Source organism: Nerophis lumbriciformis, linkage group LG21, assembly GCF_033978685.3.
Source record: "Nerophis lumbriciformis linkage group LG21, RoL_Nlum_v2.1, whole genome shotgun sequence".
NCBI classification, from domain to species: Eukaryota; Metazoa; Chordata; class Actinopteri; order Syngnathiformes; family Syngnathidae; genus Nerophis; species Nerophis lumbriciformis.
The window spans coordinates 42,439,022-42,511,110 of NC_084568.2; the positions used below are offsets into that span (position 1 = coordinate 42,439,022).

At 37.4% G+C, this 72,089-nt stretch overlaps 2 protein-coding genes across 2 annotated transcripts in view; both read left to right on the forward strand.

Moving 5' to 3' along the window:
- The first annotated feature begins 22,855 nt into the window (after nt 1-22,855).
- LOC133620788 (CMP-N-acetylneuraminate-beta-galactosamide-alpha-2,3-sialyltransferase 1-like) lies at nt 22,856-52,862 on the forward strand. The gene is made up of 7 exons (XM_061982344.2): nt 22,856-23,117; nt 28,291-28,546; nt 36,210-36,406; nt 36,468-36,635; nt 38,116-38,161; nt 38,234-38,353; nt 52,050-52,862. Exons 1-7 carry the CDS (start codon nt 22,915-22,917, stop codon nt 52,215-52,217), a joined length of 1,158 nt encoding a protein of 385 aa, XP_061838328.2. The 5' UTR covers nt 22,856-22,914; the 3' UTR covers nt 52,218-52,862.
- A 14,795-nt stretch (nt 52,863-67,657) lies between these two features.
- The window catches only part of LOC133620790 (KH domain-containing, RNA-binding, signal transduction-associated protein 3-like), a 309,759-nt gene continuing 305,327 nt past the window's right edge, over nt 67,658-72,089 (forward strand). The window contains exon 1 of the mRNA XM_072915615.1: nt 67,658-67,796. Coding sequence (XP_072771716.1) covers nt 67,751-67,796 — 46 coding nt within the window. The 5' untranslated portion in view covers nt 67,658-67,750. The remainder of the gene's footprint in view (nt 67,797-72,089) is intronic.

Sequence of the window (72,089 nt, forward strand, 5' to 3'; positions counted from 1 at the left end):
GGCATGGATAGAAAAAAAAAAAAAAGCATGCAAATAAAGAAGAGGAAACAATAAACCAGTATCACAGGGAAGGTGAGACTGGCAAATAAAACTTCCTGGTTGGTGAGAACGGCGCCGACAAGGAAGTTGAAGTGGCTTAAAACACTGAAAGTGATTGTTCCTATAACCCCTTTGTTTCAAATGTTTGTTCCACTTGTGGCGCGGGCATCTTGTCTGACTCACACCATACAGGTAAAAGCCAGTAAATTAGAATATTTTGAAAAACTTGATTTATTTCAGTAATTGCATTCAAAAGGTGTAACTTGTACATTATATTTATTCATTGCACACAGACTGATGCATTCAAATGTTTATTTCATTTAATTTTGATGATTTGAAGTGGCAACAAATGAAAATCCAAAATTAGAATATTACTTAAGGCTAATACAAAAAAGGGATTTTTAGAAATGTTGGCCAACTGAAAAGTATGAAAATGAAAAATATGAGCATGTACAATACTCAATACTTGGTTGGAGCTCCTTTTGCCTCAATTACTGCGTTAATGCGGCGTGGCATGGAGTCGATGAGTTTCTGGCACTGCTCAGGTGTTATGAGAGCCCAGGTTGCTCTGATAGTGGCCTTCAACTCTTCTGCGTTTTTGGGTCTGGCATTCTGCATCTTCCTTTTCACAATACCCCACAGATTTTCTATGGGGCTAAGGTCAGGGGAGTTGGCGGGCCAATTTAGAACAGAAATACCATGGTCCGTAAACCAGGCACGGGTAGATTTTGCGCTGTGTGCAGGCGCCAAGTCCTGTTGGAACTTGAAATCTCCATCTCCATAGAGCAGGTCAGCAGCAGGAAGCATGAAGTGCTCTAAAACTTGCTGGTAGACGGCTGCGTTGACCCTGGATCTCAGGAAACAGAGTGGACCGACACCAGCAGATGACATGGCACCCCAAACCATCACCCAACCATGCAAATTTTGCATTTCCTTTGGAAATCGAGGTCCCAGAGTCTGGAGGAAGACAGGAGAGGCACAGGATCCACGTTGCCTGAAGTCTAGTGTAAAGTTTCCACCATCAGTGATGGTTTGGGGTGCCATGTCATCTGCTGGTGTCGGTCCACTCTGTTTCCTGAGATCCAGGGTCAACGCAGCCGTCTACCAGCAAGTTTTAGAGCACTTCATGCTTCCTGCTGCTGACCTGCTCTATGGAGATGGAGATTTCAAGTTCCAACAGGACTTGGCGCCTGCACACAGCGCAAAATCTACCCGTGCCTGGTTTACGGACCATGGTATTTCTGTTCTAAATTGGCCCGCCAACTCCCCTGACCTTAGCCCCATAGAAAATCTGTGGGGTATTGTGAAAAGGAAGATGCAGAATGCCAGACCCAAAAACGCAGAAGAGTTGAAGGCCACTATCAGAGCAACCTGGGCTCTCATAACACCTGAGCAGTGCCAGAAACTCATGGACTCCATGCCACGCCGCATTAACGCAGTAATTGAGGCAAAAGGAGCTCCAACCAAGTATTGAGTATTGTACATGCTCATATTTTTCATTTTCATACTTTTCAGTTGGCCACCATTTCTAAAAATCCCTTTTTTGTATTAGCCTTAAGTAATATTCTAATTTTGTGACACACGGAATTTTGGATTTTCATTTGTTGCCACTTCAAATCATCAAAATTAAATGAAATAAACATTTGAATGCATCAGTCTGTGTGCAATGAATAAATATAATGTACAAGTTACACCTTTTGAATGCAATTACTGAAATAAATCAAGTTTTTCAAAATATTCTAATTTACTGGCTTTTACCTGTACACACAGCCTTCCTTGTCACGAATTCTTCCTTTTCCCGCTATCCATCCACTAATTCAAACTGATCCAGCAGCGCAATTGAAGATTGTTTTATTTACAAAAATCAAGGAACAGAATACTCGGGAAACAAAATAAATGTTAGCCTATATAAAGCTGAGGTCTACAGACAGGTGAGGTCAAAGACGGTATGCTGGTGCCCGACTGCCAATCACGCGCCCAGCACGCTCCTGCCCCTTATAGGCTTGCATGGGAACTTTTCACCACCTGCAAAGGGTGCACACTGACATACACACATCAATCACTCAAAATAATAAAATAAACATAGATTCAAGTATGGCTCTCTATTTGGCTCCTACACAGGTGGAACAAAAGTCAGAGAGCTGGACAGGAAGAAACAAAATACTCGTGAAAAAACATAAAGTCATGATGGATCATAACAAATATCCTTTTCGGACGTGTTAAGAAGCCGGCGTACTTTTAAGATGGTCCCGAGTGTCTGAATCCGTGAGTTTTAGGTGTAACCGTACAAAATGAGCTATAGAGCTAGCCTAAAACATTAGCATGCTTACATTTCATTGTAACACTTAGCATGTGTGCTAACGGCGGCATGCCAACAGTTAGCATGTCTCACATATCAAGTAACACGGCTGCGGAAGTAGAGAAAGTGAAAAAAACGGCCCAAAAAAAAGCTAGCATGCTAATATTAGCTCGCTAGCATGCTAATGTTTGAATGCTAACATTTAGCAAGTGTCACGTACCAAGTTATTTGGTAAACGGAAGCACATTTAGCTCAAAAAATATCATGTTTATGTTAGCATGCAAGCAAGCTAACTTTAGCGTGCTGTCAGTTAGCTTGTGTGAACAAAATGAGACGTTAAGCACCGAGTTACGGGAAAGTATGGCTGAGCTACAAGAGGAGGTAATCTTGTCTTTTTGGCGTTTGTCTCAGAGCAATCGTCCATTAAAAAGGGTATGTACGCATTCGACTGGCCCATTTTTTTTATTATTCGCGAATAGCGTCACCATGGTAACACGAAATGTTGCCTACTGAAAGTACCGCCGTAGGCCCGAGTGAGACCTTTCCGACGGTATGACATATGTGGGGGCTCGTTGGCTGATCCGTCTCGTATTAATGGTAAGAGAAACATGCGGAACTATAATAATAAAAGTTGAAGCATGAGTTTTAGGTGTCACTGTACAAAATAAGCCGCAGACATAGCCTAAAACAGTAGCATGTTTACACCGAAATTATAACACGTAGCATGTGTGCTAACAATAGCATGATAACAGTCAGCATGTTTCATATACCAAGTTATCTGACTCAAAGATGTATGGCGGCGGAAATAGAAGAAAAAAAAAGTACAATTAGAAGAAAAGTTAGCATGCTAAAGTTAGCTTGCTAGCATGCTATCGTTTGCATGCTAACAGGCAACAAGTGTGACATACCAAGTTTTATGACCCTGGGTGAAACGGTTGCAAAACTAGCTAAAAAAAAAAAGTTAGCATGCTAATGTTAGCATGCTAGCAAGCTAACGTGAGCATGATAATAGTTAGCTTGTGTCACATACCAAGTCATATGACTCTAAGGTGTATGGTTGGGGAATTTGAGAAAAAATGAGTACATTTAGCAAAGAAAGTTAGCACTTTAATGTTAGCATGCTTACGTTTGCACGCTAACAGTTTACAAGTGTCACATACCAAGTCACATGACTCTGGGGTAAACGGTCGCAAAACTGGCGCAAAGAGTTAGCATGCTAAAGTTAGCATGCTAGCAAGCTAACGTAAGCACGAAAAAATGAGTACATTTAGCAAAGAAAGTTAGCACTTTAATGTTAGCATGCTTACGTTTGCATGCTAACAGTTTACAAGTGTCACATACCAAGTTTTATGACCCTGGGTGAAACGGTTGCAAAACTAGCTAAAAAAAAAGTTTGCATGCTAATGTTAGCATGCTAGCAAGCTAACGTGAGCATGATAATAGTTAGCTTGTGTCACATACCAAGTCATATGACTCTAAGGTGTATGGCTGAGGAGTTTTAACTTTGAGAAAAAATTAGTACATTTAGCAAAGAAAGTTAGCACTTTAATGTTAGCATGCTATCGTTTGCATGCTAACAGTTTACAAGTGTCACATACCAAGTTTTATGACCTTAGGTGAAACGGTTCCAAAACTAGCTAAAAAAAAGTTAGCATGCTAATGTTAGCATGCTAGCAAGCTAACGTGAGCATGATAATAGTTAGCTTGTGTCACATACCAAGTCAAATGACTCTAAGGTGTATGGTTGGGGAATTTGAGAAAAAATGAGTACATTTAGCAAAGAAAGTTATCACTTTAATGTTAGCATGCTTACGTTTGCACGCTAACAGTTTACAAGTGTCACGCACCAAGTCACATGACTCTGGGGTAAACGGTCGCAAAACTGGCGCAAAGAGTTAGCATGCTAACGTTAGCATGCTAGCAAGCTAACGTGAGCATGAAAACATTTGTACATTTAGCAAAGAAAGTTAGCACTTTAATGTTAGCATGCTTACGTTTGCATGCTAACAGTTTACAAGTGTCACGTACCAAGTTACATTACTCTGGGGTAAACGGTCGCAAAACTCGTGCAAAGAGTTAGCATGCTAGCAAGCTAATGTAAGCATGAAAAAATGAGTACATTTAGCAAAGAAAGTTAGCACTTTAATGTTAGCATGCTTACGTTTGCATGCTAGCAGTTTACAAGTGTCACATACCAAGTTTTATGACCCTGGGTGAAACGGTTGCAAAACTAGCTAAAAAAAAGTTTGCATGCTAATGTTAGCATGCTAGCAAGCTAACGTGAGCATGATAATAGTTAGCTTGTGTCACATACCAAGTCATATGACTCTAAGGTGTATGGCTGAGGAGTTTTAACTTTGAGAAAAAATTAGTACATTTAGCAAAGAAAGTTAGCACTTTAATGTTAGCATGCTATCGTTTGCATGCTAACAGTTTACAAGTGTCACATACCAAGTTTTATGACCTTAGGTGAAACGGTTCCAAAACTAGCTAAAAAAAAGTTAGCATGCTAATGTTAGCATGCTAGCAAGCTAACGTGAGCATGATAATAGTTAGCTTGTGTCACATACCAAGTCATATGACTCTAAGGTGTACGGTTGGGGAATTTGAGAAAAAATTAGTACATTTAGCAAAGAAAGTTAGCACTTTAATGTTAGCATGCTTACGTTTGCACGCTAACAGTTTACAAGTGTCACGCGCCAAGTCACATGACTCTGGGGTAAACGGTCGCAAAACTGGCGCAAAGAGTTAGCATGCTAGCAAGCTAACGTGAGCATGAAAAAATTAGTACATTTAGCAAAGAAAGTTAGCACTTTAATGTTAGCATGCTTACGTTTGCATGCTAACAGTTTACAAGTGTCATATACCAAGTTTTATGACCCTGGGTGAAACGGTTGCAAAACTAGCTAAAAAAAAAAGTGCTAGCAAGCTAACGTGAGCATGATAATAGTTAGCTTGTGTCACATACCAAGTCATATGACTCTAAGGTGTATGGTTGGGGAATTTGAGAAAAAATGAGTACATTTAGCAAAGAAAGTTAGCACTTTAATGTTAGCATGCTTACGTTTGCATGCTAACAGTTTACAAGTGTCACGCACCAAGTTACATTACTCTGGGGTAAACGGTCGCAAAACTCGCGCAAAGAGTTAGCACGCTAACTAGCAAGCTAACGTTAGCGTGCTATCAGTTAGCATGTGTCACATACCAAGTCACATGACTGTAAGGTGTATGGCGGTCTAATTAGAGGGGGGGGGGAAAACTTAGAATTAGCTAAAAAGGTAGCATGTTCATATTAGTATACTGCAAAAGAAGGGACTATAAAAATAAATGTAAATACGTGTACACAGTGCTAAAATTACGAAGCCCCTAAAGGGACATGAGGGGGGGGGGGGGGGGGGGATGTATATATATATTTTTATTTATTTTTTTTTTTTTTTAGAGATGTATCTCGTGCGCACGAGATACATCTATTATATATATATATATATATATATATAAGAAATACTTGACTACTTGACTTTTAGTGAATTCTAGCTATATATATATTTTTTTTTATTTTATTTTATATATATATATATATATATATATATATATATATATATATATATATATATATATATATATATATATATATATATATGTCTTAATAAGGTTATCCAAAAAATAGTGCTCGATACCGTAGTAGAGCGCAATATATGTAGGTGTGGGAAAAAAATCACAAGACTACTTCATCTCTACAGGCCTGTTTCATGAGGGGGTTCCCTCAATCATCAGGAGATTTTAATGGGAGCATTCACATACCATGGTTTATATAGGGCACAGAGTGGGTGGGTACAGGCTGGCGTAGGGGCGTGGTGATTGGCTCATGTGTTACCTAGGAAGTGTTTCCGTCTGTGGCGGCATGCTGATACAATTTCGCTGCGCTTGTTGAGGGATGACAGGTCTGGACGGTATATGATAAACAGTTTCTCTTTCTCTGTCTGGGGGCCGACGGCCGACGGCTCACAAATTATCTCAAACCACAACAAAACAATTGCAAATGAGCCGTCGGCCCCCAGACAGAGCGACCCCAAAACCAACAAAAGCTGTAACTGCCGCAAGAAACCTGATTGCCCTCTCAACGGGGGGTGCTTACAAACATCAGTTGTCTACCAATCTAAGGTAACACGCAAGGACATTAACACATCCGACACATATGTAGGATTAACCGAGGGAGAGTTCAAAACCAGATGGAACAATCACAAGGCTTCTTTCAGGAACAAAAACCTGCGGAATACCACAGAACTCAGCAAACACATTTGGGACCTCAAAGACAATAATGTTGAATATTCAATAACATGGCAAATTCTTGCATCCAGCACACCTTACAATAGTGGTAATAAAAGATGCAACGTATGCTTGAAAGAGAAACTGTTTATTATTTACCGTCCAGACCTGTCATCCCTCAACAAGCGCAGCGAAATTGTAACAGCATGCCGCCACAGACGGAAACACCTCCTAGGCAACACATGAGCCAATCACCACGCCCCTACGCCAGCCTGTACCCACCCACTCTGTGCCCTATATAAACCATGGTATGTGAATGCTCCCATTAAAATCTCCTGATGATTGAGGGAACCCCCCCTCATGAAACAGGCCTGTAGAGATGAAGTAGTCTTGTGATTTTTTTTTTCCCACACATACATATATATATATATATATATTTATATATATATATATATATATATATATATATATAGAAATACTTGACTACTTGACTTTTAGTGAATTCTAGCTATATATATATATATATATATATTTATTTTATTTTATATATATATATATATATATATATATATATATATATATATATATATATATATATATATAAAAAATACTTGAATTTCAGTGTTCATTTATTTACACATATACTATCTGTGTTGGCCCTGCGATGAGGTGGCGACTTGTCCAGGGTGTACTCCGCCTTCCGCCCGATTGTAGCTGAGATAGGCTCCAGCGCCCCCCGCGACCCCGAAGGGAATAAGCGGTAGAAAATGGATGGATGGATGGATATACACACACATAACACTCATCTACTCATTGTTGAGTTATGGGTTGAATTGTCCATCCTTGTTCTATTCTCTGTCACTATTTTTCTAACCATGCTGAACGCCCTCTCCGATGATGCATTCTGCTTCGTCTCCTTGTCGTGTGCGCAGTTGTGCACCGCACTCTCTAAAAGATGTTAATGTCACATATGCATGTCCAGTAGATGGCAGTATTGTCCTGTTTAAGAGTGTCACAACATTGCTGTTTACGGCAGGCGAACTGCTTTACGGTAGACGAAAACGTGACTGCTGTTGTTGTGTGTTGTTGCCGCGCTGGGAGGACGTTAATGAAACTGCCTAACAATAAACCTGGAGGGGGCGTGGCCTTCCAGCTCTGCTTGAATTTCGGGAGATTTTCGGGAGAAAATTTGTCCCGGGAGGTTTTTGGGAGAGGCGCTGAATTTCGGGAGTCTCCCGGAAAATCCGGGAGGGTTGGCAAGTATGACTGTCAGTAGTATTTAAGTGCAAATGAAAATACAGCTTCACCACTTTAGTCATATTTTTTGCACTTAAGAATCTTGTCTTTTGTTTATAAATGTTTAATGATAATGAGGGATTTTTAATCACTGCTATGTTGAAATTGTAACTAATATTGATACTGTTGTTGATAATATTCATTTTTGTGTCACTACTTTTAGATTGTTTTGTGTCATGTTTGTGTCTCCTCTCAATTGCTCTGTTTGTTGCAGTTCTGAGTGTTGCTGGGTCGGCTTTGGAATTGGATTGCATTATTACGGTATTGTTGTGTATTGTTTTGTTGGATTGATTTAAAAAACAAAAACAAACAAAAACTTCTCCATGACTTTAAAGTAGCAGTCGAGTGGAAAAACAAGTTGCCTCCATATTGAAGCTATCATCATATATATCTGATGGCTGACACCTAAAGACGTACAAAGTAAATAGATATGATCCAAATAGTCGTCAGGGAGATTCCTGAGCCATTTTGAGAGATAAGACGCTATACAAACACATCATGGTGTGACATCCAGGTAAGAACCACAAAGCGACAACAATGCAAAGAATGCAGACTTTGTGAGATGCGACAACGATTACTTTGGGGGAAGTTATAATCTAGAAACTTCTATTTCCGATCCTGAATATGAGGAGGATGATCACCACTTGTCAGTTAGACACAATTAAATACCTTCCAAACGAGCACTTTTAACCAAGTTCTTTTGGATGTCATACGTATACAGGTAAAAGCCAGTAAATTAGAATATTTTGAAAAACTTGATTTATTTCAGTAATTGCATTCAAAAGGTGTAACTTGTACATTATATTTATTCATTGCACACAGACTGATGCATTCAAATGTTTATTTCATTTAATTTTGATGATTTGAAGTGGCAACAAATGAAAATCCCAAATTCCGTGTGTCACAAAATTAGAATATTACTTAAGGCTAATACAAAAAAGGGATTTTTAGAAATGTTGGCCAACTGAAAAGTATGAAAATGAAAAATATGAGCATGTACAATACTCAATACTTGGTTGGAGCTCCTTTTGCCTCAATTACTGCGTTAATGCGGCGTGGCATGGAGTCGATGAGTTTCTGGCACTGCTCAGGTGTTATGAGAGCCCAGGTTGCTCTGATAGTGGCCTTCAACTCTTCTGCGTTTTCGGGTCTGGCATTCTGCATCTTCCTTTTCACAATACCCCACAGATTTTCTATGGGGCTAAGGTCAGGGGAGTTGGCGGGCCAATTTAGAACAGAAATACCATGGTCCGTAAACCAGGCACGGGTAGATTTTGCGCTGTGTGCAGGCGCCAAGTCCTGTTGGAACTTGAAATCTCCATCTCCATAGAGCAGGTCAGCAGCAAGAAGCATGAAGTGCTCTAAAACTTGCTGGTAGACGGCTGCGTTGACCCTGGATCTTAGGAAACAGAGTGGACCGACACCAGCTGGACTGCTGCTGAGTGGTCCAAAGTCATGTTTTCTGACGAAAGCAAATTTTGCATTTCCTTTGGAAATCGAGGTCCCAGAGTCTGGAGGAAGACAGGAGAGGCACAGGATCCCCGTTGCCTGAAGTCTAGTGTAAAGTTTCCACCATCAGTGATGGTTTGGGGTGCCATGTCATCTGCTGGTGTCGGTCCACTCTGTTTCCTGAGATCCAGGGTCAACGCATGATTATGAAATAAAAAGAAGTAACACTTAAATTCGGATATATGTAAATATCTGCCTCCGACAATTTATATATATATATATATATATATATATATATATATATATATATATATATATATATATATATATATATATATATATATATATATATATATATATATATATATATATATGTGTCTGTTTATATTTTATTTTATTTCTGATTATTATTATTATTATTAATGTATTATTATTTCTTTTTTTTCTTTTTTCTTTGTTTATTTAATCGATGTATTTGTAGATATTACTTAGCTTTTTTTGTTGTGGGATATAAATGATAAATGATAAATGATAAACCAAAATATTTTGACATTTAGGGCAGACAATAGATATATGATTTATGTGAATATGATGTAATGGATAGGAATGTCTGATGCTGGATGTCAATAAAAATAAAATGGAAAAAACTAAAAAAAAACAAAAAAAAACGGTCTTGTTTCAAAGGCAGGATGCTGGTCCTGGAGTTTAGGGACACATCCCAAATCCTCATCCAGAGCCCCGACCAGACCCATAAATGGCAGAAATTTTTTATTTTTTTCGCCACTTTTAATAATAATAATAATAATAATAATACATTTTATTTAGTATAGCGTTTTTCATAGCACTCAAAGACGCTTTACAGAATAACAAATTTAAATATTAAACAGTTTAAAGTAATAATATAAAATACAGGAAATATAAAAGCAGTACATTGTAAAATACATAATAATAATTTTTCTTGATTAAATATTGTAAGGGCGTACCCAAAAATGTAAAAAAAACAAAAAAACGGTCTTGTTCCAACGGCTGAGTGCTGGTCCTGAAGTTTAGGGACACATCCCAAATCCTCATCTAGAGCCCCAACCAGACCCATAAATGGCAAAAAAATTATATTTTTTCGCCACTTTTTCTTGATTAAGGGCAGACCCTTAATTAGAAAATGTATATTTTTTGTCCACTTTTTTTTTGCTTAGATGTCGTAAGGGCGACCCCTTACCCAAAAATGTAAAAAAAAAAATCTTGTTCCAACGGCACAATACTTACTGGTCCTAGAGCTGTGGGAGATGTCCCAAATCCTCATCTGGAGTCCCGACAAGACCCGAAAATGGCAGAAAATTTATATTTTTTTGCCACTTTTCTTTGCTTAGATGTCGTAAGGGCGGCCCCTTGCCCAAAAATGTAAAAAACAAAACCGGTCTTGTTCCAAAGGCAGGATGCTGGTCCTGGAGTTTAGGGACACATCCCAAATCCTCATCCGGTGCCCCAACCACACCCATAAATGGCAGAAAATGTATATTTTTTGGCCACTTTTCTTTGCTTGGATGTCGTAAGGGCGGCTCCTTACCCAAAAATGTAAAAAAAAAAAAATGTCACAATACTTGCTGGTCCTAGAGCTGTGGGAGACGTCCCAAATCCTCATCTGGAGTCCCAACAAGACGCGTAAATGACACAAAATTAATATTTTTTCGCCACTTTTTATTGCTCAAATGTCGTAAAAATGCCTAAAAATGTACAAATATGTCTTACTCCAGCAGCTGTAAAACATTTTTTTAATCTTTCCTGTCGAGGCACTCAGGCAAATCATGTAGAGATTTACCTTAGAAAAGAGAAATGTTGGATACTTCTCCTGTTGCCTTATTTGTATTTGACCTTATTAAATGTTTGGCTAGAATTGTATTAAACAAAAAGTTATCTTTTAAGTAATATGAACATTTATCACAGCTGTTTTTTGTTTGTTTTTTTTAAATGGAAAAATTCCCGGTTTTCCCGAAATTCCAGTAATTCCTTAATACCACTTCTGTCACTACCGTTGTTGCTACTTCAACATATCTCGACGCATTTGAAAAATTCCAACAGCAACTCATTCAGAACAAGTTTTTTTTAGCATTTTCAAATAAAATTCCAGTTTTTCCTGAATTCCCAAATTTCCATGAAAACTCCCATTTTTAATGAATGGGACATTTTTCAAAGTTTCACAACTCCCACTTTTTTTTTTATCCGAATCAAACTGTTCCAACTTCAAAATATTCAGCCTGTTCAGGAATTGTGTGCTCTCCTTCAACGATTAAAAAAAAAATTCCGGATTTCCAAAAATTCCCAGTTTTTAGGTACATTTTTCCCCATTCAAAATGAATTATCCATTTTTCAAACTTCCACAATTCCCACATTTTTCAACCAATTCAAACCATTCCACCTTCAACTCATTCAATTCATCCTGGAAATTCAAACAGCCATTTTTCCACATTCAACAAATTTCCAGCAATTCCTGTTTTTTTTTTTTAACCTTATTTCCAACCTTTTTTAGTGCGATGACTCCTTTCCCATTTTTCAACCCATTTCAACCGTTCCACCGTCAACACATTCCTCTGAATCAGGACAAAAAACCAAGTTGGTTTAAGAACTTGGAAAAATTCCCTCTTTTCCCAAAATTCCCCCATAACATTTTTCAATGAAAAAACTGTTGCTACTTCAACATTTATTGCCCGATTTAAACAATTCAGCTCATTCAGGACATGCATTTTCAAAAAATGTTCCCAAAATTCCCAAATTTCCAGGAATTTCCCATTGAAATGAATGGGACATTTTTCCAAATCGCACAATTCCCACATTTTTCAACCGATTCAAACCATTCTACCTTCAACTCATTCAATTCATCCTGGAAATTCAAACAACCATTTTTCCACGTTCAACAAATTTCCAGCAATTCCTGTTTTTTTTAACCTTATTTCCAACCTTTTTTAGTGCGATGACTCCTTTCCCATTTTTCAACCCATTTCAACCGTTCCACCATCAAAACATTCCTCTTCGTCAGGACAAAAAACCAAGTTGGTTTAAGAACTTGGAAAAATTCCCTCTTTTCCCGAAATTCCCTCATAACATTTTTCAATTAAAAAACTGTTACTACTTCAATATTTCTTGCCCGATTTAAACGATTCAGCTCATTCAGGACATGCATTTTCAAAAATTGTTCCCAAAATCCCCAAATTTCCAGGAAGTTCCTATTGAAATGAATGGGACATTTTTCCAAATCGCACAATTCCCACATTTTTCAACCGATTCAAACCATTCTACGTTCAACTCATTCAATTCATCCTGGAAATTCAAACAACCATTTTTCCACGTTCAACAAATTTCCAGCAATTCCTGTTTTTTTTTTACCTTATTTCCAAACTTTTTTAGTGCGATGACTCCTCTCACATTTTTCAACGCACTTCCACCGTTCCACCATCAACACATTCCTCTGAATCAGGACAAAAAACCAAGTTGGTTTAAGAACTTGGAAAAATTCCCTCTTTTCCCGAAATTCCCCCATAACATTTTTCAATGAGAAAACTGTTGCTACTTCAACATTTCTTGCCCGATTTAAACGATTCAGCTCATTCAGGACATGCATTTTCAAAAAATGTTCCCAAAATTCCCAAATTTCCAGGAAGTTCCCATTGAAATGAATGAGACATTTTTCAAACTCCCACAATTCCCACATTTTTCAACTGATTCAAACCATTCTACCTTCAACTCATTCAATTCATCCTGGAAATTCAAACAACCATTTTTCCACGTTCAACAAATTTCCAGCAATTCCTGTTTTTTTTTAATCTTATTTCCAAACTTTTTTAGTGCGATGACTCCTCTCACATTTTTCAACGCACTTCCACCGTTCCACCGTCAACACATTCCTCTGAATCAGGACAAAAAACAACTTGGTTTAAGAACTTGGAAAAATTCCCTCTTTTCCCGAAATTCCCTCATAACATTTTTCAATGAAAAAACTGTTGCTACTTCAACATTTCTTGCCCGATTTAAACGATTCAGCTCATTCAGGACATGCATTTTCAAAAAATGTTCCCAAAATCCCCAAATTTCCAGGAAGTTCCCATTGAAATGAATGAGACATTTTTCAAACTCCCACAATTCCCACATTTTTCAACCGATTCAAACCATTCCACCTTCAACTCATTCAATTCATCCTGGAAATTCAAACAGCCATTTTTCCACGTTCAACAAATTTCCAGCAATTTCTGTTTTTTTAACCTAATTTCCAACCTTTTTTAGTGCGATGACTCCTTTCCCATTTTTCAACCCATTTCAAGCGTTCCACCGTCAACACATTCCTCTGAATCAGGACAAAAAACCAAGTTGGTTTAAGAACTTGGAAAAATTCCCTCTTTTCCCGAAATTCCCCCATAACATTTTTCAATGAAAAAACTGTTGCTACTTCAACATTTATTGCCCGATTTAAACAATTCAGCTCATTCAGGACATGCATTTTCAATTTTTTTTCCCAAAATTCCCAAATTTCCAGGAATTTCCCATTGAAATGAATGGGACATTTTTCCAAATCGCACAATTCCCACATTTTTCAACCGATTCAAACCATTCTACCTTCAACTCATTCAATTCATCCTGGAAATTCAAACAACCATTTTTCCACGTTCAACAAATTTCCAGCAATTCCTGTTTTTTTTTAATCTTATTTCCAAACTTTTTTAGTGCGATGACTCCTCTCACATTTTTCAACGCACTTCCACCGTTCCACCGTCAACACATTCCTCTGAATCAGGACAAAAAACAACTTGGTTTAAGAACTTGGAAAAATTCCCTCTTTTCCCGAAATTCCCTCATAACATTTTTCAATGAAAAAACTGTTGCTACTTCAACATTTCTTGCCCGATTTAAACGATTCAGCTCATTCAGGACATGCATTTTCAAAAAATGTTCCCAAAATCCCCAAATTTCCAGGAAGTTCCCATTGAAATGAATGAGACATTTTTCAAACTCCCACAATTCCCACATTTTTCAACCGATTCAAACCATTCCACCTTCAACTCATTCAATTCATCCTGGAAATTCAAACAGCCATTTTTCCACGTTCAACAAATTTCCAGCAATTTCTGTTTTTTTAACCTAATTTCCAACCTTTTTTAGTGCGATGACTCCTTTCCCATTTTTCAACCCATTTCAAGCGTTCCACCGTCAACACATTCCTCTGAATCAGGACAAAAAACCAAGTTGGTTTAAGAACTTGGAAAAATTCCCTCTTTTCCCGAAATTCCCCCATAACATTTTTCAATGAAAAAACTGTTGCTACTTCAACATTTATTGCCCGATTTAAACAATTCAGCTCATTCAGGACATGCATTTTCAATTTTTTTTCCCAAAATTCCCAAATTTCCAGGAATTTCCCATTGAAATGAATGGGACATTTTTCCAAATCGCACAATTCCCACATTTTTCAACCGATTCAAACCATTCTACCTTCAACTCATTCAATTCATCCTGGAAATTCAAACAACCATTTTTCCACGTTCAACAAATTTCCAGCAATTCCTGTTTTTTTTAAATCTTATTTCCAAACTTTTTTAGTGCGATGACTCCTCTCACATTTTTCAACGCACTTCCACCGTTCCACCGTCAACACATTCCTCTGAATCAGGACAAAAAACAACTTGGTTTAAGAACTTGGAAAAATTCCCTCTTTTCCCGAAATTCCCTCATAACATTTTTCAATGAAAAAACTGTTGCTACTTCAACATTTCTTGCCCGATTTAAACGATTCAGCTCATTCAGGACATGCATTTTCAAAAAATGTTCCCAAAATCCCCAAATTTCCAGGAAGTTCCCATTGAAATGAATGAGACATTTTTCAAACTCCCACAATTCCCACATTTTTCAACCGATTCAAACCATTCCACCTTCAACTCATTCAATTCATCCTGGAAATTCAAACAACCATTTTTCCACATTCAACAAATTTCCAGCAATTCCTGGTTTTTTTTAACCTTATTTCCAACCTTTTTTAGTGCGATGACTCCTTTCCCATTTTTCAACCCATTTCAACCGTTCCACCGTCAAAACATTCCTCTTCGTCAGGACAAAAAACCAAGTTGGTTTAAGAACTTGGAAAAATTCCCTCTTTTCCCGAAATTCCCTCATAACATTTTTCAATTAAAAAACTGTTACTACTTCAATATTTCTTGCCCGATTTAAACAATTCAGCTCATTCAGGACATGCATTTTCAAAAAATGTTCCCAAAATCCCCAAATTTCCAGGAATTTCCCATTGAAATGAATGGGACATTTTTCCAAATCGCACAATTCCCACATTTTTCAACCGATTCAAACCATTCTACGTTCAACTCATTCAATTCATCCTGGAAATTCAAACAACCATTTTTCCACGTTCAACAAATTTCCAGCAATTCCTGTTTTTTTTTACCTTATTTCCAAACTTTTTTAGTGCGATGACTCCTCTCACATTTTTCAACGCACTTCCACCGTTCCACCATCAACACATTCCTCTGAATCAGGACAAAACACCAAGTTGGTTTAAGAACTTGGAAAAATTCCCTCTTTTCCCGAAATTCCCTCATAACATTTTTCAATGAAAAAACTGTTGCTACTTCAACATTTCTTGCCCGATTTAAACGATTCAGCTCATTCAGGACATGCATTTTCAAAAAATGTTCCCAAAATCCCCAAATTTCCAGGAAGTTCCCATTGAAATGAATGAGACATTTTTCAAACTCCCACAATTCCCACATTTTTCAACCGATTCAAACCATTCCACCTTCAACTCATTCAATTCATCCTGGAAATTCACACAACCATTTTTCCACGTTCAACAAATTTCCAGCAATTCCTGTTTTTTTTTTACCTTATTTCCAAACTTTTTTAGTGCGATGACTCCTCTCACATTTTTCAACGCACTTCCACCGTTCCACCGTCAACACATTCCTCTGAATCAGGACAAAAAACCAAGTTGGTTTAAGAACTTGGAAAAATTCCCTCTTTTCCCGAAATTCCCCCATAACATTTTTCAATGAAAAAACTGTTGTTACTTCAACATTTATTGCCCGATTTAAACAATTCAGCTCATTCAGGACATGCATTTTCAAAAAAATGTTTCCAAAATTCCCAAATTTCCAGGAATTTCCCATTGAAATGAATGGGACATTTTTCCAAATCGCACAATTCCCACATTTTTCAACCGATTCAAACCATTCTACCTTCAACTCATTCAATTCATCCTGGAAATTCAAACAACCATTTTTCCACGTTCAACAAATTTCCAGCAATTCCTGTTTTTTTTTTTACCTTATTTCCAAACTTTTTTAGTGCGATGACTCCTCTCACATTGTTCAACGCACTTCCACCGTTCCACCGTCAACACATTCCTCTGAATCAGGACAAAAAACCAAGTTGGTTTAAGAACTTGGAAAAATTCCCTCTTTTCCCGAAATTCCCTCATAACATTTTTCAATGAAAAAACTGTTGCTACTTCAACATTTCTTGCCCGATTTAAACGATTCAGCTCATTCAGGACATGCATTTTCAATTTTTTTTCCCAAAATTCCCAAATTTCCAGGAATTTCCCATTGAAATGAATGGGACATTTTTCCAAATCGCACAATTCCCACATTTTTCAACCGATTCAAACCATTCTACCTTCAACTCATTCAATTCATCCTGGAAAATCAAACAACCATTTTTCCACGTTCAACAAATTTCCAGCAATTCCTGTTTTTTTTTTTACCTTATTTCCAAACTTTTTTAGTGCGATGACTCCTCTCACATTTTTCAACGCACTTCCACCGTTCCACCATCAACACATTCCTCTGAATCAGGACAAAAAACCAAGTTGGTTTAAGAACTTGGAAAAATTCCCTCTTTTCCCGAAATTCCCCCATAACATTTTTCAATGAAAAAACTGTTGCTACTTCAACATTTCTTGCCCGATTTAAACAATTCAGCTCATTCAGGACATGCATTTTCAAAAAATGTTCCCAAAATTCCCAAATTTCCAGGAATTTCCCATTGAAATGAATGGGACATTTTTCCAAATCGCACAATTCCCACATTTTTCAACCGATTCAAACCATTCTACCTTCAACTCATTCAATTCATCCTGGAAATTCAAACAACCATTTTTCCACATTCAACAAATTTCCAGCAATTCCTGGTTTTTTTAACCTTATTTCCAACCTTTTTTAGTGCGATGACTCCTTTCCCATTTTTCAACCCATTTCAACCGTTCCACCATCAACACATTCCTCTTCGTCAGGACAAAAAACCAAGTTGGTTTAAGAACTTGGAAAAATTCCCTCTTTTCCCGAAATTCCCTCATAACATTTTTCAATTAAAAAACTGTTACTACTTCAATATTTCTTGCCCGATTTAAACAATTCAGCTCATTCAGGACATGCATTTTCAAAAAAATCCCCAAATTTCCAGGAAGTTCCTATTGAACTGAATGGGACATTCCAAGTCGCACAACTCCCACATTTTTCAACCGATTCAAACCATTCCAACATCAACACATCCCACTCATCCTGGACAATCAAACTGACACTTTCCCAAGTTCCACACCAAATTTCAGTTTTCCTGGAAATTCAAACTCTTCAACATTCAAATACTCTAACATTCACACTACATTCTGTCAGCATTTCACTTCCACTTCAGCATTGGAGCGTTCATGTAGTTTGATAATACATTTGCCAAAAGTATATTCTTTATTTCAGTAAAAAAGCAAAACAAATTGGTAATATTTGAGTAATAATACAAGTATAATATTGGAGTTTGGGCGACCCAAGTTAAAGCATTACTGTACATTTAATACAATTATTAAATTAATTCCTCTTACATATTTTCAATGCTTTGAGAAGCAGAAGTCAGCCAGTGTTGGAATAAAATATTTCATTTCAGTCTCAAAGCACTCAGAAGATGGTGTTGGTGTAGCAGAGGTTTATTTGTGGTTGGGATTGTTTTGCTTTTCATTTGTTTGACTCACAGCTATTGATGCAAATTCCCCCTGCAGGTGGAGGATGCAACATGTGTACTGGTACCAGCACAGGTACTGCAATACTCTTACAAGAGTTGCTATTTGAAGACATGTGAAAAAAGTGTAGCTTTGTACTCCAAGCTGAATACTTTGTAGGCTGCATTTCTCTGTGCGGCCTAAATATGAAGTACATGGCAATGAAGTGCATGTGAACTTGCAAATATGTGGAGATTGTGATCATGTTGCTGACAAGTGACAGGTGAGATGCAAAAGTATCATGCAAATGTTACTCAGCTGGTGGTCAAACAGCAAATTGTCATTGGGTACTTCATGAAGATGTATTTACTATTATTGACCTTGAACTTTGCTATCACGGCCAATTGCCAGAAAGGATTTGGTTTCCATTCATAAGGTTCTTAATCGTTGATTCACTATTTGACACTGAAATATGAACGCATGTCTAAAATCTGTTACACGCACAAATTAATTTTCACATTAGACGACATTGGAGAATTTAAACTTTCACAAAAAATGCAATTTTGAAAAAAGAAAGCAGTTTATGGTTTGCATAAAGGCTAACTTGTTATTTTCCTTCGTAATCTCTGCCTACTGAGCCTATGGTGCTGTTAAGTTATTGTGGCTCAATTTGCCTTCATTTTTTTTTTTTTTTTAATGTATTATTATTTAATATATATTATTGTTTTAGTTGCTTAAGAGATATTCCTGGCTCTGAATTTGCTCATTGCTATTTTTATGTTTTTGTGCATTATTTGTTGCCGTCATCATTAAACGAACAGGTTACTCATCAGTTACTCAGTACTTGAGTAGTTTTTTCACAACATACTTTTTACTTTTACTCAAGTAAATATTTGGGTGACTACTCCTTACTTTTACTTGAGTAATACATCTCTAAAGTAACAGTACTCTTACTTGAGTACAATTTCTGGCTACTCTACCCACCTCTGGTCATCATCAATCAAATGCATTATTTGACTTGGCCCTCATTGAGATATGAAATATTACACATGAGAGATTGAGGGGGACAACAAAAGCAGGAATAGTTTGATGGCAAATATGTAATATCAAACATGATTATTTTAAACCTCTGATTTAACTTCCTTTGAGAATGTGAAATAATGTCAGTATTTTTTGCCAAGTATATAATATATTTTTAATTGAAACACATTTGATAGATAACTACATAAAATAATACATATACTATGCATTCATATTGTAAGGTAAGAAGGACGTTTATTAGGGATGTCCGATAATCATACTTACCAACCCTCCCGAATTTTCCGGGAGACTCCCGAAATTCAGCGCCTCTCCCGAAAACTTCCCCGGGACAAATATTCTCCCGAAAATCTCCCGATTTTCAGCCGGAGCTGGAGGCCACGCCCCCTCCAGCTCCATGCAGACCTGAGTGAGGACAGCCTTTTTTCGGTGACAAGAAATAAATCATCCAGACTAGAGATAAATTGTATTATTATGTTTATCTTACCTACAAATAAATATATTTATTAATTAAAAAAAAAAAAACTAAATAAATTTTTACTATATTTTGCTAAAAACATCAAAATTAATTGTATTTTTTCTGACTTCTTATTACGGCCAGGCATTAGAATTATACATTAAAATAAACATATTTGAAATAATTAATTTTAAATTATCATAATAATTCATTTAAAATGACCATAATTAATTATTAAAATAATTGCTTGTTTATCATCAACTTTAGCATTTTATTCATTACATTTTGAAGCTCTCAGAAGCCAAGTTATGTTATATTCCTTAATATTTATTTATGCAAGTTTGAAGTATCAATTATCTAAACACAGTTTTTTTTGCATATTTTCAGGATATACAGGTAAAAGCCAGTAAATTAGAATATTTTGAAAAACTTGATTTATTTCAGTAATTGCATTCAAAAGGTGTAACTTGTACATTATATTTATTCATTGCACACAGACTGATGCATTCAAATGTTTATTTCATTTAATTTTGATGATTTGAAGTGGCAACAAATGAAAATCCAAAATTCCGTGTGTCACAAAATTAGAATATTACTTAAGGCTAATACAAAAAAGGGATTTTTAGAAATGTTGGCCAACTGAAAAGTATGAAAATGAAAAATATGAGCATGTACAATACTCAATACTTGGTTGGAGCTCCTTTTGCCTCAATTACTGCGTTAATGCGGCGTGGCATGGAGTCGATGAGTTTCTGGCACTGCTCAGGTGTTATGAGAGCCCAGGTTGCTCTGATAGTGGCCTTCAACTCTTCTGCGTTTTTGGCTCTGGCATTCTGCATCTTCCTTTTCACAATACCCCACAGATTTTCTATGGGGCTAAGGTCAGGGGAGTTGGCGGGCCAATTTAGAACAGAAATACCATGGTCCGTAAACCAGGCACGGGTAGATTTTGCGCTGTGTGCAGGCGCCAAGTCCTGTTGGAACTTGAAATCTCCATCTCCATAGAGCAGGTCAGCAGCAGGAAGCATGAAGTGCTCTAAAACTTGCTGGTAGACGGCTGCGTTGACCCTGGATCTCAGGAAACAGAGTGGACCGACACCAGCAGATGACATGGCACCCCAAACCATCACTGATGGTGGAAACTTTACACTAGACTTCAGGCAACGTGGATCCTGTGCCTCTCCTGTCTTCCTCCAGACTCTGGGACCTCGATTTCCAAAGGAAATGCAAAATTTGCATGGTTGGGTGATGGTTTGGGGTGCCATGTCATCTGCTGGTGTCGGTCCACTCTGTTTCCTGAGATCCAGGGTCAACGCAGCCGTCTACCAGCAAGTTTTAGAGCACTTCATGCTTCCTGCTGCTGACCTGCTCTATGGAGATGGAGATTTCAAGTTCCAACAGGACTTGGCGCCTGCACACAGCGCAAAATCTACCCGTGCCTGGTTTACGGACCATGGTATTTCTGTTCTAAATTGGCCCGCCAACTCCCCTGACCTTAGCCCCATAGAAAATCTGTGGGGTATTGTGAAAAGGAAGATGCAGAATGCCAGACCCAAAAATGCAGAAGAGTTGAAGGCCACTATCAGAGCAACCTGGGCTCTCATAACACCTGAGCAGTGCCAGAAACTCATCCACTCCATGCCACGCCGCATTAACGCAGTAATTGAGGCAAAAGGAGCTCCAACCAAGTATTGAGTATTGTACATGCTCATATTTTTCATTTTCATACTTTTCAGTTGGCCAACATTTCTAAAAATCCCTTTTTTGTATTAGCCTTAAGTAATATTCTAATTTTGTGACACACGGAATTTTGGATTTTCATTTGTTGTCACTTCAAATCATCAAAATTAAATGAAATAAACATTTGAATGCATCAGTCTGTGTGCAATGAATAAATATAATGTACAAGTTACACCTTTTGAATGCAATTACTGAAATAAATCAAGTTTTTCAAAATATTCTAATTTACTGGCTTTTACCTGTGTATATATATATATATATATGAAATACTTGACTTGGTGAATTCTAGCTGTCAATATACTCCTCCCCTCTTAACCACGCCCTCAACCACGCCCCCACCCCCACCCCCCACCTCCCGAAATCGGAGGTCTCAAGGTTGGCAAGTATGCCGATAATGGCTTTTTGCCGATATCCGATATTCCGATATTGCCCAACTCTTAATTACCGATACCGATATCAACCGATACAGATGTATACAGTCGTGGAATTAACACATTATTATGCCTAATTTGGACAAACAGGTATGGTGAAGATAAGGTCCTTTAAAAAAAATAATAATAATAATAAAATAAGATAAATAAATTAAAAACTTTTTCTTGAATAAAAAAGAAAGTAAAACAATATAAAAACAGTTACATAGAAACTAGTAATGAATGAAAATGAGTCAAATGAAGTGTTAAAGGTTAGTACTATTAGTGGACCAATCATGTGTGCTTACGGACTGTATCCCTTGCAGACTGTATTGATATATATTGATATATCATGTAGGAACCACAATATTAATAACAGAAAGAAACAACCCTTTTGTGTGAATGAGTGTGAATGGGGGAGGGAGGTTTTTGGGGTTGGTGCACTAATTGTAAGTGTATCTTGTGTTTTTTATGTTGATTTAATAATTAAAAAAAAAAAATAATAATTTTAAAAACCGATACCGACAATAAACAAAAACGATACTGATAACTTCCGATATTACATTTTAAAGCATTTCTAACGTTTATGTATACTTTTTTTTTTACTTTGATTTTACTACAAACTGCATTAAATTAAATTCAAGTTGGAGTCAAGTAGTAGAAAAAAGTCGTTTCACACCAATAAAAAGGCCGAAAAAAATCTTTATTTAATTTCCAAATCTGTCATTACCGCAATGCTTGTTGTATGTGAACCCTGAGTTTTTTTATTTTATTTTATTTCCCCACACGTCTTTACCGTAATGGCTGGAATATACACGAGTCGCTGGCACTTGACAACGGACACCAAGGTAACCCGCGCTTTTATTTTGAAAGGGTGGAAACTAAAGCCTCAGGCCGACACCTGTGGGAGGAGAGCATTGTTGTCGGCAGGTAATTAGCGTGGAAGATGAGCCTGGCGGCGGTGGATTTTGTCACACCTTTGTCCTACCAGACGTTTGCGTGGAACCTTACACATAACTTTTGTAATCTCCTGGAGTTGGAATTAGTTGTTTTTTTTCCACATCATCACTTCCCTCCATCTTTGTTTTACTTCCCGCCATCGTCATCTACTTCACTTATTTACCTGTTTTACTCCTCATCTCTCGGCAGGTAAGACAGTATCTTTGAAAACATGTTCACTTTAATATAGCAAAGATGGGAAATGATGGTTTGAGTCGATTAAGATGCAAACTGAGATTTAACAAACAAACAAGGACGCCATTTTGTCTAACTTTAGTACAATAGATAATAATTGACACTGATTAATACTAGCTACTTATTGTTTTATATTTATAAATCACGGACATTAACCTCTTTATTTTCGTTCAATGTTCATTATTTTTGTTACAAAATGTTTTTAAATTAATTCAACGTAACTTGAAGCTGTTATCAGATAGGTCCTGTGAAGACGATTGCAGTGATAAAAGTATCATTTTCTGTGATAAATATTAAAGTTATGGATTATTAAAAGCGGTTAAATGCATGAATTTATGGTCAACTGCTTTAAATCTAGATTTTAGGAGTGAACTTTTTGGTCTAAATGTAATAAATTTCTTAATATTTAGCCCATTTTGAAAAGGTTGGAATTAGGGCTAACTAATCGATTAAAATCGTTTATAAAAATAGTTGGCGATTAATTTAGTCATCGATTCGTTGGATCTATGCAATGCGCATGCGCAGAAGCTACATTTTATTTGTATTTTATTTTTTTATGTTTTTTTTTATAAACCTTTATTTATAAACTGCAACATGTACAAACAGCTGAGAAACAATAATCAAAATATTTATGGTGCCAGTATGCTGGTTTTCCCCCCCAATAAAATACTGGAAAGGATAGAAATGTAGTTAGTCTCTTTTATCCGATTATTAATCGAAGTAATAATCGACAGATTAATCGATTATCAAATTAGTTGTTAGTTGCAGCCCTAGCTTGGAATCATTGGAAAGCTTGCTAAAAAAAAAAACAGGGGAAAAAAAAAAGAGGTTTCACATTTACAGTGCATTTTTTATTGATTTAATTCATAAAAAATTAAATAGAAAAAGGAATTACAACAAATGTGAGTCAACACAGCTGAGTCACAAAATAAGCGACCATGCAATTGGCCAGTCCATAAAAAATAGGGGGTGAATTAACCAATTTAAAAGATGTTTGGCAGATTTAGATAAATATACTTCTTATATTATAATAGGGATTCCAATTAACAATTTAGTGAAGTGAATTATATTTATATGGCGCTTTTTTCTCTAGTGACTCAAAGCGCTTTTACATAGTGAAACCCAATATCTAAGTTACATTTAAACCAGTAATTTACTCACTGAACATGTTTTGCAGGGAGGTTTGTCGAGTGTAAACCTGCCAAATTTAGTCCGTTTTGTGACACGAGTACTTGTTCAATACGAAAATGTGAATAAAGTGGGATATGTGTTGTACGTGGTGAGTATTGGTGTATTGTGGCGATGAAAACAATAAAGTGGGATATGTGTGGTGAGTATTGGTGTATTCAGTTGTCTTTTTGACGGTTTTGATCGGAGGAGTAAGACTTTTCTTGGTTTTGTCATTGCCCATTTCATGTCTACCGCAGAGGATGTTAGGAAAACTGTATGTTTTCAGATTCTTAAATGTATGTCTGAGGGTTGTACGGTATATCAGTACCAGTATAGTACCGCGATACTAATGAATCATATTCGGTGCTATACAGCCTCTAAAACGGGCATGACGGCGCGCCGTCACGTCGTGACATTGCTGGTTTAAGACCAGAGGAGCAGGTTCAGCAGCGCACACACAGAGTACTTACAAGCAGACACAGGGTGCAGACAGAAAAGGACGCATTTTGGTGTGAAAACTAAAGGTGAAGTTATAACAGAAACACGGATCATTAACCTCTTTCTTTTCGTTCAATGTTCATCATTTTTTGTTACAAAGTGTTTTTTTAAGTTAATTTAACGTAATTTGAAGCTATTATCAGATAGGTCCTGTGAAGACGATTGCAGTGATAAAAGTATAATTTTCTGTGCTAAATATCAAAGTTATGGATTATTAAAAGTGGTTAAATGCATGAATTTATGGTCAACTGCTTTAATTCTAGATTTTAGGTGTGACCTTTTTGGTCTAAATGTCATATATTTTCATAATATTTAGCCCATTTTGAAAAGGTTGGAATCATTGGAAGCTTGCAAAAAAAAAAAAAGAAACATGGGAAAAAAGTGGTTTCACATTTACAGTGAATTTATTGATTTAATTCATAAAAATTTCAATAGAAACATAAATTACAACAAATGTGAGTCAACAAAGCTGAGTCACAAAATAAGTGACCATGCAATTGGCCAGTCCATAAAAATAGGGGGTGAATTGACCAATTTAAAGGTTGTTTGGCAGATTTAGATAAATACACTTCTGATATTATAATAGAGATTCCAATTAATAATTTACTCACTGAATGTCACGTTCAAACACTGAGGACATCTATTAAACAAGACAAAAGGCAAGGAATCAAACAGAGACAGAATTCAATTTGGACTCAATATTGAGGAGAGACATGGCCACTGCACTCTCTGTACAGTCCTGCACCACGCTCTGACGAAGAAGGTTTTCGTCTCCTCTTTTATTTAGATGTTCAATGTTCACGCACCAACACATGTCACAGCAGGAATGGGAAGTATGTAAAACAGTCATTGTTTTCGGTCACATTGAAGACCAAGAAGAGGATGTCTCGGGCTTGGGCTCTTCCTGGATCCAGCTGGGGCAGGTGTTGGAGGACAATGGATAACCCCTCCCGTCTCCTGACCACAGCGACTTCAAGAGGGCAGCGGGTCGTAAATAGCGTTGACCTCGGTTACCAAATAGTTGGAAGAGAGTTTGTGAAATACTTCAAAGAGAGTTCGTTTAACACTTCAAAGAGAGTTCCTCTGGAAGTTGAGCAGATCCTGCCATCTGTCCGTGTTGAAATCACAGTGGAGTTTCACGAGCCTTCTTCCTCTTGTTAGGCCTCGAAAGACAGCCTTCATCTTCTTATCAGGAACATAATGTAATACAACGTTTCTTTTGTGATAACTTACAAACAATTATTCCAACACTGAACATGTTTTGCAGGGAGTGTAAACCTACCAAAATGTAGTCAGTTTTGTGACGCGAGTACTTGTTCAATACGAAAATGTGAATAAAGTGGGATATGTGTTGTACGTGATGAGTATTGGTGTATTGTGGTGATGAAAACAATAAAGTGGGATATGTGTGGTGAGTATTGGTGTATAGTGGAGATGAAAACAACACCAACTCAGTTGAACTCTGAAAACAGCGCTACCCACGATGTCGCCATCTTGCGTGAAACACTAAGTGACAAATGTATATATAAGTCGCAACTAAAAAATATTCAGTTGTCGTTTTGATCGAAGGAGGTTTTGTCATTGCCCATTTCATGTCCACCATAAAGGATGTTAGGAAAACTGTATATTTTCAGATTTTCAAATGTATGTATGAGGGTTGTACGGTATACCGGTACTAGTATAGTACCGCAATGCTAATGAATCATATATTCGGTACTATACCGCCTCTAAAAAAGTACCAGTTCTCCCCCACTCCCCCTTTTTTTTTTTTCAAGGAGCATGACGGCGCGTCGTCACGTAGTGGCATTGCTGGTTTTAAGAGCAGACGAGCATGTTCGGCAGCGCGCACACACAGAGTACTTACAAGCAGACACAGTGTATAGACAGAAAAGGGAAAATGGATGCATTTTGGCTTAAAAAGTAAAGGTGAAGTTATAACACTGAAACACCCTCAGGAAGAGCTGCATTAAGACATGGCTAGCTAACGGCTAACATCCATCCACAGTGTTTTAGCTACTTCCAAATCACTAATCCTGGTCTCCATGGCGACAAATAAAGTAAGTTTCTTACATGTAACATTATCACTGGAGGACGAGGAATAGCTAAACAGGCTTCACTACACACCGTAGGAGGATACAATAGCTCACCGCCGTCACAATGTAAACAAATGCCATGGGTGGATCTACACCTGACATCCACTGTAATGATACCAAGTACAAGAGCAGTACAACCTAGTCAAATAAAATGTTTTCCTTTTTAAAAAAAATTCATATTATGTTTATAAAGTCAGTAAATATGTCCCTGGACACATGAGGACTTTGAATATGACCAATGTATGATCCTGTAACTACTTGGTATCAGATCCATACCTAATTGTGTGGTATCATCCAAAACTAATGTCAAGTATCAAAGAAGAGAATAATAAATGATTATTACATTTTAACAGAAGTGTAGATAGAACATGTTAAAAGAGAAAACAGCGCGACACCTACCCTTTACATCAGTATTTCTTAACCATATTATTATTGGTTTATTAGGTATTATATTTTATTGTATGATCCTGTAACTACTTGGTATCAGATCCATACCCAAATGTGTGGTATCATCCAAAACTAATGTCAAGTATCAAAGAAGAGAAGAATAAGTGATTATTACATTTTAACAGAAGTGTAGATAGAACATGTTAAAAGAGAAAATAAACAGATATTAACAGTAAATGAACAAGTAGATTAATAATCCATTTTTACAGTTTGTCCCTCATAATGTGTACAAAATAATAGGTGTATAAATGACACAATATGTTACTGCATACGACTAATTAGGAGTCTTTGTTTGTTTACTTACTACTAAAAGACAAGTTGTCTAGTATGTTCACTATTTTATTTAAAGACTAAATGACAATAATAAACATATGTTTCATGTACACTAACATTTTGTGTTCAAATAAAGACAATAATTACATTTTTTGTGGTCCCCTTTTTTTAGGAAAGTACCAAAGTGTCAAAATAAATTTTTATATTTTATATATATATATATATATATATATATATATATATATATATATATATATATATATATATATATATATATATATATATATATATTTATATACATTTTGTAGAACATGTTTTTATTGTGGAGTGTTTGAGTTGGCATAAGTTGCGTCCAAATGTGGTTTATTGACGTGGCACAAACATGCATTGTTGGGTCACACAGGAGTTTGAGGTTAAATATAACTTTGTTAAAACAACAGTGAATCACCTTGTCTCTGCTCCCTTTTGTGTTCATCTGTTGGACTTGCTCCAGGGTGCTGGACCTCCAAGAACAGGTTTTAGTGTTGATAGGAGCCAACAATAGTCCCAATGCCAAGCCGAGGAGTGGCTTCCCCGTAGGACCCAGGACCATCCATCAATCATCTTCACTCGTGACTATTCCAAGTTGAGGCTGTCGTGTCTTGCAGGCCCTCGTTGTCCGCAGTAATGAAGACCTGGGTGGTGGTGACCCTGCTGTGTCTGACGGCCATGGGTGCGCTCTATACGGCCAAATGGAATCTGCCGGCTTTGTTTTTGCCCTGGTCGCTTGAGTTGAAGTCATGCAACTGCCAAAAATGTTTGAACGAGAGCGACCAGGGCTTTAAGGATCTTTTGGACGCGGCGCCCAAGCCCTTCTTGTCCAAGCGGGACCCCGTTTTTGAGAAGGATTTCAACTGGTGGAAGGTAAGTGTTTGTTGTTATATATCATCTTTTTCTGCTTTTTGTAATCCATCACTGAAGAGAACCAGTGGAACCTCGGTTTTCTCTTCCAAAAGGAATGGAAAACTGGCTCTTTTGGCCACAAATTGGAAAAATTACAAACAGCCTCCATGCTGGGATTTTACGTTTTAGGGACTTATGCAGATCCCAAATACACAAGAACAAGTACCGTATTTTCCGCACCATAAACCGCCCTGGGTTATAAGCCGCGCCTTCAATGAACGGCATATTTCAAAACTTTGTCCACCTATAAGCCGCCCCGTGTTATAAGCCGCATCTAACTGCGCTAAAGGAATGTCAAAAAAACAGTCAGATAGGTCAGTCAAACTTTAATAATATATTAAAAACCAGCGTGATGTGGGCGCGCATGGAGTCGTATATCAACATGGACGGAGCTGCGTGAAAAAAGCCACCCGGCCTCTTCGCGTAAACTTACCTTAACCACTCGCTCATCTTTTCTTCATCCATCCATCCCTTCGAGTTAGCTTTTATGATGACGCCGGCTGGAAAGGTCTCTTTTGGCAAGGTCTTCCTTTTGAATATCACCATGGGTGGAAGTTTCTGGCCATTAGCATGGCAAGCTAGAACCACAGTGAAGGATGACTTCTCATTCCCTGTGGTGCGAATATTCACCGTACGTGCTCCCGTTGTATCCACAGTGCGGTTCACAGGAATATCAAAAGTCAGTGGAACCTCGTCCATGTTGATAATGTTCTCTGGCCGGATCTTTTTTTCAGTTATCTTGTTTTTACAATATGCACGGAAAGTAGCCAGCTTTTCTTGAAAGTCTTTAGGCAGTTGCTGTGAAATAGTAGTCCGTGTGCGGATGGAGAGATTGCGTCTTTTCATGAACCGGATCCCTGTCGCTTAGTAGGAGCCATTTTGTGGTCTTTACAGATGTAAACACACAAAGGAAATGAAACGTAATATCCGCGCGCTTCTTCTTCTTCTATGGGGGCAGGTGGTTGCTTACAGTAGAAGAAGAAGCGCTTCCTGTTCTATGGGGGCGGGTGCTTACCTTGGCGGTTGCTTGCGTAGAAGAAGAAGCACTTCCTCTTCTACGGGGAAAAAAGATGGCGGCTGTTTACCGTAGTTGCGAGACCGAAACTTTATGAAAATGAATCTTAATATTAATCCATATATAAAGCGCACCGGGTTATAAGCCGCACTGTCAGCTTTTGAGTAAATTTGTGGTTTTTAGGTGCGGCTAATAGTGCGGAAAATACGGTACCAATAGGCATAATGCAGAGCTTGGCAAATATTTAGAGAAAAAAAAGTGTCTGGGGGGGGCCAAGGTGTATGTGTGTGTATATGTATGTACACATGTATATATGTACACATTTAGCTGTAAAAATCTGCTGTACAATATGTATGTTTGGGTCCCTTTTTTTCAGGAACACTAATACCAAAAATCCCAATGTCCGATAGTTCTAAAAACGTTATGACAGACCACCTCAAAAAACGGAATGGAATTTTACTGTTTTTTTACTGAATGGGACACCCAAAGTGTACATGAAAATAAAGAAAGTGGGATTTACAATATTAACTATGAACAATAAAATTAGGGCTGCAACAACTAATCGATTAAAATCAATTATAAAAATAGTTGGCGATTAATTTAGTCATCGATTCGTTGGATCTATGCTATGGGCAGAGGCTACTTTTCCATCCATCCATCTTCTTCCGCTTATCCGAGGTCGGGTCGCGGGGGCAGCAGCCTAAGCAGGGAAGCCCAGACTTCCCTCTCCCCAGCCACTTCGTCCAGCTCTTCCTGTGGGACCCCGAGGCGTTCCCAGGCCAGCCGGGAGACATAGTCTTCCCAACGTGTCCTGGGTCTTCCCCGCGGCCTCCTACCGGTCGGACGTGCCCTAAACACCTCCCTAGGGAGGCGTTCGGGTGGCATCCTGACCAGATGCCCGAACCACCTCATCTGGCTCCTCTCGATGTGGAGGAGCAGCGGCTTTACTTTGAGCTCCCCTCGGATGACAGAGCTTCTCACCCTATCTCTAAGGGAGAGACCCGACACCCGGCGGAGGAAACTCATTTGGGCCGCTTGTACCCGTGATCTTGTCCTTTCGGTCATAACCCAAAGCTCATGACCATAGGTGAGGATGGGAACGTAGATGGACCGGTAAATTGAGAGCTTTGCCTTCCGGCTCAGCTCCTTCTTCACCACAACGGATCGATACAGCGTCCGCATTACTGAAGACGCCGCACCGATCCGCTTATCGATCTCACGATCCACTCTTCCCTCACTCGTGAACAAGACTCCGAGGTACTTGAACTCCTCCACTTGGGGCAAGATCTCCTCCCCAACCCGGAGATGGCACTCCACCCTTTTCCGGGCGAGAACCATGGACTCGGACTTGGAGGTGCTGATTCTTATCCCAGTCGCTTCACACTCGGCTGCGAACCGATCCAGTGAGAGGCTACTTTTTTATTTTCAATTTTTATAAGCTGCAACATTTACAAACAGCCGAGAAACAATAATCAAAATAAGTATGGTGCCAGTATGCTGTTTTTTTTCCAATAAAATACTGGAAAGGATGGAAATGTAGTTTGTCTCTTTTATCCGATTATTCATCGACTAATCGACAGAAATAATCGATTATCAAATTAGTTGTTAGTTGCAGCCCTACACTGAATATTAACAACATATGAAGATATTTTACTTGTCAAACCAGCTCCTTGATAGTTGTGTATCTTTTACAATCAAGCAAAACACAACAAAAATGTAAAAAAACGGCAAAATATGAATGCAAAGTAGGGCTGGGCGATATGGCCTTTTATTAATATGTGGATATGTTTAGGCCATGTGACGATACACCATATATATGTGGATATTTTGCCTTAGCCTTGAATGAACACTTGATGCATATAATCACAGCAGTATGATGATTCTTCTTCATTAATATATGCTACTTTTAAACTTTCATGCAGAGAGGGAAATCACAAGTAAAAGTGTATTTATTAAAGAGTTATTAAGCAGTGGCACAAACATTCATGTCATTTCCAAAACAGAAAGTGCAAGATTGTCAGAGACATTTTAAAACAAGCTATTAGTGCACTTTTGTGCATGATGTCACTAAGATGACACTAATTTAAAGTGCACTTTTTGTACAGAACGCCACTACAATAGTTTAAATCAAATAAAGTGCACTTTTGTGCATGATGTCACACAAGATATTTCAATAAGTGTCAAATAAAAAAGATCTGCATTATAGGAAATCAAATAGTGTATGTCCTTCGCTATGTGGTAGGTTCCTGCGGACGTTGTCTCCTTCTGTTGTTGACTATTTGTTTCATACGGTGTTGATGTGGAAATGTTTGCTTCTGCATTTTGTTGGTGTGGCACCGAACGGAGATGTTGACATGCAGAGTTTCAAGCACTCTTCATTCTCTAGCGGGTGACTTTTCAAATGATGCTACATTAGCAGTGCTGCTACTTTTTGTAGCAACGCTTTGGCCGCATACTTGACATATTACGGTTGTCTGTTCAACATCTTCCCGCTTGAAGCCAAACCACCGCCAGACAATGGACCCCCTGCTGTTTTTCTTGGGAATTAATTCTTCCTTCATTTGTTACCAGATTCGCACCTTCTCTCTCTCGTATTACCACCCGCACCGCACCGTTAGCATTAGGGCTGCAGCTAACGATTATTTTTCTATCGATTAATCTATAGATTATTTTTTTCGATTAATCGGTTAATCTATAGATTATTTTTTCGATTAATCTATAGATTATTTTTTTCGATTAATCTATAGATTATTTTTTCTTTTACCGATTATTTTTTTAATTTAAAATGAAGAGGAAAAAATAAATGTAGGCCAGTTTTTTCAAAAGGCATGGCTTTTATTTACAAAAAAAAAAGTATGGCCACTCAGTCAACATTGACAACAACATGACAAAATATTCTGTAACAATGTAAACATTTAAAACTTTTAACATTTAACAAAATTAAAAGTAGCTTATTTGCTTTTTAATGTGCAAATATAAAAGTAAACATCCAGTGCAAATCTTAATATTCTGGAATAGTGTAAGCATTTAAAAAGTAAAAGTATTGCTTATTTTGCTTTAAAATGTGCAAAAATAAAGATAAACATCCAATACAAAAAAGTGCAAAACGGAAATATTCTGTAACAAGTGTAAACATTTCAACAAAAGTAAAAGTATTGCTTATTTGCTAAAATGTGCAAAAATAAAGCTAAACATCCAATACAAAAAAGTGTACAGTGTAAACATTTCAACAAAAGTAAAAGTATTGCTTATTTTGCTTAATAACACAACAATGATAGTATGATTAAAGTGAAAGTTAATTGTTGGTTTGTACATAGTATATGTAACTGTTAATGTTGTAAAAGGTATTTGCACAACTAATTAACGTTAGCGTTTGTGACACGTCTTGTGCCGTGGGGTTCTTTCAGGGCCGACAGACTGAACGCCAGACGGCTTTGCCAGGTTTACAATCTTTTAATTTTACACAAAGTCTTTTCTCTTCCAACTCTTTTCTCTTTCTTTCCTCGCTTTTCAGCTCCTCTTCCTCGCTCGCTCGTCGTCCCCTGTCTCTTGCGGCGTCGCTCCCGGCGCGCCCCGCCTCGCCGCTCGCTCGCCGCCGCCGCCTCTCCACAGCGTTAAAGAGGAGCGCGTCTTTGTAAACACTGAACAGGCACGCCAAACGCGCCTCTCAGAGCAAAACGGTGCTTTAGTTTATGAATTTACAACGCAGATACAAATGACACATTCATGTTTTTGTGTAATAATGACAACGTATACGCACGCGGACGATTGACTTGTTGATGGTGATGGCAAGAACGCTGTCGGGGGTTTTCTTTTCAAATGTTCGTTCATAGCCGTTGTGCTGCTATGATAGGCCATTTCCGCTCGACACAGTGTGCATACAACAACATTAGGCCGTTTATTGAAATACTCCGACACTTTTGACGACTTTTGGCGTGCTTTTTTCCCCTCGCTCGCATCGTCTGCTTTGCGCTCCGCCATGACAGTAGTGTGACGTAAATATGCGACGCGCCGACGCACAAAAACGGCGTCGACGTATTTACGTAACCGATGACGTCGACTACGTCGACGCGTCGTTTCAGCCTTAGTTAGCATCACAGCTAATGTTACCATGTCGCTACCTCCGCGGGAGTGTGTGACTTTGCACACGTGACGTATGTAAGAAGGTGCGCTTGTTTTAAGTCTTTGTGAGAAGGAGAGACAAGAAAGAGTGAGAAACGCATGTAGTGTAATGCCAGCAGCTAAAAGCAACTGCGTGAGAACGTTTACTTTAATATCACCTATATAGTCATTTTCTATATCGCACAGAGACAAACCCGCGATATATCGAGTATATCGATATATCGCCCAGCCGTAATGCAAAGTGTAAACTGCTCTGAAAACAAAACCCGCCCACTCTGCTTTGTTCCTGGTCTGAGCTGCTGTGACACAGAATAATAACTCAAATATCACTCAAAAGCACAGATTTTGACCATTGAAATACTTTCTATAGTTCAAGACTTACGGTCATTTAAAAACAGAATCAGAAATACTTTATTAATCCCTGAGGGGAAATTAAAATTTTCAGCACAATCCCATTCAAGATCAGACAAACATTACAGGGAGACAGAACAGGATCGCTGACGGGTCTGCCAACTTCCGGCGCCCCTTACAAAAAAGGTGAGATACAGGTAAACATTGGGGTGGGTGAGAAAAAACAAAGCCTGGGCCCCTGGAGAGGGGGTCTTGACTGAAGCCCAGGGAAAAAACAACTCATAGCCATAGCACACATCCTTCTTACATGTGTGTAAGAGGGATGTGCACATCATAATGGCGGCGACAGTTTCCATGTTAAAGGTCTAAAAAAATGATGTAGAATGTCCAGCGGGCCGGATTGAACATCTTAACGGGCCGCATGTGGCCTAGGTCTGGCACAACCTTTAAGTCAGGGGTGCTCACACTTTTTCTGCAGGCGAGCTACTTTTCAATTGATCAAGTCGTGGGGATCTACCTCATTCATATATATAATTTATATTTACTTATTTATGAAATATATGTTTTTGTTAACAAGTTAAAGGTGTTTAATGATAATACAAGCATGTTTAACACATAGTTAATATTGTTAAAAAATTAAAGGTGTTTAATGATAATACAAGTATGTTTAATACATATAATTAATATTGTTAACAAGTTAAAGGTGTTTAAAGATAATACAAGCATGTTTAACACATATAGTTAATATTGTTAAAAAATTAAAGGTGTTTAATGATAATACAAGCATGTTTAATACATATAGTTAATATTGTTAACAAGTTAAAGGTGTTTAATGATAATACAAGTATGTTTAATACATATAGTTAATATTGTTAACAAGTTAAAGGTGTTTAAAGATAATACAAGCATGTTTAACACATATTGTTAATATTGTTAAAAAATTAAAGGTGTTTAATGATAATACAAGCATGTTTAATACATATAGTTAATATTGTTAACAACTTAAAGGTGTTTAAAGATAATACAAGCATGTTCAACACATATAGTTAATATTAACAAGTTAAAGGTGTTTAATGATAATGCAAGCATGTTTAACACATATAGTTAATATTGTTAACAAGTTAAAGGTGTTTAAAGATAATGCAAGCATGTTTAACACATATAGTTAATATTGTTAATAAGTTAAAGGTGTTTAATGATAATACAAGCATGTTTAACACATAGTTAATATTGTTAAAAATTAAAGGTGTTTAATGATAATACAAGAATGTTTAATACATATAGTTAATATTGTTAACAGCTTAAAGGTGTTTAAAGATAATACAAGCATGTTTAACACATACAGTTAATATTGTTAATAAGTTAAAGGTGTTTAATGATAATACAAGCATGTTTAACACATATAGATTCCTTTTTTTCATGAAGACAAGAATATAAGTTGGTGTATTACCTGATTCTGATGACTTGCATTGATAGGAATCAGACAGTGGTGCTGATAACGTCCGCATTTTCAAATGGAGGAGAAAAAAAGTCCTCCTTTCTGTCCAATACCACATGAAAGTGGTTGGTTTTTGGCATCTTATTTGTCCAGCTTCCGTACTCCTTTGTATACACTTTACAAGAAACACATTGTCGGCAAACTCCGTAGCTTGCTAGCTTGTGCACGCCAGCTTTCTGAGACTCTTATTTTGTTAGCGCAACTGTGCAACTGTGCAGTCGGTCTTTGGAGTTTTGACGACAGGTACGGCGCCAGAGTCTGTTGAAATAAAGTGTTTCTCGCCTTCCAGTCGGTAATTTTAATGAGCTGGCAGCAGCCAGCGTCATCTCAAAAGGCCCTCGGGTGCCGTGAATGTCAATCAAGTGACGAAAGTGACGTCATAGTGAAGATTTATGATCGCTCATTTTTAGGACTATTTTTTTAATGCCTGGCTGGTGATCGACTGACACACCCTCCGAGATCGACCGGTAGCTCGCGATCGACGTAATGAACACCCCTGCTTTAAGTGATGTCGACAATGACAAATATTGTCGATTATGCCGTTTAACAAAGATACGCTTAAATGCTTTCTAATTTTGAAGGCTATAAGTGGACTCATTTGTTTAACGGACATCTGATTGTCGTTTTCTACGTGTCAGCGCTTGCAGGGGGAAAAGAGACCCTTCAGTTTCTTCAATGAAACCGTCAACAAACTCTTCACCATCTTTCCACCCGTGCCTGACGTGGAGGCGGCGTCGCCCGACCGCTGCAGGTCGTGTGCGGTGGTGGGCAATTCAGGCAACCTCAAAGGCTCGCACTACGGACCACTAATTGATTACCACCACATCGTGATCAGGTAGCCCCGCCCACCTCCATACTTGTAAACGAGCGTATGTAATGACTGATGTGGCGACTAGAATGAACGGCGGGCGCACCGGAGGCTACGAGGAAGACGTGGGCACCAAGACGACTCATCACGTCATGTATCCTGAGAGTGCCAAGTATTTGGACAACGCCACACATCTGGTCTTCTTCCCATTCAAGATCAAGGACCTCCTGTGGCTGCTCAAGGCCTTCACTCCCAGGTAGATTGTCGACTCTTTCTCACGGTTAACCTGACGCTTACATGAGAGAGATCAAGGGAAATACATTTTCACCAACAAAGGGACATTATAAAGGAAAAATACAAACTACAAAAGCAGTGAAGTTGTGTAAATGGTAAATAAAAAGAGAATACCGTATTTTCCGCACCATAAGGCGCCCTGGGTTATAAGCCGCGCCTTCAATGAACGGCATATTTCAAAACTTTGTCCACCTATAAGCCGCCCCGTGTTGTAAGCCGCATCTAACTGCGCTAAAGGAATGTCAAAAAAACAGTCAAATAGGTCAGTCAAACTTTAATAATATATTAAAACCAGCGTGATGTGGGCGCGCACGGAATCGTATATCAGCATGGACGAAGCTGCGTGAAAAAAGCCACCCGGCCTCTTCGCGTAAACTTAAACTTACCTTAACCACTCGCTCATCTTTTCTTCATCCATCCCTTCGAGTTAGCTTTTATGATGACGCCGGCTGGAAAGGTCTCTTTTGGCAAGGTCTTCCTTTTGAATATCACCATGGGTGGAAGTTTCTGGCCATTAGCATGGCAAGCTAGAACCACAGTGAAAGATGACTTCTCATTCCCTGTGGTGCGAATATTCACCGTACGTGCTCCCGTTGTATCCACAGTGCGGTTCACAGGAATATCAGTTGCTGTGAAATAGTAATCCGTGTGCGGATGGAGAGATTGCGTCTTTTCATGAACCGGATCCCTGTCGCTTTGTAGGAGCCATTTTGTGGTCTTTACAGATGTAAACACACAAAGGAAATGATAATATCCGCGCGCTTTTTCTTCTTCTACGCGGGCGGGTGGTTGCTTACAGTAGAAGAAGAAGCGCTTCCTGTTCTATGGGGGCGGGTGCTTACCTTGGCGGTTGCTTGCGTAGAAGAAGAAGCGCTTCCTGTTCTACCGGGAAAAAAGATGGCGGCTGTTTACCGAAGTTGCGAGACCGAAACTTTATGAAAATGAATCTTAATATTTATCCATATATAAAGCGCACTGGGTTATAAGGCGCACTGTCAGCTTTTGAGAAAATTTGTGGTTTTTAGGTGCGCCTTATAGTGCGGAAAATACGGTACAACAAATCCTCTTCAACTTATATTCAATTGAATAGACTGCAAAGACAAGATATTTAACGCAAAGCCTGACTCAAAATGTTTGCCAACCTGCATATAGTGATCAACACTTTTGATGTTCACCTTGAACAATTTATATCTATAAGCAATTAATGAAAAATAACAGTCAGTTAAATAGAATAAAGTAGTGAACATGTGTCCTCACATCACATTGTAGAGATAAAAGTTAACATAACAATGCAAACCTGATCTTTATCACAAATTTCTATTGTGTGTGTGAATATTTGTGATTTGCATGACTCATGTCATGTGGGAGTTAAAAGATGAGGCAATAAGCGCAACTGTTGATTGTCACGAGTGATATGTGCTGCTGTGCTCAACCTTTTAAAGAGAAGACGGCAAGGAGAACCCAGGGAAGCGAGGCAACAAGGACTTGGTGAGTTCTGCCAATCAAGTACCGCACCTTGTTTGTCGCTTAAAGACCTGAGCACGACACGTGTGTTTCCAGGTGATGATCCTCAACCCCGCCTTCATGAAGTACGTCCATGAAATTTGGCTGAAAAAGACCGGCACCTACCCATCCACTGGATTCATGACCTTGGTTCTCAGCATGCAGATGTGTGATGAGGTAGGCAACATTTGCACATTAAGCACATTTGATTTATAACAATCACAAAGTGCTGTACAAAACATAGGCAAATTAAAAGAACAGTTGAATTAAAACAGTTAAGTCATTTTTTGTTTTTTAATTTAACCAGGATACTCACATTGAATAAAAACTAGGGATGTCCGATAATGGCTTTTTGCCGATATTCCGATATTGACCGAACCCTTAATTACCAATACCGATATCAACCAATATCGATATATACAGTCTAGGGATGTCCCAATCCGATATTTGGATCGGATCGGCCGCCGATATTTGCAAAAAAATGCGTATCGGCAAGGGAAAATGCCGATCCAGATCCAGTTAAAAAAAAACCCTCTGCTCCGTGTTTTCCAACGCACCTATTTAAATAGTACATTCCACTTTTCTGCTGCTCCCTATAATTTCCGTTCCGCATTTTCCAGCACACCTTCAACACATCCACAGGTCTGTGGATTCTAACACAGTTGCTTTTAGCTGCTGGCATTACACGACAGGTTCTTCTCACTCTTTCCTGTGTCTCCCTCTCACAGACAGCAAGCGCACCTTCTTACACACGTCACATACTGTCACGTCATACGTCACATACTGTCACGTCATACGTCACATACTGTCACGTCATACGTCACATACTGTCACGTCATACGTCACATACTGTCACGTCATACGTCACATACTGTCACGACATACGTCACATACTGTCACGTCATACGTCACATACTGTCACGTCATACGTCACATACTGTCACGTCATACGTCACATACTGTCACGTCATACGTCACATACTGTCACGTCATACGTCACATACTGTCACGTCATACGTCACATACTGTCACGTCATACGTCACATACTGTCACGTCATACGTCACATACTGTCACGTCACACGTCACATACTGTCACGTCATACGTCACATACGTATACGTCCTCCCCGAGCAGAGAGGTAGCAGCATTGCTAACATTAGCTGTGATGCTAGCGCAGCCGTGTGACCAACGTTCTCTCTAAGGTGTGCGCTTGTGCAATTGCGCACTGTTTAAGCGTCCTCTGCGCATAGCAATTAGATGCTACGCACAAAATCAAATAAAAAAATAAGCGCATAACAATTTTCCACACACCGACACGACAGAGAAAACAGTTTTCGTCATCATTGTTCAAATATTGTGACGTCTGTCGAGACGCTTATCTCCATTCGGTGTCACACGTCCACACCATCAAAATGCTGAGGCAAACATTTCCACATCAACACCGTATGAAAAAATTAGTGATTTTTTTTAGTTGTGATTTCCTTCTCTGCATGAAAGTTTAAAAGTAGCATATATTAATGCAGTATGAAGAAGAATGTTTTAATGTAGACATGCAAGCCTTAAAAGAAAATGTTGAAAATCAAGACTACATTTCCTGCAAATGGGTGCATTTCTACCCTATATTTTAACTTTAGATTTATTCTCATATCAAACTCTTTTAGTTGTCTTTTTGACACTTACATCCGGCGCCCCCCTCCACACCCTGGATTATAAATAATGTAAATAATTCAATGTGATTATCTTGTGTGATGACTGTATTATGATGATAGTATATATCTGATAGTATATATCTGTATCATGAATCAAACAAGTGGAAAAACTTATTGGGGTGTTACCATTTAGTGGTCAATTGTACGGAATATGTACTTCACTGTGCAACCTACTAATAAAAGTCTCAATCAATCAATCAAAACACATAGAATCATCATACTGCTGTGATTATATGCATCAAGTGTTCATTCAAGGCTAAGGCAAAATATCGAGATATATATCGTGTATCGCAATATGGCCTTAAAATATCTCAATATTAAAAAAAGGCCATATCGCCCAGCCCTAGTTCAATGATGCCATTTCTGTTTGTCATGTATCATTTTGTCTATTTTGTGTTTATCCTTGAATAAACAGGTCAGTTTCTTGTTACCAACCATTGTGTATTATTCAAACTCCCCTAATTCAGCTGGCTAGTTGTTATCAAGAGTACTAAAACCCTTTTCAACATGATTCTGACAACTAAGTAGGCTAAATAACTTTAAACTTTAATACATGCTCGGATAGGCCAGTATCGGTCAGTATCGGTATCGGATCGGAAGTGCAAAAACCTGGATCGGGACATCCCTAATACAGTGGTGGAATTAACACATTATTATGCCTAATTTGGACAACCAGGTATGGTGAAGATAAGGTCCTTTAAAAAAATAATAATAAAATAAGATAAGATAAATAAATTAAAAACATTTTCTTGAATAAAAAAAAGTAAAACAATACAAAAACAGTTACATAGAAACTAGTAATGAATGAAAATGAGTAAAATGAAGTGTTAAAGGTTAGTACTATTAGTGGAGCAGCAGCACGCACAATCATGTGTGCTTACGGACTGTATCCCTTGCAGACTGTATTGATATATATTGATATATAATGTAGGAACCACAATATTAATAACAGAAAGAAACAACCCTTTTGTGTGAATGAGTGGGAATGGGGGAGGGAGGTTTTTTGGGTTGGTGCACTAATTGTACCGTATTTTCCGCACCATAAGGCGCCCTGGGTTATAAGCCGCGCCTTCAATGAACGGCATATTTCAAAACTTTGTCCACCTATAAGCCGCCCCGTGTTGTAAGCCGCATCTAACTGCGCTAAAGGAATGTCAAAAAAACAGTCAAATAGGTCAGTCAAACTTTAATAATATATTAAAACCAGCGTGATGTGGGCGCGCATGGAATCGTATATCAACATGGACGAAGCTGCGTGAAAAAAGCCACCCGGCCTCTTCGCGTAAACTTAAACTTACCTTAACCACTCGCTCATCTTTTCTTCATCCATCCCTTCGAGTTAGCTTTTATGATGACGCCGGCTGGAAAGGTCTCTTTTGGCAAGGTCTTCCTTTTGAATATCACCATGGGTGGAAGTTTCTGGCCATTAGCATGGCAAGCTAGAACCACAGGGAAGGATGACTTCTCATTCCCTGTGGTGCGAATATTCACCGTACGTGCTCCCGTTGTATCCACAGTGCGGTTCACAGGAATATCAGTTGCTGTGAAATAGTAATCCGTGTGCGGATGGAGAGATTGCGTCTTTTCATGAACCGGATCCCTGTCGTTTAGTAGGAGCCATTTTGTGGTCTTTACAGATGTAAACACACAAAGGAAATGAAACGTACGGTAATATCCGCACGCTTTTTCTTCTTCTACGCGGGCGGGTGGTTGCTTACAGTAGAAGAAGAAGCGCTTCCTGTTCTATGGGGGCGGGTGCTTACCTTGGCGGTTGCTTGCGTAGAAGAAGAAGCGCTTCCTGTTCTACCGGGAAAAAAGATGGCGGCTGTTTACCGTAGTTACGAGACCGAAACTTTATGAAAATGAATCTTAATATTTATCCATATATAAAGCGCACCGGGTTATAAGGCGCACTGTCAGCTTTTGAGAAAATTTGTGGTTTTTAGGTGCGCCTTATAGTGCGGAAAATACGGTAAGTGTATCTTATGTTTTTATGTTGATTTAATAAAAAAAACAATACTGATACCGATTATTTTCTATATTACATTTTAAAGCATTTAGCTTTAAGCAAGAGGCAGCAAAAGATAGTTACATACTAATACATGTCATACATGTTAAGAACAACGGTTACAATTTAAAAACATCATCTCAAATGCTCTCAATCTGGACTTAAAAGCGTTCCATGAAATAAGTTCATTTAATTTCCAGTCTTTTTGCAACATCCATCCATGTAAGAAGGAGCAGGGTAAACAAAAGCCCTTTTCCCAGTTCTGTGCGGGCAAATGGAACAGTGAGCAAGAAATGGTCATTTGAATTTGGATGAACTCTAATATTGTAATAGATGGAAAGCCTTTCTTTTGGAAAAATATGTTTGAAAGAGGAATCATTTTTGTCAATGATATTATCATTGAGAATGAGAGATTATGAAGTATGATGAATTTATAACTATGTATGGTGATGCTTGTTCAAGCTTTTCATTTCATCAACTAACTGGAGTCATTGGGAAAAGATGGAAACAAATAATTCATTATGGAACTACTAAATTATTAGTTTGTAAACCTCTAATAAGAAATTCGAGTTGGCAAAAAGGAACTAAAATAAATAGAAAATATATGTTTTATTTAATAAAGAAATCTGCCCCATACAACACATTTGGAAAATGGGAGGACTTTTTTGACTGCCCGTTGCCGTGGGATGCCATATTCAAACTAATCTATAAAACTACTATTGATGTGCAAAATCGTTATTTTCAAATTAAAATTATTTATAACTTCTTACCCACGGGGAAAATGTTAAAATGATGGAATATGACAGAGTCAGATGACTGCCGATTTTGTTGTCAGGAGTCTGAATCCACCCTGCATTTGTTTTGGTATTGTCATACTGTGTCTTCTTTTTGGGTGGAAGTTGAAAAAATGTGTTTAAGGATTGCTTTGTTTATGAAGCTTGATGTGGTTGCTGTTATTTTGGGAGAGTTCATTGACAATCATGATTTAATCAATTTAATTATAGTACTCGGTAAAAGGTTTATTTTTAAGGCCAAAAACAGATATTCACTTAGTATTACTTTCTTTAAAACATTTATTCAGTATTTTTTAACTTTAGAAAGTTACAGTGGGGCAAAAAAGTATTTAGTCAGTCACCAATTGTGCAAGTTCTCCCACTTAAAATGATGACAGAGGTCTGTAATTTTCATCATAGGTACACTTCAACTGTGAGAGACAGAATGTGAAAAAAAAATCCAGGAATTCACATTGTAGGAATTTTAAAGAATTTATTTGTAAATTATGGTGGAAAATAAGTACCGGTATTTGGTCAATAACAAAAATTCAACTCAATGCTTTGTAATATAACCATTGTTGGCAATAACAGAGGTCAAACGATTACTATAGGTCTTTACCAGGTTTGCACACACAGTAGCTGGTATTTTGGCCCATTCCTCCATGCAGATCTTCTCGAGAGCAGTGATGTTTTGGGGCTGTCGCCGAGCAACACGGACTTTCAACTCCCTCCACAGATTTTCTATGGGGTTGAGGTCTGGAGACTGGCTAGGCCACTCCAGGACTTTCAAATGCTTCTTACGGAGCCACTCCTTCGTTGCCCGGGCGGTGTGTTTGGGATCATTGTCATGCTGGAAGACCCAGCCACGTTTCATCTTCAAAGCTCTCACTGATGGAAGGAGGTTTTGGCTTAAAATCTCACGATACATGGCCCTATTAATTCTTTCCTTAACACGGATCAGTCGGCCTGTCCCCTTAGCAGAAAAACAGCCCCAAAGCATGATGTTTCCACCCCCATGCTTCACAGTAGGTATGGTGTTCTTGGGATGCAATTCAGGATTCTTCTTCCTCCAAACACGACGAGTTGAGTTTATACCAAAAAGTTCTATTTTGGTTTCATCTGACCACATGACATTCTCCCAATCCTCTGCTGTATCATCCATGTGCGCTCTGGCAAACTTCTACTCCCTGTGGAGGGAGTTGAAAGTCCGTGTTGCTCGGCGACAGCCCCAAAACATCACTGCTCTCGAGAAGATCTGCATGGAGGAATGGGCCAAAATACCAGCTACTGTGTGTGCAAACCTGGTAAAGACCTATAGTAATCGTTTGACCTCTGTTATTGCCAACAACGGTTATATTACAAAGCATTGAGTTGAATTTTTGTTATTGACCAAATACCGGTACTTATTTTCCACCATAATTTACAAATAAATTCTTTAAAATTCCTACAATGTGAATTCCTGGATTTTTTTTTCACATTCTGTCTCTCACAGTTGAAGTGTACCTATGATGAAAATTACAAACCTCTGTCATCATTTTAAGTGGGAGAACTTGCACAATTGGTGACTGACTAAATACTTTTTTGCCCCACTGTACATGGTTAAACGATAATGATACCAAAAAACAAAAAAAGATGGGAAGTCCTCAAAGGCTTATGTTGAAAGTGTAATTATATTTATAGATTATATGCTATCTGTTGTTGTATTCCCTAATTTTTAGTGACCTGAACATAATCTGGACTGTACATACATTTTTTTTTTGTTTGTTTTAAAATTGTAATTTTGTTTATTGTTTATATGCAATCTGTTGTGTTCCAAAATGTTTCTATTATTATTATTATTATTTTATTTTATTTTATTTTTTCAGTGTACATGAATAAAGGTGTGTGTTGCTGAACCCGACTTGGACATTATCTGGACTGGACCTGGTTTTAAAAAAAACTTTAAACGAAGCTAATTTCATTTACAACCAGGTCTGGTGAAGATAAGGTCCTTTTTCTTTTTTTTTTCTTTTTTTTTAGATAAGATAAATAAATATTTTCTTGGATAAAAAAGAAAGTAAAACAATATAAAAATAATTACATAAAAAAAAAAAAAAAAAGTAATTAAGTGAAAATGTTAGTGGACCAGCAGCACAAACAATCAAGTGTGCTTCAGGGATTGTGTCCCTTGCAGAAGTGTTGTCCATGTTGTGGGAACCAGAATATTGGTAGCAGAAAGAAATAACCCCTTTTGTGTGAGTCGGTGTGTATGAGTGTGAATGGGGGAGGAAGGGTTTTTTTTTGGGATGATGCACTAGTTGAAAGTGTATCGTGTGTTTTTTTCTGTGTTGATTTAATTAAAAAAAATAAGTAGAGGAAGCATGGCCTTCTTAACTAGATGGTGTCAATGCTCCAATGCTGAGGTTGAAGTGAAATGCTGACCGAATGTGAAGTGAAGTGAATTATATTTATATAGCGCTTTTCTCTAGTGACTCAAAGCGCTTTACAAAGTGAAACCCAATACCTAAGTTACATTTAAACCAGTGTGGGTGGCACTGGGAGCAGGTGGGTAAAGAGTCTTGCCCAAGGACACAACGGCAGTGACTAGGATGGCAGAAGCTGGGATCGAACCTGGAACCCTCAAGTTGCTGGCACGGCCGCTATACCAACCGAGCTATACCGCCCCAATGTAGTATGAATGTAAGAATATCGGTAGTTTGAATGTTGGAATGATTTGAATTTCCAGGAAAAAAACAGAATTTGGTGTGGAACTTAAGAAAGTTAGTTTGAATGTCCAGGATGAGTTAAATGTGTTGAAGGTGGAATGGTTTAAATCGGTTGAAAAATGTGGGAATTATGCAACTTGGAAAAAATGTCCCATTCATTTCAATTGGGAACTTCCTGGTAATTTGGGGAAAAGCGGGATTTTTTTTTGAAAATGATTAATAGCATGAATGTTGGAATTGTTTAAATCGATTAAGAAATGTTGAAGTAGAAACTGTTTTTTAATTGAGAAATTGTATTACAGAATTTCGGGAAAACCGGGAAATTTTCAAGTTCTTAAAGGGGAACATTATCACAATTTCAGAAGGGTTAAAACCATTAAAAATCAGTTCCCAGTTATTTTTCGAAGTTTTTTTCAAAATTTTACCCATCACGCAATATCCCTAAAAAAAAGCTTCACAGTGCCTGATTTTAACCATCGTTATATACACCCGTCCATTTTCCTGTGACGTCAAATAGTGAAGCCAACACAAACAAACATGGCGGAAAGAACAGCAAGCTATAGCGACATTAGCTCGGATTCAAACTCGTATTTCAGCGGCTTAAGCGATTCAACAGATTACGCATGTATTGAAACGGATGGTTGTAGTGTGGAGGCAGGTAGCGAAAACCAAATTGAAGAAGAAACTGAAGCTATTGAGCCATATCGGTTTGAACCGTATGCAAGCGAAACCGACACGACAGCCAGCGACACGGGAGAAAGCGAGGACGAATTCGGCGATCGCCTTCTAACCAACGATTGGTATGTGTTTGTTTGGCATTAAAGGAAACTAACAACTATGAACTAGGTTTACAGCATATGAAATACATTTGGCAACAACATGCACTTTGAGAGTGCAGACAGCCCAATTTTCATCAATTAATATATTCTGTAGACATACCCTCATCCGCGCTCTTTTCCTGAAAGCTGATCTGTCCAGTTTTGGAGTTGATGTCAGCAGGCCAGGGAAGCTAGGGTCGATAGGGGGTTTAGCTCGCTCGTCTGCGGGAACAAACTGCCGCCATTGCTTGCCGTGCTAGCGAGGTCCTTTGTCCCTGAATTGCTCACACACTCCGGCAGATTCAATGGGGGTCTGGCGGCAGATTTCTTTGACTTTATGGTTGGAAATGCATCTGCTTTGAGTGTCGCAGGATATCCACACATTCTTGCCATCTCTGTCGTAGCATAGCTTTCGTGGGTGAAGTGTGCGGAACAAACGTCCAATTTCTTGCCACTTTGGCATCTTTGGGCCACTGGTGCAACTTGAATCCGTCCCTGTTGGTGTTGTTACACCCTCCGACAACACACCGACGAGGCATGATGTCTCCAAGGTACGGAAAACAGTCGAAAAAACGGAAAATAACAGAGCTGATTTGACTCGGTGTTTGAGAAATGTTGTGACGTCATCGCTCCGAGAGCGAATATTAGAAAGGCGTTTAATTCGCCAAAATTCACCCATTTAGAGTTCAGAAATCGGTTAAAAAAATATACGGTCTTTTTTCTGCAACATCAAGGTATATATTGACGCTTACATAGGTCTGGTGATAATGTTCCCCTTTAAACCAACAAAGAAATATTTTGACAGTGGAACGGTTGAAATGGGTTGAAAAATGTGAAAGGAGTCATCTCACTAAAAAAGGTTGGAAATAAGGTGAGGAAAAAAACGGGAATTCCTGGAAATGTGTTGAACCTGGAAAAATGGTTGTTTGAATTTCCAGGATGAATTGAAGGTAGAATGGTTTTGAATCGGTTGAAAAATGTGGGAATTGTGGAAGTTTTACAAATGGATAATTCATTTTGAATGGGGAAAATGTCCCTAAAACGGGAAGTTCTAGGAAATCCGGGATTTAAAAAAAAAAAAATTGTTGGAGGGCACACAATTCCTGAACAAGCTCAATATTTTGAAGTTGATGGAGAGGAGCCAGATGAGGTGGTTCGGGCATCTGGTCAGGATGCCACCTGAACGCCTCCCTAGGGAGGTGTTTAGGGCACGTTCGACCGGCAGGAGGCCAAAGGGAAGACCCAGGACACGTTGGGAAGACTACATACCTGCCAACTACTCCGGTTTTCCCGTAATTAGTACGGTTTTCATCAACCTATTCCGGGTTACGGTTGCAGTGATAAAAAAATACGGTTTTTCATTAATTAAAATATATATATATTTTTTAAGTTTTATTCACGAAATCGCGTAACAACAATGACAATCGACACTGCTTCCCGTAACTTCCTATCGAGCCATTCCGAATGCCATGCGCGAGGCTATTTATAGCACCGCTGCCAAGCACGAGGCCATTGTTTCCAAACGAGCGAACGATCATGGAATCAGCCGGAGAAAAATCGCAAACGAGTCTTAAACCGAAAAGAAAACTGCAGTCATTCCGTGAAGAATTATCAAAATCCTATCCGGGAATAATTATCCGTTCCAAAAAGGGTGAAAACTACGCGAATTGCACCTTGTGCAGACAAGAGTTTCGATCGGACACGGAGGAATTAGCGATGTAAAAGACCACGTTGGGACAAAAAAACACAAGTCTAATGCCGCTGCTAGCGATACAAGTGGAAAACTTTCAACGTTTTTCGGATTTTAGCCACAAAAAGGTAATGACACCAATGTTATCTATTGGAATTGTTTAGTACTGTTATACTGTTAAAAGTGTTTATACTATTTATGCTTTCAAGTCCAAGTTGAAGAAATCTTGTTAAATGTTGACAGCATAACTACCAAAATACAGAAGTATGTCCTTAATATTTTTGCAGTGCTATTTCTGTTGAAAAGTTCAAATGATTACATTAGAGATGTGATGTGCCACTTTTCAAGTGTCTGATGGCTTCAATTAATTTTCATTAATTTTTCATATTGTGAATTCTTATGAAAGGCTTACAAAAAAACTACATTTGAATTGTAATTCCATGCTATTGACAGGACTATTAATTTTAATGAAGTTAGCTTACCATGTTTACAGTATGATAATTGTGATAGAAATGTGAATTTTAGGCACAGAATATTTTTTACAATTGAACAAGGCAGTAGATTATACAAGCTTGGACAGAAAGTTAATAATGACACCAATTTTTTTTTTAATGGAATTGTTTAGTACTGTTTTACCATTTGTTTACTGTAAAAAGTGTTTATACTTTCAATTAACAAATTGAAGTCTTGTGAAAGGTTGACAGGATAACTGGCATTAACTGTCAAAATAATTTCAAACTATTGAAGTTAGCTTACAGAATAAACATGTCAATCAACCCATATGATGTAATATTTTTGTTTTGAAAAGTCACTGTGACTGATAGAAAAGTGATGGTTTTAGCAACATTTTAACCTGTCTGAATGCTAATAATCATTTTGCGTCGAACCCCCCACCAGGACTTTGTCCTGGACCTACCGGGGGGCCTGCGGCCCCTGGCCCCTGGCTACTAGGTTTTTCTGATTTCAAAAGTTGGCAGGTATGAGACTATGTCTCCCCCGTCTGGTCTGGGAATGCCTCGGGATCCCCTGGGAGGAGCTAGATGAAGTGGCTGGGGAGAGGGAAGTCTGGGCTTCCCTGCTTAGGCTGCTGCCACCGCGACCCCACCTCGGATAAGCGGAAGAATATGGATGGATGGAACGGTTTAAATCGAATAAAAAAATGAAGGAGTAATGGTAAATGGGTTATACTTGCAGAGCGCTTTTCTACCTCAAAGCGCTTAGACACTATTTCCACATTCACCCATTCACACACACATTCACACACTGATGGCCATGCAAGGCCCTAACCACCACCCATCAGGAGCAAAGGTGAAGTGTCTTGCTCAAGGACTCAACGGACGTGACGAGGTCGGTAGAAGGTGGAGATTGAACCAGGAACCCTGTCTTAATGTCCTGACTCAAAGTGCCGCCAAAACAAATGAAACTCAAAACTGCTGCTTTGTCTTAGTTTCACGCCTGACCACAAACTCGGTTTTGTGTTTCCTCACTCGGCGAAGTGGAAGGAGGCACGGAACCAGGAGGAGCGTAGAAGGATCAAAAAGCCGACACTATAGGTTTGTGTCGTTTGTCAGCAAGATGAAGCAAAAACACAAGATTAGCATAGAACACAGGTGTCAAACTCAAGGCCCGGGGGCCAGATCTGATCATTTTATTTGGCCCACAAACACCTGAAAATGATCTGCGCCATCCATCCATCCATCTTCTTCCGCTTATCCGAGGTCGGATCGCGGGGGCAGCAGCCTTAGCAGGGAAGCCCAGACTTCCCTCTCCCCAGCCACTTCGTCCAGCTCCTCCCGGGGGATCCCGAGGCGTTCCCAGGCCAGCCGGGAGACATAGTCTTCCCAACGTGTCCTGGGTCTTCCTCGTGGCCTCCTACCGGTCGCAGAAAACTCCCGGGATTAATATTCACCGATTTTCACCCTTACAGCTATAATAAGGGCGTGCCATGATGGTACAACATTTGGCGCCCTCTACAATCTGTATTAACAGCGTGCCAGCCCAACATTTAACATAATATATAGGTAAAAGCCAGTAAATTAGAATATTTTGAAAAACTTGATTTATTTCAGTAATTGCATTCAAAAGGTGTAACTTGTACATTATATTTATTCATTGCACACAGACTGATGCATTCAAATGTTTATTTCATTTAATTTTGATGATTTGAAGTGGCAACAAATGAAAATCCAAAATTCTGTGTGTCACAAAATTAGAATATTGTGTAAGGGTTAAATTTTGAAGACACCTGGTGCCACAAACTAATCAGCTGATTAACTCAAAACACCTGCAAAGGGCTTTAAATGGTCTCTCAGTCCAGTTCTGAAGCCTACACAAACATGGGGAAGACTTCAGATTTGACAGCTGTCCAAAAGGCAACCATCGACACATTGCACAAGGAGGGAAAGACACAAAAGGTTATTGCTGAAGAGGCTGGCTGTTCTCAGAGCTCTGTGTCCAAACACATTAATGGAGAGGCAAAGGGAAGGAAAAACTGTGGTCAGAAAGTGTACAAGCGATCGGGATCACCGCGCCCTGGTCAAGATTGTGAAAAAAAACCCATTCAAAAATGTGGGGGAGATTCAGAAGGAGTGGACAGCTGCTGGAGTCAGTGCTTCAAGATCCACCACCAAGAGACGCTTGAAAGACATGGGTTTCCACTGCCGCATACCTCGTGTCAAGCCACTGTTGACCAAGAAACAGCGCGAAAAGCGTCTCACCTGGGCTAAGGAAAAAAAGAGCTGGACTGCTGCTGAGTGGTCCAAAGTCATGTTCTCTGACGAAAGCAAATTTTGCATTTCCTTTGGAAATCGAGGTCCCAGAGTCTGGAGGAAGACAGGAGAGGCACAGGATCCACGTTGCCTGAAGTCTAGTGTAAAGTTTCCACCATCAGTGATGGTTTGGGGTGCCATGTCATCTGCTGGTGTCGGTCCACTCTGTTTCCTGAGATCCAGGGTCAACGCAGCCGTCTACCAGCAAGTTTTAGAGCACTTCATGCTTCCTGCTGCTGACCTGCTCTATGGAGATGGAGATTTCAAGTTCCAACAGGACTTGGCGCCTGCACACAGCGCAAAATCTACCCGTGCCTGGTTTACGGACCATGGTATTTCTGTTCTAAATTGGCCCGCCAACTCCCCTGACCTTAGCCCCATAGAAAATCTGTGGGGTATTGTGAAAAGGAAGATGCAGAATGCCAGACCCAAAAACGCAGAAGAGTTGAAGGCCACTATCAGAGCAACCTGGGCTCTCATAACACCTGAGCAGTGCCAGAAACTCATCGACTCCATGCCACGCCGCATTAACGCAGTAATTGAGGCAAAAGGAGCTCCAACCAAGTATTGTGTATTGTACATGCTCATATTTTTCATTTTCATACTTTTCAGTTGGCCAACATTTCTAAAATCCCTTTTTTGTATTAGCCTTAAGTAATATTCTAATTTTGTGACACACGGAATTTTGGATTTTCATTTGTTGCCACTTCAAATCATCAAAATGAAATGAAATAAACATTTGAATGCATCAGTCTGTGTGCAATGAATAAATATAATGTACAAGTTACACCTTTTGAATGCAATTACTGAAATAAATCAAGTTTTTCAAAATATTCTAATTTACTGGCTTTTACCTGTACATAGCACAAAGCAAAAAACAACAACTTTGTATGTAGTGTTATTTCATTTAAAATTTCAAAAAAATTTTGCGGCTCCCATTGTTTACTATAATTTGTGAAACTGGTCAAAATGGCTCTTTGACTGGTAAAGGTTGCCGACCCCAGACCTAAGTCTTAGATGAGCATTCCTCAACTTTCTGTTTTTTTTTTTGCAATTTGTGCAACCTCAAATTCCAAATGAGCTAATATTTGCAAAAAATAAGAACATTTCTCAGTGTGAACATGAAATATCTTGTCTTTGCAGTCTATTCAATTGAATATAAGTTGAAAAGGATTTGTTGTATTCTCTTTTCATTTACCATTTACACAACCTGACAACTTCACTGCTTTTGGGTTTGGTATTTAGCCAATTTGAAGTGGAACAAAGATGTGCTAAATAGAGCTGTCAGTATTTTTTTATGCGAATTCTACTTCTATTAGAAAAAATACAACTGAATTTGACTTTGAATCTTTGCCCAAACATCAAATCATTCATATTTTAAAGTAGGTTTTTGTTTTCCAGGTGAGTGTTTTTGGGTTCGGAGCAGACCGAGATGGAAACTGGAACCATTATTTTGAAGTCCTGAGGAACAAAAGGCTGAGAACTGGACCTCATGCTGGCACGCAGGAGTATGACGTGATCCAACAGTTGCAGCGCAAGGAGACTATTCGCCTCCTTAAAGGATTCTAATGTCATGAATAATACACAATATTCAGTGACTCAGGTGACAAAATATTTATTCATCTTTCATTGTTGGAAGAAATGCAACATATGCAAAGCACAAATAGTTGTTTCCCTGCAAGCAAAGTGATACAAATATTTATATATTATATACCTCCATTGCCTTTATTGACTATTAGTTTTTATTAGAAAGTAAAAGTCATTGTCATTTATCGACTATGATTAATATTGCCCTAGATGGAATAAATATATTTGAGTACTTTGGGAATGCAAGTACACACTTTTTAGGTAGAAAAGGACATTGAGTGCACTTGTATGGTGGACAAAACACAAGTATGATGTTACTAGATTACAGAAATGCTCATAAAAAGATATATTTTACAGACAAAATTATAGGAATGTACTCTTTATCCCATGCTTACATCTCATTGTGCAACATGTGAATGTTTTAAAGGGAACTAAATTTTCCGGGAGACTCCCGAAATTCAGCGCCTCTCCCGAAAACCTCCCGGGACAAATTTTCTCCCGAAATTCAGGCGGACTCAGGTCCTCCACAATATAAAAAAGCGTACCTGCCCAATCACGTTATAACTATAGAATGATGGAGGGCGAGTTCTTGTTTTCCTATGTGGGTTTATTGTTAGGCAGTTTCATTAACGTCCTCCCAGCGTGGCAACAACACACAACAACAGCAGTCACTTTTTTGTAAACAGTAAAGCAGTTCGTCTGCCGTAAACAGCAATGTTGTGACACTCTTAAACAGGACAATACTGCCATCTAGTGCATTTGATGAAAGCACTTTTGTGCGTGTCTCACATCAATGTATCATCAGAGAGGGTGTTCAGCATGGTTAGAAAAATAGTGACAGAGAATAGAACAAGGATGGACAATTCAACCTTTAACTCAACAATGAGTAGATGAGTGTTGTGTGTGTATATGTGTAAATAAATGAACACTGAAATTCAAGTATTTATTTTATATATATATATATATACCGTATTTTCCGCACCATAAGGCGCCCTGGGTTATAAGCCGCGCCTTCAATGAACGGCATATTTCAAAACTTTGTCCACCTATAAGCCGCCCCGTGTTGTAAGCCGCATCTAACTGCGCTAAAGGAATGTCAAAAAAACAGTCAGATAGGTCAGTCAAACTTTAATAATATATTAAAAACCAGCGTGATGTGGGCGCGCATGGAGTCGTATATCAACATGGACGGAGCTGCGTGAAAAAAGCCACCCGGCCTCTTCGCGTAAACTTCCCTTAACCACTCGCTCATCTTTTCTTCATCCATCCATCCCTTCGAGTTAGCTTTTATGATGACGCCGGCTGGAAAGGTCTCTTTTGGCAAGGTCTTCCTTTTGAATATCACCATGGGTGGAAGTTTCTGGCCATTAGCATGGCAAGCTAGAACCACAGTGAAGGATGACTTCTCATTCCCTGTGGTGCGAATATTCACCGTACGTGCTCCCGTTGTATCCACAGTGCGGTTCACAGGAATATCAAAAGTCAGTGGAACCTCGTCCATGTTGATAATGTTCTCTGGCCGGATCTTTTTTTCAGCTATCTTGTTTTTACAATATGCACGGAAAGTAGCCAGCTTTTCTTGAAAGTCTTTAGGCAGTTGCTGTGAAATAGTAGTCTGTGTGCGGATGGAGAGATTGCGTCTTTTCATGAACCGGAAACCTGTCGCTTAGTAGGAGCCATTTTGTGGTCTTTACAGATGTAAACACACAAAGGAAATGAAACGTAATATCCGCGCGCTTCTTCTTCTTCTACGCGGGCGGGTGGTTGCTTACAGTAGAAGAAGAAGCGCTTCCTGTTCTATGGGGGCGGGTGCTTACCTTGGCGGTTGCTTGCGTAGAAGAAGAAGCACTTCCTCTTCTACGGGGAAAAAAGATGGCGGCTGTTTACCGTAGTTGCGAGACCGAAACTTTATGAAAATGAATCTTAATATTAATCCATATATAAAGCGCACCGGGTTATAAGCCGCACTGTCAGCTTTTGAGTAAATTTGTGGTTTTTAGGTGCGGCTAATAGTGCGGAAAATACGGTATATAATAAAATAAATTATATATATATATATATATATATATATATATATATATATATATATATGAAATACTTGACTTGGTGAATTCTAGCTGTAAATATACTCCTTCCCTTTTAGCCACGCCCCCGTCCCACCCCCACCTCCCGAAATCGGAGGTCTCAAGGTTGGCAAGTATGTCTAAAAGGGGTACAAGTTATTTCCAAAGTAGGACCCCCACCAGACATACAATACTCATACATAGGTCATAAAAAAACAGATATTTTTGTTATTTTCATTACAAGTGCGCCAAATCACTTAAAAAATAAGTAGTGTCACGCCCAAATAGTTGGCTAAAATAATTAGAAATAGTCTTGATGCTGTCATTGAATATAATAAGACATTTAAGTTGTTATGTCAGGTTTGGGACATGTGTGATGCTGGTGCGGCTACGGGGAGTTTTAGCACATGAGAAATTACGAGAACATTGCTCCAAGTACTACTTACTGTATCGGGTCAATCTTCATGAGGGTTTGCAAATCTAATTTCATGCAACTTAAAACAAGTTTCTTGCCCATGTCCCACTGCAGAGCGACATCATCCAAAGCACACAATTGTCCCAGTAGACAAAATTATAAGCGTTTGACAATAATAATGTGGAATAGTTAGTTTACAATTGATACGATTATAATAACAATGCAAGGACCCTTTTCAAATAAAGTCACCTTGTTTTTTCACTACTGTACAATGTTTTACTTTTCTTATTCAAAAAAGTATCCTAAATAGGTTCAACATCAATATAACATGGACAATAAATATCAAACATCTCAAAGTCCCCAATTGGAAAAACCGGTTTGCTTTGTTGTCTTTTCTGTTGCCAACTGCAATTGTATGACATTTTTTAAATGCCTCTGGACATCATTTTTATTATCATGTAACACCATCCATCCATCCATCTTCTTCCGCTTATCCGAGGGCAGCAGCCTAAGCAGGGAAGCCCAGACTTCCCTCTCCCCAGCCACTTCGTCCAGCTCTTCCTGTGGGACCCCAAGGCGTACCCAGGCCAGCCGGGAGACATAGTCTTCCCAACGGGTCCTGGGTCTTCCCCGCGGCCTCCTACCGGTCGGACGTGCCCTAAACACCTCCCTAGGGAGGCGTTCGGGTGGCATCCTGACCAGATGCCCGAACCACCTCATCTGGCTCCTCTCGATGTGGAGGAGCAGCGGCTTTACTTTGAGCTCCCCCCGGATGACAGAGCTTCTCACCCTATCTCTAAGGGAGAGATCCGCCACCCGGCGGAGGAAACTCATTTGGGCCGCTTGTACCCGTGATCTTGTCCTTTCGGTCATAACCCAAAGCTCATGACCATAGGTGAGGATGGGAACATAGATCGACCGGTAAATTGAGAGCTTTGCCTTCCGGCTCAGCTCCTTCTTCACCACAACGGATCGATACAGCGTCCGCATTACTGAAGACGCCGCACCGATCCGCCTGTCGATCTCACGATCCACTCTTCCCTCACTCGTGAACAAGACTCCGAGGTACTTGAACTCCTCCACTTGGGGCAAGATCTCCTCCCCAACCCGGAGATGGCACTCCACCCTTTTCCGGGCGAGAACCATGGACTCGGACTTGGAGGCGCTGATTCTCATCCCAGTCGCTTCACACTCGGCTGCGAACCGATCCAGTGAGAGCTGAAGATCCTGGCCAGATGAAGCCATCAGGACCACATCATCTGCAAAAAGCAGAGACCTAATCCTGCAGCCACCAAACCGGATCCCCTCAACGCCTTGACTGCGCCTAGAAATTCTGTCCATAAAAGTTCAGAACAGAATGGGTGACAAAGGACAGCCTTGGCGGAGTCCAACCCTCACTGGAAACGTGTCCGACTTACTGCCGGCAATGCGGACCAAGCTCTGACACTGATCATACAGGGAGCGGACCGCCACAATCAGACAGTCCGATACCCCATACTCTCCGAGCACTACCCACAGGACTTCCCGAGGGACACGGTCGAATGCCTTCTCCAAGTCCACAAAACACATGTAGACTGGTTGGGCAAACTCCCATGCACCCTCAAGGACCCTGCCCAGAGTATAGAGCTGGTCCACAGTTCCACGACCAGGACCAAAACCACACTGTTCCTCCTGAATCCGAGGTTCGACTATCCGGCGTAGCCTCCTCTCCAGTACACCTGAATAGACCTTACCGGGAAGGCTGAGGAGTGTGATCCCACCATAGTTAGAACACACCCTCCGGTTCCCCTTCTTAAAGAGAGGAACCACCACCCCGGTCTGCCAATCCAGAGGTACCGCCCCCGATGTCCACGCGATGCTGCAGAGTAACACCTTCTTTTAATTTTTTTTTTTTAGCAAAATCCATTTAATGACCCGCAGAAACTCTCTTTATTTATAATTGGCTATTTTATGCCCAGCCACTGCTGTCCCAAAGTGACAATCACACAAAGCCAAACAAGGAACTAATTGGTCATGTTCACGTCATCTTTTTGCTCCACAATTTATTAGCGTTGCACAAATTAAGTTTTGGTTTGTATTAGGATTGTACAGTATACCGGTACTATTATAGTATCACGGTACTACATACTTGCCAACCCTCCCGGATTTTCCGGGAGACTCCCGAAATTCAGCGCCTCTCCCGAAAACCTCCCGGGACAAATTTTCTCCCGAAATTCAGGCGGACTCAGCTCCTCCACAATATAAAAAAGCGTACCTGCCCAATCACGTTATAACTGTAGAATGATGGAGGGCGAGTTCTTGGTTTCTTATGTGGGTTTATTGTTAGGCAGTTTCATTAACGTCCTCCCAGTGCGGCAACAACACACAACAGCAGCAGTCACTTTTTTGTATACCGTAAAGCAGTTCGTCTGCCGTAAACAGCAATGTTGTGACACTCTTAAACAGGACAATACTGCCATCTAGTGCATTTGATGAAAGCACTTTTGTGCGTGCCACACAGCAATGCATCATCAGAGAGGGTTAGAAAAATAGTGACAGAGAATAGAACAAGGATGGACAATTCAACCCTTAACTCAACAATGAGTAGATGAGTGTTATGTGTGTGTATATGTGTAAATAAATGAACACTGAAATTCAAGTATTTATTTTATATATATATATATATATTTTATATATATATATATATATATATATATATATATATATATTTTATATATATATATATATATATATATATATATATATATATATATATATATATATATATATAATAAAATAAATATACATATATATATATATCTAGAATTCACTGAACGTCAAGTATTTCTTTATATATGTATATATATATATATATATATATATATATATATATATATATATATACATATATAAGAAATACTTGACTTGGTGAATTCTAGCTGTAAATATACCCCTCCCCTTTTAGCCACGCCCACCCCCACCCCCCTCCCCCCCACCCCCCGAAATCGGAGGTCTCAAGGTTGGCAAGTATGCGGTACTAACGAATCAAAAATGGTACTATACTCTGTTTGAAAAGTACCGGTGCCCAGGCATGTCGTCACGTGGTGACTTTGCTAGTTTTACTAGCAGAGGAGCATGTTCGGCAGCGCACACACACAGAGTACTTACAAGCAGACACAGTGTGAAGACAGTTAAGGGAGAATGGACACATTTTGGTGTAAAAAGTAAAGATAAAGGTGAAGTTATAACACTGAAACACCCTCAGGAAGAGCTGCTTTAAGTTAGTGGTCCCCAACCTTTTTGTAACTGCGGACCGGTCAACGCTCGAAAATGTGTCCCACGGACCGGGGGGGAGTTGTTGTTTTTTTGTCATAAAAAAATGCAATCATGTGTGCTTATGGACTGTATCCCTGCAGACTGTATTGATATATATTGATTTTTTTTTACCTTTCTTATGCAGCCCGGTACCAATCGATCCACGGACCGGTTGTTGGGGACCACTGCTTTAAGACATGGCTAACATCCATCCTCAGTGTTTTAGCTACTTCTAAATCACTAATCCTGGCCTCCATGGCGACAAATAAAGTAAGTTTCTTACCAACTCAGTGGCCTAGTGGTTAGAGTGTCTGCCCTGAGATCGGTAGGTTGTGAGTTCAAACCCCGGCCGAGTCATACCAAAGACTATAAAAATGGGACCCATTACCTCCCTGCTTGGCACTCAGCATTAAGGGTTGGAATTGGGGGTTAAATCACCAAAAATGATTCCCGGGCGCGGCCACCGCTGCTGCCCACTGCTCCCCTCACCTCCCAGGGGGTGATCAAGGGTGATGGGTCAAATGCAGAGAGTAATTTCGCCACACCTAGTGTGTGTGTGATAATCAGTGGTACTTTAACTTTACTTTTAAGTAGCATTATCACTGGAGGACGAGGAATAGCTAAACATGTTTCAGGAGGATACAATAGCTCACCGGCGTCACAATGTAAACAAACGCCATGGGCATACTTGCCAACCTTGAGACCTCCGATTTCGGGAGGTGGGGGTGGGGGTGTGGTCGGGGGTAGGGAGGGGCGTGGTTGGGGGCGTGGTTAAGAGGGGAGGAGTATATTGACAGCTAGAATTCACCAAGTCAAGTTCTTCATACATATTATATATATATATATATATATATATATATATATCCTGAAAATATGCAAACAAAACTGTATTTAGATAATTGATACTTCAAACTCGCATAAATAAATATTAAGGAATATAACATAACTTGGCTTCTGAGAGTTTCAAAATGTAATGAATAAAATGCTAAAGTTGTTGATAAACAAGCAATTATTTTAATAATTAAATATGGTCATTTTAAATGAATTATTATGATAATTTAAAATCAAATATTTCAAATATGTTTATTTTAATGTATAATTCTATGGCTGGATGTAATCAGAGGTGGGTAGTAACGCGCTACATTTACTCCGTTACATCTACTTGAGTAACTTTTGGGATAAATTGTACTTCTAAGAGTAGTTTTAATGCAACATACTTTTACTTTTACTTGAGTATATTTATAGAGAAGAAACGCTACTTTAACTCCGCTACTTTTATCTACATTAAGCTCGCTACTCGCTACTAATTTTTATCGATCTGTTAATGCACGCTTTGTTTGTTTTGGTCTGTCAGACAGACCTTCATAGTGCCTGCGTTTCACCAAATACAGTCACTGGTGACGTTCACTCCGTTCCACCAATCAGATGCAGTCACTGGTGACGTTGGACCAATCAAACAGAGCCAGGTGGTCACATGACCTGACTTAAACAAGTTGAAAAACTTATTGGGGTGTTACCATTTAGTGGTCAATTGTACGGAATATGTACTGTACTGTGCAATCTACTGATAAAAGTTCAAATCAATCAATCAAAACTGTGAAGGAAAAAAGACAATTTTTTATTTCAACCGTACATCCCGTCAAAAGCCTAAAGACTGACTGCACAGTTCCTGTCTTCACAATAAAAGTGCCGCTCCATCGCGCCTGCGCTTTCAAAATAAGAGTCTCCGAAAGCCAGCGCAAACAAGCTAGCAAGCTACGGAGTTTGCCGCCAATGTATTTCTTGTAAAGTGTATAAAAACGAATATGGAAGCTGGACAAATAAGATGCTAAAAACCAACCACTTTCATGTGGTATTAGACAGGAGGAACTTGTTTTTCTCCTCCATTTGAAAATGTTGACGCTATCATCACTACTGTCTGATTCCAATCAATGCAAGTCATCAGAATCAGGTAATACACCAACTTATATTCTAGTCTTCATGAAAGAAAGGAATCTATATGTTAAACATGCATGTATATTCATTAAAACACCTTTAACATGTAAACAAAAACAGCAAAATAAATACATATAAATTATATACTGTATATATATATATATATATATATATATACATATATATATATATATATGTATATATATATATATGATGTGTGTGTGTATGTTACTCATCAGTTACTCAGTACTTGAGTAGTTTTTTCACAACATACTTTTTACTTTTACTCAAGTAAATATTTGGGTGACTACTCCTTACTTTTACTTGAGTAATAAATCTCTAAAGTAACAGTACTCTTACTTGAGTACAATTTCTGGCTACTCTACCCACCTCTGGATGTAATAAGGAGTCACGAAAAAATACAATTAATTTTGATGTTTTTCAGAATCAGCTTTATTGTCATTACGCAAGGTAACGAGATTGAGGCCATTCCATACAGTGCGATGTGTGCATGCTAGAAAAACAAAGTGCAAATGTATAAAAATATAAAAAATGTAGAAGTGCAATGAATATGGTGTGAAATGAATATATACATGAAAAAAACCAAAACAAAAACAGGGTGGTTGGTGGAATGGGTTATTGCACCGAAGAGAAGGCAGTTATGATGAGGGACAATGGGGCAGTCCGTTCAGGATGGTTATGGCCCTGGGGAAGAAGCTGTTCTTTAGCCTGTTTGTTTTGGTTTTAATGCACCTGTAGCGCTTCCCAGAGGGCAGCAGGTGGAACAGGTCAGAGCCAGGGTGGGTGCTGTCCTTGATGATGGCACTGGCTCTGTTTTAGCAAAATATGGTAAAAATGTATTTAGTTTTTTTAAATTTTAATTATTAAATATATTTATTTTTAGGTAAAATAAACATAATAATACAATGTATCTCTAGTCTGGATGATTTAGTTCTTGACAGCCCTGTCATGAAAAAAGGCTGTCCTCACTCAGGTCCGCATGGAGCTGGAGGGGGCGTGGCCTCCAGCTCCGGCTGAAAATCGGGAGATTTTCGGGAGAATATTTGTCCCGGGAGGTTTTCGGGAAAGGCGCTGAATTTCGGGAGTCTCCCGAAAAATTCGGGAGGGTTGGCAAGTATGGCCATGGGTGGATCTACACCTGACATCCACTGTAATGATACCAAGTACAAGAGCGTATCTAGTCGATACTACTATGATTACGTCGATGTTTTTTATCATCACAAAAACTTTTTTCCTTTTTAAAAAAAAATTATATTATGTTTATAAAGTCAGTAAATACATCCCTGGACACATGAGGACTTTGAATATGACCAATGTATGATCCTGTAACTACTTGGTATCAAATCGATATCTATATGTGTGGTATCATCCAAAACTAATGTCAAGTATGAAAGAAGAGAAGAATAAGTGATTATTACATTTTAACAGAAGTGTAGATAGAACATGTTAAAAGAGAAAATAAGCAGATATTAACAGTACCGTATTTTCCGCACCATAAGGCGCCCTGGGTTAAAAGCCGCGCCTTCAATGAACGGCATATTTCAAAACTTTGTCCACCTATAAGCCGCCCGGTGTTGTAAGCCGCATCTAACTGCGCTAAAGGAATGTCAAAAAAACAGTCAGATAGGTCAGTCAAACTTTAATAATATATTAAAAACCAACGTGATGTGGGCGCGCATGGAGTCGTATATCAACATGGACGGAGCTGCGTGAAAAAAGCCACCCGGCCTCTTCGCGTAAACTTAAAACTTACCTTAACCACTCGCTCATCTTTTCTTCATCCATCCCTTCGAGTTAGCTTTTATGATGACGCCGGCTGGAAAGGTCTCTTTTGGCAAGGTCTTCCTTTTGAATATCACCATGGGTGGAAGTTTCTGGCCATTAGCATGGCAAGCTAGAACCACAGTGAAGGATGACTTCTCATTCCCTGTGGTGCGAATATTCACCGTACGTGCTCCCGTTGTATCCACAGTGCGGTTCACAGGAATATCAGTTGCTGTGAAATAGTAATCCGTGTGCGGATGGAGAGATTGCGTCTTTTCATGAACCGGATCCCTGACGCTTAGTAGGAGCCATTTTGTGGTCTTTACAGATGTAAACACACAAAGGAAATGAAACGTACGGTGATATCCGCGCTCTTTTTCTTCTTCTACGCGGGCGGGTGGTTGCTTACAGTAGAAGAAGAAGCGCTTCCTGTTCTATGGGGGCGGGTGCTTACCTTGGCGGTTGCTTGCGTAGAAGAAGAAGCGCTTCCTGTTCTACCGGGAAAAAAGATGGCGGCTGTTTACCGAAGTTGCGAGATCGAAACTTTATGAAAATGAATCGTAATATTAATCCATATATAAAGCGCACCGGGTTAAAAGCCGCACTGTCAGCTTTTGAGTAAATTTGTGGTTTTTAGGTGCGGCTAATAGTGCGGAAAATACGGTAAATGAACAAGTAGATTAATACATTTTTACAGTTTGTCCCTCATAATGTGTACAAAATAACAGGTGTATAAATGACACAATATGTTACTGCATACGACTAATTAGGAGTCTTTGTTTGTTTACTTACTACTAAAAGACAAGTTGACTATTTTATTGAAGGACTAAATGACAATAATAAACATATGTTTCATGTACACTAACATTTTTTTCTTCAAATAAAGACAATAATGACATTTTTTGTGTTCTCCTTTTATTTAGAAAAGTATCAAAATACATATTGGTATCAGGACGACCCTAGTTTATATTTGTACTCAATCGTTAATATTTATCTTTCACAGTGAAAGAGAGCAGTCATATTCCGTGTGTGTTCATCACACCTGTCCAATTCTATATGAACCAATAATACAACAAGTAATAGTAAAACAAAAATGTCCATTAACTAACGCATGTTGTCACATGCTAGTAATCCATTTTGAAGCTTTTGTTCCTCCTCACAGACAATGAAGGATATTATACTTAGTGCTGTGCTGCCATCTGGTGGCCACTTCAGTGAGTGCAGTGCCTTGCCCATGAAGGTCATTGTGATGTTGCTGTTTTGTACGTTTTTACTCCGAAAAACTGGTCACATGATGGCGTTGACTTTGTGGCGATGCCAGCGCACGTAAACAACCTTCTCTCAGCGCGTGTGCACTGCATGCCAGCTGAGTGTAGGATGTTTACACGTACTCGGCCCCCGTTTCGGCTGCTGCTCTTCCAAAGGTGACGGCTGCTCTTCGTCCTTGGCAGACAGAGCGAGGCTGGAGGTGTTCGCGGGTAGCAAACATCCGACTGAAAGCTGGGCCGTGAGACAGCTTCCAGTCGGGGATGTTTACAACCCTCAACCACCTGCTACAATACTTAGTGCACATCTTCACCACTTACTTTCATTGGCAGAAGAAAACAACAATTGTTTAGGCTTCTTAAAAATGTTATTGTGGTGTACGATATTGTCGACATTGTTTTGAGACCAAATGATCCTTTTATCATGAATAACTCAAATAAATATACTTTCTCAGCAGAAGAAACATGAAATATTGCTCTGGCTTCATAGGAGCAATATTATTTTTGATGGTGTGTTTCATATATGTTTGCCTTCTTACATTTTACTTTGTAAACTTCCTGTTAATGTGACGTCACGCGAGTCGCTTCCTGCTTCAACTGGACACTGTGGAGTTTATATCATCACTTTATGTTCAATGTGAATACTGTACCTTCCTTGTTTACAGTAATGTGTTTGTACATGGTTAGATTGGGGGTAAAGACGTTAATGTCTCTTGTTTTCATGTTGGCATTTAAGCAAGCTAACTGCAGTCTGTGTTGTCATCAATCAGGGGTTTTCCATTATTTTATTCGAATAGGGTAATACTAACCAACAGGTTAGTCTTCATTTTCATTCGTTGTTCGATTAATTGTCTTATCAAATATTGGCCCATTTGAGTGTTTTCATTTGTAAAGGTGTTAGTTTTTTTTTTTTTTTTTTTGAAAGATAAAGACAAAACGAGTGTTTGGCAAAGTTTTACCATAATTACAATTTGAAACTGTAACTTTACAGCAGTTTTATAATAGTATTATAACGGTAATCTCTGGAAGAAAGTTGTGATATTACGATAAAAGTCAGATGTTTTCATATTACAAGAATGAAGTGGTGATAATATTCATATATTGAGTTCATCTTAATAATTGTAACATTTTGATATTTTTGTGAAATTCTCCAACTTTTTCTTGTGATATTTTGATATTATTTTTGTGAAATATTCCAACTTTTTCTTGTAATATTTTTATATTTTTGTGAAATATTCCAACTTTTTCTTGTAACATTTTGATATTATTTTTGCGAAATATAACTTTTCTTGTCTACTTCTCACAGTATTTTTTGTTTGTTTCTTTACATCATGGCCCAATAATACTTATTAGTGCGAGCAAGGAGTATTTAAATATGTTTTTGACATTTTTTTTGTGAAATATTCCAACTTTTTCTTGTAACATTTTGAAATTATTTTTGTGAAATATAACTTTTCTTGTCTACTTCTCACAGTATTTTTTGTTTGTTTCTTTACATCATGGCCCAATAATACTTATTAGTGCGAGCAAAAAGTATTCAAATATGTTTTTGACATTATTTTTGTGAAATATTCCAACTTTTTCTTGCAAAATGTTGATATTATTTTTGCGAAATATAACTTTTCTTGTCTACTTCTCACAGTACTTTTTGTTTGTTTCTTTACATCATGGCCCAATAATACTTATTAGTGCGAGCAAAGAGTATTTAAATATAATTTTGACATTATTTTTGTGAAATATTTCAACTTTTTCTTGTAACATTTTGATATTATTTTTGCGAAATATAACTTTTCTTGTCTACTTCTCACAGTATTTTTGTTTGTTTCTTTACATCATGGCCCAATAATACTTATTAGTGCGAGCAAGGAGTATTTAAATATAATTTTGACATTATTTTTGTGAAATATTCCAACTTTTTCTTGTAACATTTTGAAATTATTTTTGTGAAATATAACTTTTCTTGTCTACTTCTCACAGTATTTTTTGTTTGATTCTTTACATCATGGCCCAATAATACTTATTAGTGCGAGCAAAAAGTATTAAAATATATTTTTGTGAAATATTACAACTTTTTCTTGTAACACTTTTGATATTATTTTTGCGAAATATAACTTTTCTTGTCTACTTCTCATAGTATTTTTTGTTTGTTTCTTTACATCATGGCCCAATAATACTTATTAGTGCGAGCAAAGAGTATTTAAATATAATTTTGACATTATTTTTGTGAAATATTCTAACTTTTTCTTGTAACATTTTGATATTATTTTTGTGAAATATAACTTTTCTTGTCTACTTGCAGTATTTTTTGTTTGTTTCTTTACATCATGGCCCAATAATACTTATTAGTGCGAGCAAAGAGTATTTAAATATAATTTTGACATTATTTTTGTGAAATATTCAAACTTTTTCTTGTAACATTTTGATATTATTTTTGTGAGATATAACTTTTTGTCTACTTCTCACAGTATTTGTTGTTTGTTTCTTTACATCATGGCCCAATAATACTTATTAGTGCTAGCAAAGAGTATTTAAATATAATTTTGACATTTTTGTGAAATATTCCAACTTTTTCTTGTAACATTTTGATATTATTTTTGTGAAATATAACTTTTTGTCTACTTCTCACAGTATGTTTTGATTGTTTCTTTACATCATGGCCCAATAATACTTATTAGTGCGAGCAAAGAGTATTTAAATATAATTTTGACATTATTTTTGTGAAATATTCCAACTTTTTCTTGTAACATTTTGATATTTGTGAGATATAACTTTTTGTCTACTTCTCACAGTATGTTTTGATTGTTTCTTTACATCATGGCCCAATAATACTTATTAGTGCGAGCAAGGAGTATTTAAATATAATTTTGACATTATTTTTTGTGAAATATTCCAACTTTTTCTTGTAGCATTTTGAAATCATTTTTGTGAAATATAACTTTTCTTGTCTACTTGCAGTATTTTTTGTTTGTTTCTTTACATCATGGCCCAATAATACTTATTAGTGCGAGCAAAAAGTATTTAAATATGTTTTTGACATTATTTTTGTGAAATATTCCAACTTTTTCTTGCAAACGGTTGATATTATTTTTGCGAAATATAACTTTTCTTGTCTACTTCTCACAGTATCTTTTGTTTGTTTCTTTACATCATGGCCCAATAATACTTATTAGTGCGAGCAAAGAGTATTTAATCTTTTTGAAATTTTTGTGAAATATTCCAACTTTTTCTTGTAACATTGTGATATTATTTTTGTGAAATATAACTTTTCTTGTCTACTTACAGTATTTTTTTGTTTCTTTCTTTACATCATGGCCCAATAATACTTATTAGTGTGAGCAAAAAGTATTAAAATATATTTTTGTGAAATATTACAACTTTTTCTTGTAACATTTTGATATTTTTGTGAAATATAACTTTTCTTGTCTACTTACAGTATTTTTTTGTTTGTTTCTTTACATCATGGCCCAATAATACTTATTAGTGCGAGCAAAGAGTATTTAATCTTTTTGAAATTTTTGTGAAATATTCCAACTTTTTCTTGTAACATTGTGATATTATTTTTGTGAAATATAACTTTTCTTGTCTACTTACAGTATTTTTTTGTTTCTTTCTTTACATTATGACCCAATAATACTTATTAGTGTGAGCAAAAAGTATTAAAATATATTTTTGTGAAATATTCCAACGTTTTCTTGTAACATTTTGAAATTATTTTTGTGAAATATAACTTTTCTTGTCTACTTGCAGTATTTTTAGTTTGTTTCTTTACATCATGGCCCAATAATACTTATTAGTGTGAGCAAAAAGTATTTAAATATGTTTTTGACATTATTTTAGTGAAATATTCCAACTGTTTCTTGTAACATTTTGATATTATTTTTGCGAAATATAACTTTTCTTGTCTACATGCAGTATTTTTGTTTGTTTCTTTACATCATGTACTTATTAGTCCGAGCAAAGAGTATTAAAATATATTTTTGTGAACTATTCCAACTTTTTATTGTAACATTTTGATATTATTTTTGTGAAATATACCTTTTCTTGTCTACTTACAGTATTTTTTTGTTTCTTTCTTTACATCATGGCCCAATAATACTTATTAGTGTGAGCAAAAAGTATTAAAATATATTTTTGTGAAATATTACAACTTTTTCTTGTAACATTTTGATATTATTTTTGCGAAATATAACTTTTCTTGTCTACTTCTCACAGTATTTTTTGTTTGTTTCTTTACATCATGGCCCAATAATACTTATTAATGCGAGCAAAAGAGTATTTAAATAACATTTTCACATTATTTTTGTGAAATATTCCAAATTTTTCTTGTAACATTTTGAAATTATTTTTGTGAAACATAGGAATTCTTGTCTACTTAACATAAGTTTTGTTTATTTCTTTACATAATGGCCCAATAATACTTATTAATGCGAGCAAAAGAGTATTTAAATAACATTTTCACATTATTTTTGTGAAATATTCCAACTTTTCACAGTGTTAATGTTTCTTTCCAACGTGGTTTAATAATACTCGTTAGTGTGTTTAAATGATGCGATGGCATGTCGCACCTGTGCAGGTGTATTAGTGCATGCATGTCGCACCTGTGCAGGTGTATTAGTGCACGCATGTCACACCTGTGCAGGTGTATTAGTGCATGCATGTCACACCTGTGCAGGTGTATTAGTGCATGCATGTCGCACCTGTGCAGGTGTATTAGTGCATGCATGTCGCACCTGTGCAGGTGTATACTTCCATAAGCGAATGAAACCTTCACTTTCTACTGAGAGTTTCGATGACGACACAAAAGGTAACGCAGTCTTTTAAAAAAAAAAAAAAAGTAATACAAAGGTCATATTTCTCACAGTATCTTTTGTTTGTTTCTTTACATCATGGCCCAATAATACTTATTAGTGCGAGCAAAAAGTATTTAAATATAATTTTGACATTATTTTTGTGAAATATTCTAACTTTTTCTTGTAACATTTTGATATTATTTTTGTGAGATATAACTTTTTGTCTACTTCTCACAGTATTTTTTGTTTGTTTCTTTACATCATGGCCCAATAATACTTATTAGTGCGAACAAAGAGTATTTAAATATAATTTTGACATTTTTGTGAAATATTCCAACTTTTTCTTGTAACATTTTGATATTATTTTTGTGAAATATACCTTTTCTTGTCTACTTACAGTATTCTTTTGTTTCTTTCTTTACATCATGGCCCAATAATACTTATTAGTCCGAGCAAAGAGTATTAAAATATATTTTTGTGAACTATTCCAACTTTTTATTGTAACATTTTGATATTATTTTTGTGAAATATAACTTTTCTTGTCTACTTACAGTATTTTTTTTGTTTCTTTCTTTACATCATGGCCCAATAATACTTATTAGTGTGAGCAAAAAGTATTAAAATATATTTTTGTGAAATATTACAACTTTTTCTTGTAACATTTTGATATTATTTTTGCGAAATATAACTTTTCTTGTCTACTTCTCAAATTATTTTTTGTTTGTTTCTTTACATCATGGCCCAATAATACTTATTAATGCGAGCAAAAGAGTATTTAAATAACATTTTCACATTATTTTTGTGAAATATTCCAAATTTTTCTTGTAACATTTTGAAATTATTTTTTGTGAAACATAAGAATTCTTGTCTACTTAACATAAGTTTTGTTTATTTCTTTACATAATGGCCCAATAATACTTATTAACGCTAGCAAAGAGTATTAAAATAACATTTTCATATTATTTTTGTGAAATATTTCAACTTTTCAATGTTTCTTTCCAACGTGGTTTAATAATACTCGTTAGTGTATTTAAATGATGCGATGGCATGTCACACCTGTGCAGGTGTATTAGTGCACGCATGTCGCACCTGTGCAGGTGTATTAGTGCACGCATGTCGCACCTGTGCAGGTGTATTAGTGCATGCATGTCGCACCTGTGCAGGTGTATTAGTGCATGCATGTCGCACCTGTGCAGGTGTATTAGTGCACGCATGTCGCACCTGTGCAGGTGTATACTTCCATAAACGAATGAAACCTTCACTTTCTCGGAGTTTCGATGACGACACAAAAGGTAACTCAGTCTTTAAAAAAAAAAAAAAGTAATACAAAGGTCATATTTTTGTCGTCACCTTGCGGCGGTGCTCACGTGACCTCTGCGTGTTTACATTTTTGGGCTTGAATGGTTTTTGTTTGCGTGGCAAAAGTAAGGTGACGTGGATGAATAAGAGCGTCGTGTTGAAAGGGACAAGCGGTAGAAAATGGCTGGATGTAAAGTTGCACACTTGATGAAAGGCCAGCGTGCTGCCTAAAAGTCAACAAGAAACACTTTTAAAAGGCTCGCGTACGAGTCGTACTCGCCGTTTGGACGACGTGGGCTCCTGGAAAGCCGTCCAGCGCGGCAGCGGAAGTCGTCAAAGTAACTTTATGAAGCCAAAACTGGCCATGAAAAAAAGAAGAGAAAAGTGTTAGCTCGCTAGGCTACACAAGCTAATGCTAATGCTAGCTAACCTTCTGCTGTTTGACGTCCTGACCGCCGATTAAAGTCATCTTTCCGCCGCGTCGACGTCCGTCCGACAGCGATCTGTTTGGGGGGAAAAAGTCACTTTTTGACAATCATACCGAGCTCAGTTTGGAGCAACCTGTTGTTTTTCTATCTTCATTCACTTGCCTTTATTTTGACCTTTGGTTACTCGACACCAACGTTGACGTCATTGTCATGGCAACGTAGCCCCGCCCACCGCCAGTCCCACTATGGCGGACTGTTTATTATTTGCATGGCCACTCTTATTTCAATGCAAATATGCATTTGAATGCTACTTTAAATTTGTCCAAAGCCTGCTTTCAAATATTCATTTTTGCATTACCAAACTAATTGTGTAATAATAATTATTTATAATAATTCATTAAAATTATTATGAACATTATAATAATTGCGTCGTATAATTGTGTAATAATTATAATAGTATCATAGTTATACCTAATATACACAATAACATAATTATTTTTTATTGGTGGTGTTCTATAAAACAATTAATATTGTTGTATTATAATAATCAATATACTAGCAATCATTATAGTAATATAAAATTAGTATTAGAAATATTGTCATCTACAACACATAATATATAACTTTAATATTATTTATTAATACAATTTGTTAGTATCATTCAATAATAGTATATAAATAGTAATATTATTGAATTTTTATACAATTACATTAATAATTCGTAATTAATAATATAATACAGTAGTTACAATATAAAATGGTTATTAGTAGTAACATATAATTACAAATATTGACATATACAACAAATACATAACTAATGCAATTTAATAATAATGCAATTAGTATCATTCAATAGTAATATTATTGAATTTGATATAGTGTCAATTACATTAATAATTCGTAATTAATAATATAATACAGTAGTTACAATATAAAATGGTTATTAGTAATATTATATAATTAGAAATATTGACATCTACAACAAATATATAACTTTAATACAATTTAATGATACAATTAATATCATTCAATAATGGTATATAAATAGTAATATTATTGAATTTTATATAATATCAATTACATTAATAATTCGTAATTAATAATATACAGTAATTGCAATATAAAATGGTTATTAGTAATATTATATAATTAGAAATATTGACCTCTACAACAAATAATATAAAATTAGTATTATTAGAAATATTGTCATCTACAACACATAATATATAACTTTAATATTATTTATTAATACAATTTATTAGTATCATTCAATAATAGTATATAAATAGTAATATTATTGAATTTTTATACAACATCAATTACATTAATAATTCGTAATTAATAATATAATACAGTAGTTACAATATAAAATGGTTATTAGTAATATTATATAATTACAAATATTGACATATACAACAAATATATATAACTAATGTAATTGAATAATAATGCAATTAGTATCATTCAATAATAATAGTATATAAATAGTAATATTATTGAATTTGATATAGTGTCAATTACATTAATAATTCGTAATTAATAATATAATACAGTAGTTACAATATAAAATGGTTATTAGTAATGTTATATAATTAGAAATATTGACATCTACAACAAATATATAACTTTAATACAATTTAATGATACAATTAATATCATTCAATAATGGTATATAAATAGTAATATTATTGAATTTTATATAATATCAATTACATTAATAATTCGTAATTAATAATATACAGTAATTGTAATATAAAATGGTTATTAGTAATATTATATAATTAGAAATATTGACCTCTACAAAAAATAATATAAAATTAGTATTATTAGAAATATTGTCATCTACAACACATAATATATAACTTTAATATTATTATTTAATAATACAATTTATTAGTATAATTCAATAATAGTATATAAATAGTAATATTATTGAATTTTTATACAACATCAATTACATTAATAATTCGTAATTAATAATATAATACAGTAGTTACAATATAAAATGGTTATTAGTAATATTATATAATTACAAATATTGACATCTACAACAAATATATAACTAATACAATTTAATAATGCAATTAGTATCATTCAATAGTAATATTGAATTTGATATAGTGTCAATTACATTAATAATTCGTAATTAATAATATAATACAGTAGTTACAATATAAAATGGTTATTAGTAATGTTATATAATTAGAAATATTGACATCTACAACAAATATATAACTTTAATACCATTTAATGATACAATTAATATCATTCAATAATAGTATATACATAGTAATATTGAATTTTATATAATATCAATTACATTAATAATTCGTAATTAATAATATACAGTAATTGCAATATAAAATGGTTATTAGTAATATTATATAATTAGAAATATTGACCTCTACAACAAATAATATAAAATTAGTATTAGAAATATTGTCATCTACAACACATAATATATAACTTTAATATTATTTATTAATACAATTTATTAGTATCATTCAATAATAGTATATAAATAGTAATATTATTGAATTTTTATACAATTACATTAATAATTCGTAATTAATAATATAA

Bases quoted from the DNA above. Each gene is read 5' to 3' on its own strand.
- LOC133620788 (XM_061982344.2), top strand. From the start codon at position 22,915: ATGAGCCTGGCGGCGGTGGATTTTGTCACACCTTTGTCCTACCAGACG. The intron at 36,407-36,467 runs GTAGCCCCGCCC...TGTGGCGACTAG, and splicing joins TACCACCACATCGTGATCAG to AATGAACGGCGGGCGCACCG. The intron at 38,162-38,233 runs GTGAGTTCTGCC...GTGTGTTTCCAG, and splicing joins AGCGAGGCAACAAGGACTTG to GTGATGATCCTCAACCCCGC.